Here is a 72,089-nt window from a genome sequence, read left to right on the forward strand (position 1 = left end):
TTAGCACCTCGCTGATAAAATATACCGGATGTTGCACTAGGTATTCCTTCCCTTCCTCCTTTCTCTCAACGACAACCGCCACACTTACTGCTTTGGAATTTCCCACGATATACAGAAGCATGGGCTCCCTTTCAGTTGGGGCAGCCAGGACCGGCGGGTTAACCAATTGGCGTTTCAAGGCTTCTAGCGCCTCGTCTGCCTCATTTGTCCAAACAAACCGATCGGATTTCCTCAGTAACTGATAAAGAGGGATCGCCTTCTCCCCCAGGCGACTCACAAAATGACTTAGGGCCGCAATGCGACCCACCAGTCATTGAACTTGATTAACGTTCGCCGGCTTTCCAAGGGATGTAACCGCTTCGATCTTGTCCGGGTTAGCTTCAATGCCGCGCTCCGATACCAGGAAACCCAGTAACTTCCCTGCAGGTACACCAAAAACACACTTGGTGGGATTTAGCTTCATCTGATATACCCGTAGATTACCGAACGTTTCTTTGAGATCCTCCAGTAGCGTCTCCCCCTGGCGGGTCTTGATCACAATATCGTCGACATAGGCATGGACGTTGCGACCAATTTGGTTACGGAGGCAATTTTGGATGCAGCGTTGATAAGTCGCCCCCGCACTCTTGAGTCCAAAGGGCATGGACACATAACAAAAGGCCCCGAAGGGGGTTATAAAGGCTGTCTTCTCTTGATCCTCCACGGCCATCTTGATTTGATGATATCCTGAATAGGCGTCCAGAAAGCACAATCGTTCGCATCCCGCAACCGAGTCAATGATTTGGTCGATGCGGGGAAGAGCGAAGGGATATTTTGGACAAGCTTTGTTGAGGTCTGTGTAGTCGATACACGTACAAAAAGTACCATTCTTCTTGAGTACCAAAACCGGGTTAGCCAGCCACTTGGGGTGAAAAACTTCCACGATGAACCCGGCGGCTAAAAGGCGGGCGAATTCTTCCCCAATCGCCTTGCATCGCTCCTCGTTAAATCTGCGAAGGTACTACTGGATGGGTTTGCCCTTTGGGACAACATTAAGATGGTGCTCTGCGAATTCTCTCGGAACACCAGGCATGTCAGAAGGTTTCCATGCAAAGATGTCCCGATTCTCACGGATGAATTCGATGAGCGCGCTTTCCTATTTGGGGTCCAGACCCGTCCCAATGGTGAACTGCTTGGATGAATCGCCAGGCACGAAATCAATTGTCTTAGTGTCATCCGTTGGTTTGAACTTGAGGGGCGACTCAGAATCTGTAGTCGGTTTCTTCAGGGGTGACATATCCGCCGGGTCAACGTTGGCCCGATGGTGTTCGAGCTCTTCCACAGCACAGGCGACTTCCGCATAAGCCGCGTCCCCTTCTTCACATTCCTTTGCAATCCTTCTATCTCCATCAACCGTGATGGGTCCTTTCGGACTAGGCATTTTGAGCTTGAGATAGACATAGCACGGGCGAGCCATGAAGCGGGCGTAAGCCGGCCGCCCAAACAGCGCATGGTAGGGGCTTTTCAATTTGACCACCTCGAAGATCAGTGACACCGACCTATAATTCTGCGCAGTTCCAAACGCCACTGTGAGCCTGACCCGGCCTATGGGATAAGCCGACTTGCCTGGGACAATTCCGTGGAAAACCGTGGTTGAAGGCATGAGATCTTTTTCCGATAGGTTCATCCTTTGGAAAGTGTCAAAGTATAGGATATTGATGCTGCTGCCACCATCCATTAGCACTTTTGATAGGGTGTAACCCCCGACTTGGGGAGCCACGACCAACGCCAGATCGCCCGGGTTATCAACTTTTGGCGGGTGATCCTCCATGCTCCATGTTATGGTTTGCTCAGACCAATGGAGGTATCTGGGAAGCGCTGGTTCAGATACACTGTACGCCCGGTGACTCACCTTGTTATCACGCCTGCAAGCATTAGTGGTGAAAACATGATACTGCCCATTACTCAACTGCTTGGGGTTGCTACGGAAGCCCCCATTATCGTCCTGACCCTGCGGAGCCCCCCGTGGGGGTGGCTGCTGGAAAACTCCTGGCGGCTTATACCGCCGCTGGTGGTGCACCGGGTATTGGCCGCCGCCTGGCTGCGGGCCTCCCTGAGCCCCCTGTTCGGGAAAGCCGCCGAAAGGGTTCTGTCTTTGGTTGGGTGCGGCAAATTGCTCCTGACGCTGGTCCGGGTCATCATTTTGGCTCTTCTTGATCGCCTCCGCCCGAAACTCTCGCATCACGAAGCAGTTTTCCCAAGAGCGAGTCGCCGGACCGTCTGCCATGGCGTGGTGCGGGCAAGGGCCTTTGAGAAGCTCTTCATAGTTACGTGGCCTCTTCCCGCTGAACCCCCGATTCTTCTTCTTGCCGTTGTTGGCATTGGTGTTGGCGACTAAGTCCGAGGGCTCCTCCTACAGTCTCCGCTTGCCATTGGTCCCTTGATTGTGACGGTTTCATCCCCTGGAACCAGGTATAATTTTTGGATGACTCGCCCTTCTTAGGCGAGTTAGCCTTACCATCCTCGCCAGGATCCTTGGTATCATCGGCCTCAGCGTATCTAGTGAGCGTGTCCATCAGTTCTCCCATGTCTTGGACCTTTCGCTTGAGTCGCCCCAATTTTTGCACCAAGGGTTCGTAATGGCAATTATGCTCGAGGATGAGCACAGCTTGAGCCGCCGTAATACCATCTGATGAATGGATAATTTCTGCAACCCGCCGTGACCAATGGTGGGCGGACTCATCCGGGCGCTGAACACACACTAGTGGAGACAGGGCCTATAGCCCCGGCCCGTAAGGGGCTTTAGTCCCGGTTCAACAACCGGGACTAAAGGGGCGGGACTAAAGGCCTAACCTTTTCGTCCCGGCCCTCTTACACGCCGGGACTAAAGGTGCTCCACGTGGGCGCCTCGTAGCGCCCCAGGGGCAGGCCCTTTAGTCCCGGTTCGTTACACGGTCCGGGACTAAAGATTTTCAGATTTTGCTGGCTTTTGGGTTTTTTTTTTTGAATGAAATTATTTTTGGGTTTTAGGGTTTTAGGGTTTAGGTGTTCAGGAGATTAACGCGATGCCTCGTTTTGTGTTCGGGAATTAGTTTTCATATAATTTAAAATAGAAATAATTATGCATATATATATATAAGATTAACTTATCTTACAAGCGATCATATATATACAATTATATGGAGATCTAAATTATCGGGACTAGAGACCGTCTATTCGATTACATGGACAAACATCAGTAATGGCCCTTATCTACACTAAATCGTCCTTTGTGTTCTATAGCTTCCGTTCTCACAAATCCCGCAAGCTCCTCTGCAACAGCAATCGCGTGTTGCTCTGGTAGGACCTTCGTCCTCATGGCCGTGTGCTATATAAGAAGAGGAGATGAATATGAATATCAATCATGATAACAAAGAATGACGGGTAAAAATAGAGGTGTGAATGTTCATTGCTTACGTCGAATCTGTGCTCCTTGAACTCAGAGGTAAACGTGCGAATGGTCTCGCAAACATAGTATCCGCATAGATGCGTTCCCCATGGCTGCTGGTCGCACTTTACGAGAATGGAATATATATAATCAGAATAATAATCTAGCATCATAAATGTATTGAAAATTAATAGAAGTATATCATACTACTACTTACCTGAGCCGCTCTAAAGGTCAGCTTCTCAGGAAAGTTACAGGGAGTCACGCACTTGAACCGATTCCAAACCCTGCCCGACAAGGATAATGATTTGCTAAGTTTTTCATTAATTGATATATCAGAAAATCATTGAAAGAGATCGATAGAGCGCAAGAATGATTAAAATTACCCTTGGAGCATGTCGTGCAGGCTTTGGAACTGTTCCAAGGGTCTCGATAATGGGTCGAAGGCATGAACTCTTCCCTTATCAATTTGAATGTCCAACAGAATCCAATGGACACTGCACATGTATATATATATATATATAAATATATGTGTGTGTGTGTGTGTGTGAGTAACTTATCAGTTACACTTATAAGTGAATGGACACAAGAGAGTAAAGACCCTCACCTGAAGTTGTATGGAAACAGTATGTGGTCACAGAAATTTTGATCTCTTAGAAACCTTAGAAGGTTTTCCTCCGTATCCTTGGAATAATTAGTTGGCGTCGCTATATGTATTTTATCTGGATCAATAAAACCAATATTTATGATGCTCTTTGTTTTACACTCCAGAATCTTCATTCTGCATAATAGAGTACAAGTTATATATAGACAATGAATTGAAATAACTAAACAAGTTATATGTAGACAACGAACTGAAAAACTTACAGACAATAGCAACTCATAAGCGATTTGTCGAGGGCGTCGCCATTGTACATCTGGAAGAGTTCATCAAAGTCGATATGGATTTCTTGGGAGCGGTCGTAGTACTCCTGTGGGACACTCAGCACGATCATCGTTCTCCCATTCTTTCATTCACATAAGTACCATTTATGCAAGTAACACATATTTGTTGGGAGATCATCTTTGCTGACCAAAGGCTCTCCCATGACAAACTGTGGCTTAGGGGCTACCACAGCCTTGGGTATCCTGTCATCTTGGGAAGCCAGCAAATTTTCAACCAAGATAGCACATTCATCGGCCAACTCCTTTGCTTTTTCAAAACCTTGCCCCTGCACCGGAGGGGGAACATTCTCGGTTAACACCTTGAGGGGTGGGATCGACTGTTTGGCCTGTTGTCCAAGCTGAGGAACGTCTGATTTTTTCTTGCTTGTAGTTGAACTTGATTTGCTCCCACTTGCACTTGCATGTGACCTGCTCTTTTTCACTTCCTTCTGCAATGTGCGTGTATAGTCATCAGGCTTATGGTGTGAGTCATACTGTGATGGAGTGGTTATGAAGTTTTTTTCCCATGCTATGCCCTTCTCGGTGTATTTCGGGCGGGGCTCGGGTTCCTTCCTTTTCATCTGCGCCTCATGTTGTTCCTTTGCTATCCTGGCGTTTTCCTCGGGGGTACGATCATAAGGTCTGATAGGAAGATTAGCATGAGGTACCTTTGGGAGGGGCGACAGTTTGCGCTTTGGGGAGCTCCGTCCCTTAGAAATCATCGACGAAGCGTTCTTGCTGGCACGCTTCTGCTTAGTATCATGTGCGGGCGGCGGCGGAGACGGACGACCCAAGTCCGGCGGCGGTGATCGAGATGGACTCGTGTTGTGCTGGCCGACATCATGTGGAGGGCTTGAAGGTAATGGAGGTGTAGGTGACCTGCGACGACTCGGAGGCGGTGTTGTCCTTGGGGCCGAGCCTGGAAGCTTGATGTAGTTCTTGTCCCATAGGATAACTCCACCCAGTACTTCTCCGAGTGTCCTCTCATCTTCAGGTCCAGCTATGTCGAGCTCCATATCATTAAACCCCGTCATGATTTCATCCACCTCGACTTTAGCAAAGCCAGCTGGAATCTCACGGCCATGCCAGCGTGCATCAGGGCCAGAAGGTAAAGCTTGTCCGACGGCCACCTTCATGGATATGTTCTTGAATTTCTGATGGAGTTCACATGATGTTGACTCCTTGATTCCATCCACGGGGTAGCCGGGACCGCCCTCTATCATTCTTCATCCACGGGGTGGCCTCAGATTCAGCCACGCTACTTTTCCGCTTAGATGGGGCGCCGGTAATATCAACTACAGGATCTTCCTGGCGCGGTACTCCTCTAAGCTCATCAATCTGCTTCTGTTGCTCGTTAATCCTGGCAAGCAACTGGTTGAACTTGTCATTCTCCTCATCTTGCTGCCGCTTCTTTGCTCTCTCTCAGCTTCTGTAAGTGTCTTGGTCTCTGGCAAACCCAAGCCACCACGGGTAAGAAGGACCGAAGCCTCGCGTTCATCCTCCATGTTCGTCATTGCCGAGGACCAGTGTGAGCAATCTTTCTCTCTATCTACAGTGAACTTTCTTCTTCCCTCCTTAATTTATTTCACTATCATTTTCCAATTCTCCCTGGGTATCCTAAGATTTTCATTGCAGATGAGGTCCCCTGTTGTTTCGTCGTACGACCCATCATGCGCAAGGAACCAATTTCTTGCTCTCAATTCCCACTCATCACGGAGTGGTTCAGGTACGACGCCTTTATCTATCAGATCTTGCTCTTTCTTATCCCACTTTGGGATGGCAGTCTCATAGCCCCCTGGCCTTAGCTTGTGGTGATATATCTTCTTGTCGGCATTTATCTTGTTCTTTTCTGATAATGCCTGGGCATCTTCTGACTCCTTGTACTCTTGAAATGCCTTCCAGTGATTCGCCTGCTTGGCTAGATACCCCACGAATATTGGCACTTTCTGTGTCTTCAGATAGTTTTTCCATAGCTTCTTCTTCCAGCTACGAAACAGTTCGGCCATCTTCTTTAGAGTCCACTGCTTTACTTTGGCCCTCAGTTTGTCTGCGGCGTCTTCATTCTCACATTCTGGCAGGTTGAAATGTGACATGAGATCATTCCAAAGATTATCTTTGTACCTTTCGACGACATAGTCACTATCGGCTGCCCCTTTGCGCTTGTTCCACTCCCGAACGCTGATCGGGACGTGATCCCTAATGAGAACTCTGCATTGCTTCTTGAATGTGTCAGAAGCATTCTTAGGAAGCTTGGGTTCACCCGTAGGAAATATCACCTCAAATGTGTAATGCGTCAGTGCATCCAACTTTCTAGTCGGGACTCGTTTCGTAGTTTTGCTCGATGTGGAGGCCTAAGAGGGAGAAACATTCGTCAAATGAATGTATATGTATACAATATAGAGCTATCTCCAATATTTTTCACATATTACAAGTGATTGTCGAACTTCATATGTATACCTCGCCGGACTTCTCCTCTTCACCGGCTTCTCCATCATTGGACCTATCTCCTGCCCCATCGGCTTCATCTTCGTGTCGCTCGACCTCCATTCCAACGTCCTGGTTTAGATATAACGACGGAGATTCAGCTGGTTCAACGTCGGGGCCGTCTTTGATTATATCTTCCAGAAGTTCTTCCTCTTCGAGGTTCCTGATATGTGGATCCATAGTTCTGCAAAAAACGGATTCTCTTAACCTTTGTACAAAAAACCAAAGTAGGAGTACTTTTCCAATTTGAGACTCCTAGATTTCTGCATAGTATTCAAAGTAGGAGTAATTTTCCAATTTGAGCATTCAATAAGCAAAACCAAATCGTAAAATAAAGTAGTATTCAAATTAGCATGCATTCAATTATAAGCTAATACATCATCACTTTTGTTCGTACATCGTCGAATATTATCATTAATACTCCTCGAATACTATCATACATATAGCATCACTAATACATCTAGAACCGTAGCGCCCGACGGGTATCGGCGCGGGCGGTGGACAATCAAAGAGAAGGAACCATCACAGGATCATAGCTCCAGTGAGATCCCCGAAGAACTTGCCAGGTATGCTCGAACCTGCCCTCCAACGCAACCATGTAGCGACGGACGTGCTCATCCTCCTCGCTGACACGGTGACGTACCACCTCCGCGGTGTCCGGAAGCCTCGGCACCCTCACTGGCCCACGCGACCGCCACCAAACAAGGATCGGGTCAACGACGGGCTGGCTCCTCACCAACCTACGCCCCCGGAAGGTAGCACCTCCCAATACCAGCCGGGCGGAGCCTAGTCCCGGACAGGGCCCCTCTGATCAAGCAGGTGTCCTCCGCCGAGTCGACGACGAGGATGCGGGATAGGCATCGTAAAATGAACTAAAAAAATAAACTAGTTCTATTAATTTTCTTGCTAAAAATAAACTATTAACACTTAAGCATATACAATAGCAAAATTAAACTATTAACACTTATTTTCATTTTTCTTCTCCTCCTCTTCTTTTCTTCTCTTATCCTCCTCTTCTTTTCTTCTCTTCTCCTCCTCTTCTTTTCTTCTTTTCTTATACACTATACACTATATACACTATAGCAAAATTCCTCCTCTCCTTATACACTATACACTATATACACTATACACTTAAGCATATACACTATACAATATACACTTTTTCTTCTTTTCTTCTCCCCCTCTTCTTATTTTCATTTTTCCTAATCTTATTTTCTTATTTTTGTTCATATTTCTTCTTCTTGTAACCCTAACCTAATTCTAAATATTACTAATCCTAATAATCTAGCACAAACCTAATAACAATAGGAATTAAATGACAAAAAAATCTTTTCTTTTTCTTCTTTTCTTCTCCTTTTTCTTCTTTTCTTCTCCTTTTTCTTCCTTTCTTGTCCTTTTTCTTCTTCTCTTCTCCTTTTTAATCTTTTCTTCTATACTGGCTGGAGTGTTGGGGAGGAGGGGGCGGGGGGCTTACTGGCCGGAGTGTTGGCGAGGAGGACGGCGCGGAGGACGGCGCGACGGCGAGGAGGACGGCGCGGCGGCGAGGAGGACGGCGCGGCGGCGAGGAGGACGGCGCGGCGGCGAGGAGGACGGCGCGGCGGCGAGGAGGATGGCAAGGAGGACGGCGCGGCGGCGAGGAGGATGGCGAGGAGGACGGCGCGGCGGCGAGGAGGACGGCGCGACGGCGAGGAGGACGGCGCGGGTGCGAGGAGGACGGCGCGACGGCGAGGAGGACGGCGCGGCGGCGAGGAGGACGGCCGACGGCGAGCAGGACAGCGGGCAGCCTGACGGTGTCGGTTACGTTCGTCGCTATGCCCCGCCGGGCAGGAGAACGAGAGGAAGAAGAAGAGTAATGGACGAATTGGGTTGGAAATTTTCGAAGACCCGCTTATATAGGTGGATCTATAGTCCCGGTGCGTGGCTCGAGCTGGGACTAAAGACCCCTTGTAGTCCCGGGTGGAGCCACGCCCCGGGACTAAAGGCCTCTTTTCGGGCAGACCAAGAGGCGGGAAGCAGGGGGTCTTTAGTCCCGGTGCGTGGCTCCAGCCGGGACTAAAGGGTGTCTTTAGTCCCGGGGCGTGGCTCCAACCGGGACTAAAGACCCTCCTCGGCTGCACGGTAAGTTTAGTCCCACCTCGCCCAGCGAGCGGGACTAACACTTGTTTATAAGGCCTGTCGCAGCTTGTCCATCGAGCTCCTCTCTAAACCAGGCTTACGGGCCTAAACTTATTGAAAATTGAAACTATATTCGAAATTGTGGAGAAAATTCAATCTAAATTTAAAGTGAATTTGAATATAGATTGAATTTTCTCTATGATTTCTCATATAGTTTCAATTTTTTTCTATTTTCAAAATTAATTATTTTGACTATCCAAACTATTAACTTATTTTGTTATTTTCAATTAAAAACTATGTTTATAAAAAATTCTTTTTGCATATTTGAGAATTTGACAAAACTATGATAATGAAAAGTGTTTCAAATAGAATAAACAATGCAAAACTATTTTTTATTTTCATATTTAATAATTTTGACTATGCAAACTATTATCTATTTTGTTATTTTCAATTGAAAACTATGTTTATTAAAAATTCTTTTTGCATATTTGAGAATTTGACAAAACTATGATAATGAAAAGTGTTTCAAATTGAATAAATAATGCAAAACTATTTTTTATTTTCATAATTAATAATTTTGACTATCCAAACTATTATCTATTTTGTTATTTTCAATTAAAAACTATGTTTATTGAAAATTCTTTTTGCATATTTGAGAATTTGACAAAACTATGATAATGAAATGTGTTTCAAATAGAATAAATAATGCAAAACTATTTTTTATTATCATAATAAATAATTTTGACAATCCAAACTACTCTCTATTTTGTTATTTTCAATTAAAAACTATGTTTATTAAAAATTCTTTTTGCATATTTGAGAATTTGAAAAAACTATGATAATGAAAAGTGTTTCAAATAGAATAAATAATGCAAAACTATTTTTTATTTTCATAATTAATAATTTTGACTATCCAAACTATTATCTATTTTGTTATTCTGACTTCATTTGGTATATATCTTGCATTTACTTATTATTTTTGAGCTAGTTGACCCTGAAATTGAAAAACACTACAAATGAACTCTGAAAATGTTGAAAGTTGGCATGCTATCATCATTTCACCCAATAGCATGTGTTAAAAAGTTGAGAGGGCTACGACAAAAACTGGATGCACTTCGTGTACAAAACTGACAATCTCTCTCGAAGTAGCAAGGTTTCGAACGAGAACTCATCTCTTACTAAGGGATTTCATTTTCTTTAACTTATTTGAACTCCATATTTTTGTGTGTTCAAAATGCACCATTCAAAGGCACATCACAAAATTTCAACAATTTCTGACTTCATTTGGTATATTCCGTGCATTTACTTATTTGTTTTGAGCTAGTTGACCCTGAAATTGAAAAGCACTACAAATGAACTCTGAACATGTTGAAAGTTGGCATGCTATCATCATTTCACCCACATAGAATGTGTTAAAAAGTTGAGAAGGCTACGACAAAAACTGGATGCACTTCGTGTACAAAACTGACAATCTCTCTCGAAGTAGGAGGGTTTCGAACGAGAACTCATCTCTTACAAAGGGATTTCATTTTCTTTAACTTACTTGAACTCCATACTTTTTGTGTGTTCAAAATGCACCATTCAAAGGCACATCACAAAATTTCAACAATTTCTGACTTCATTTGGTATATTTCTTGCATTTACTTATTATTTTTGAGCTAGTTGACCCTGAAATTGAAAAGCACTACAAATGAACTCTGAAAATGTTGAAAGTTGGCATGCTATCATCATTTCACCCACATAGCATGTGTTAAAAAGTTGAGAGGGCTACGACAAAAACTGGATGCACTTCGTGTACAAAACTGACAATCTCTCTCGAAGTAGCAGGGTTTCGAACGAGAACTCATCTCTTACAAAGGGATTTCATTTTTTTAACTTATTTGAACTCCATACTTTTTGTTTGTTCAAAATGCACCATTCAAAGGCACATCACAAAATTTCAACAATTTTTGACTTCATTTGGTATATTTCTTGCATTTACTTATTTTTTTTGAGCTAGTTGACCCTGAAATTGAAAAGCAGTACAAATGAACTCTGATAATGTTGAAAGTTGGCATGATATCATAATTTCACCCACATAGCATGTGTTAAAAAGTTGAGAGGGCTACGACAAAAACTGGATGCACTTCGTGTACAAAACTGACAATCTCTCTCGAAGTAGCAGGGTTTCGAACGAGAATTCATCTCTTACCAAGGGATTTCATTTTTTTAACTTATTTGAACTCCATACTTTTTGTTTGTTCAAAATGCACCATTCAAAGGCACATCACAAAATTTCAACAATTTCTGACTTCATTTGGTATATTTCTTGCATTTGCTTATTTCTTTTGAGCTAGTTGACCCTGAAATTGAAAAGCACTACAAATGAACTCTGAAAATGTTGAAAGTTGGCATGCTATCATCATTTCACCCACATAGCATGTGTTAAAAGTTGAGAGGGCTACGACAAAAACTGGATGCACTTCGTGTACAAAACTGACAATCTCTCTCGAAGTAGCAGGGTTTCGAACGAGAACTCATCTCTTACAAAGGGATTTCATTTTTTTAACTTATTTGAACTCCATACTTTTTGTGTGTTCAAAATGCACCATTCAAAGGCACATCACAAAATTTCAACAATTTCTGACTTCATTTGGTATATTTCTTGCATTTACTTATTTTTTTTGAGCTAGTTGACCCTGAAATTGAAAAGCACTACAAATGAACTCTGAAATGTTGAAAGTTGGCATGCTATCATCATTTCACCCACATAGCATGTGTTAAAAAGTTGAGAGGGCTACGACAAAAACTGGCTGCACTTCGTGTACAAAACTGACAATCTCTCTCGAAGTAGCAAGGTTTCGAACGAGAACTCATCTCTTACAAAGGGATTTCATTTTTTTTAACTTATTTGAACTCCATACTTTTTGTGTGTTCAAAATGCACCATTCAAAGGCACATCACAAAATTTCAACAATTTCTGACTTCATTTGGTATATTTCTTGCATTTACTTATTTTTTTTGAGCTAGTTGACCCTGAAATTGAAAAGCACTACAAATGAACTCTGAAAATGTTGAAAGTTGGCATGCTATCATCATTTCACCCACATAGCATGTGTTAAAAAGTTGAGAGGGCTACGACAAAAACTGGATGCACTTCGTGTACAAAACTGACAATCTCTCTCGAAGTAGCAGGGTTTCGAACGAGAACTCATCTCTTACAAAGGGATTTCATTTTTTTAACTTATTTGAACTCCATACTTTTTGTGTGTTCAAAATGCACCATTCAAAGGCACATCACAAAATTTCAACAATTTCTGACTTCATTTGGTATATTTCTTGCATTTACTTATTTGTTTTGAGCTAGTTGACCCTGAAATTGAAAAGCACTACAAATGAACTCTGAACATGTTGAAAGTTGGCATGCTATCATCATTTCACCCACATAGAATGTGTTAAAAAGTTGAGAAGGCTACGACAAAAACTGGATGCACTTCGTGTACAAAACTGACAATCTCTCTCGAAGTAGGAGGGTTTCGAACGAGAACTCATCTCTTACAAAGGGATTTCATTTTTTTTTAACTTATTTGAACTCCATACTTTTTGTTTGTTCAAAATGCACCATTCAAAGGCACATCACAAAATTTCAACAATTTCTGACTTCATTTGGTATATTTCTTGCATTTACTTATTTTTTTTGAGCTAGTTGACCCTAAAATTGAAAAGTAGTACAAATGAACTCTGATAATGTTGAAAGTTGGCATGATATCATAATTTCACCCACATAGCATGTGTTAAAAAGTTGAGAGGGCTACGACAAAAACTGGATGCACTTCGTGTACAAAACTGACAATCTCTCTCGAAGTAGCAGGGTTTCGAACGAGAATTCATCTCTTACAAAGGGATTTCATTTTTTTAACTTATTTGAACTCCATACTTTTTGTTTGTTCAAAATGCACCATTCAAAGGCACATCACAAAATTTCAACAATTTCTGACTTCATTTGGTATATTTCTTGCATTTGCTTATTTCTTTTGAGCTAGTTGACCCTGAAATTGAAAAGCACTACAAATGAACTCTGAAAATGTTGAAAGTTGGCATGCTATCATCATTTCACCCACATAGCATGTGTTAAAAGTTGAGAGGGCTACGACAAAAACTGGATGCACTTCGTGTACAAAACTGACAATCTCTCTCGAAGTAGCAGGGTTTCGAACGAGAACTCATCTCTTACAAAGGGATTTTATTTTTTTAACTTATTTGAACTCCATACTTTTTGTGTGTTCAAAATGCACCATTCAAAGGCACATCACAAAATTTCAACAATTTCTGACTTCATTTGGTATATTTCTTGCATTTCCTATTTTTTTTGAGCTAGTTGACCCTTAAATTGAAAAGCACTACAAATGAACTCTGAAATGTTGAAAGTTGGCATGCTATCATCATTTCACCCACATAGCATGTGTTAAAAAGTTGAGAGGGATACGACAAAAACTGGATGCACTTCGTGTACAAAACTGACAATCTCTCTCGAAGTAGCAGGGTTTCGAACGAGAACTCATCTCTTACAAAGGGATTTCATTTTTTTAACTTATTTGAACTCCATACTTTTTGTGTGTTCAAAATGCACCATTCAAAGGCACATCACAAAATTTCAACAATTTCTGACTTCATTTGGTATATTTCTTGCATTTACTTATTTTTTTTGAGCTAGTTGACCCTGAAATTGAAAAGCACTACAAATGAACTCTGAAAATGTTGAAAGTTGGCATGCTATCATCATTTCACCCACATAGCATGTGTTAAAAAGTTGAGAGGGCTACGACAAAAACTGGATGCACTTCGTGTACAAAACTGACAATCTCTCTCGAAGTAGCAGGGTTTCGAACGAGAACTCATCTCTTACAAAGGGATTTCATTTTTTTAACTTATTTGAACTCCATACTTTTTGTGTGTTCAAAATGCACCATTCAAAGGCACATCACAAAATTTCAACAATTTCTGACTTCATTTGGTATATTTCTTGCATTTACTTATTTGTTTTGAGCTAGTTGACCCTGAAATTGAAAAGCACTACAAATGAACTCTGAACATGTTGAAAGTTGGCATGCTATCATCATTTCACCCACATAGAATGTGTTACAAAGTTGAGAAGGCTACGACAAAAACTGGATGCACTTCGTGTACAAAACTGACAATCTCTCTCGAAGTAGGAGGGTTTCGAACGAGAACTCATCTCTTACAAAGGGATTTCATTTTCTTTAACTTACTTGAACTCCATACTTTTTGTGTGTTCAAAATGCACCATTCGAAGGCACATCACAAAATTCCAACAATTTCTGACTTCATTTGGTATATTTCTTGCATTTACTTATTATTTTTGAGCTAGTTGACCCTGAAATTGAAAAGCACTACAAACGAACTCTGAAAATGTTGAAAGTTGGCATGCTATCATCATTTCACCCACATAGCATGTGTTAAAAAGTTGAGAGGGCTACGACAAAAACTGGATGCACTTCGTGTACAAAACTGACAATCTCTCTCGAAGTAGCAGGGTTTCGAACGAGAACTCATCTCTTACAAAGGGATTTCATTTTTTTTAACTTATTTGAACTCCATACTTTTTGTTTGTTCAAAATGCACCATTCAAAGGCACATCACAAAATTTCAACAATTTCTGACTTCATTTGGTATATTTCTTGCATTTACTTATTTTTTTTGAGCTAGTTGACCCTGAAATTGAAAAGCAGTACAAATGAACTCTCATAATGTTGAAAGTTGGCATGATATCATAATTTCACCCACATAGCATGTGTTAAAAAGTTGAGAGGGCTACGACAAAAACTGGATGCACTTCGTGTACAAAACTGACAATCTCTCTCGAAGTAGCAGGGTTTCGAACGAGAATTCGTCTCTTACAAAGGGATTTCATTTTTTTAACTTATTTGAACTCCATACTTTTTGTTTGTTCAAAATGCACCATTCAAAGGCACATCACAAAATTTCAACAATTTCTGACTTCATTTGGTATATTTCTTGCATTTGCTTATTTCTTTTGAGCTAGTTGACCCTGAAATTGAAAAGCACTACAAATGAACTCTGAAAATGTTGAAAGTTGGCATGCTATCATCATTTCACCCACATAGCATGTGTTAAAAGTTGAGAGGGCTACGACAAAAACTGGATGCACTTCGTGTACAAAACTGACAATCTCTCTCGAAGTAGCAGGGTTTCGAACGAGAACTCATCTCTTACAAAGGGATTTCATTTTTTTAACTTATTTGAACTCCATACTTTTTGTGTGTTCAAAATGCACCATTCAAAGGCACATCACAAAATTTCAACAATTTCTGACTTCATTTGGTATATTTCTTGCATTTACTTATTTGTTTTGAGCTAGTTGACCCTGAAATTGAAAAGCACTACAAATGAACTCTGAACATGTTGAAAGTTGGCATGCTATCATCATTTCACCCACATAGAATGTGTTAAAAAGTTGAGAAGGCTACGACAAAAACAGGATGCACTTCGTGTACAAAACTGACAATCTCTCTCGAAGTAGCAGGGTTTCGAACGAGAACTCATCTCTTACAAAGGGATTTCATTTTTTTTAACTTATTTGAACTCCATACTTTTTGTTTGTTCAAAATGCACCATTCAAAGGCACATCACAAAATTTCAACAATTTCTGACTTCATTTGGTATATTTCTTGCATTTACTTATTTTTTTTGAGCTAGTTGACCCTGAAATTGAAAAGCAGTACAAATGAACTCTGATAATGTTGAAAGTTGGCATGATATCATAATTTCACCCACATAGCATGTGTTAAAAAGTTGAGAGGGCTACGACAAAAACTGGATGCACTTCGTGTACAAAACTGACAATCTCTCTCGAAGTAGCAGGGTTTCGAACGAGAATTCATCTCTTACAAAGGGATTTCATTTTTTTAACTTATTTGAACTCCATACTTTTTGTTTGTTCAAAATGCACCATTCAAAGGCACATCACAAAATTTCAACAATTTCTGACTTCATTTGGTATATTTCTTGCATTTGCTTATTTCTTTTGAGCTAGTTGACCCTGAAATTGAAAAGCACTACAAATGAACTCTGAAAATGTTGAAAGTTGGCATGATATCATCATTTCACCCACATAGCATGTGTTAAAAGTTGAGAGGGCTACGACAAAAACTGGATGCACTTCGTGTACAAAACTGACAATCTCTCTCGAAGTAGCAGGGTTTCGAACGAGAACTCATCTCTTACAAAGGGATTTCATTTTTTTAACTTATTTGAACTCCATACTTTTTGTGTGTTCAAAATGCACCATTCAAAGGCACATCACAAAATTTCAACAATTTCTGACTTCATTTGGTATATTTCTTGCATTTCCTATTTTTTTTGAGCTAGTTGACCCTGAAATTGAAAAGCACTACAAATGAACTCTGAAATGTTGAAAGTTGGCATGCTATCATCATTTCACCCACATAGCATGTGTTAAAAAGTTGAGAGGGCTACGACAAAAACTGGATGCACTTCGTGTACAAAACTGACAATCTCTCTCGAAGTAGTAGGGTTTCGAACGAGAACTCATCTCTTACAAAGGGATTTCATTTTTTTAACTTATTTGAACTCCATACTTTTTGTGTGTTCAAAATGCACCATTCAAAGGCACATCACAAAATTTCAACAATTTCTGACTTCATTTGGTATATTTCTTGCATTTACTTATTTTTTTTGACGTATTTGACCCTGAAATTGAAAAGCACTACAAATGAACTCTGAAAATGTTGAAAGTTGGCATGCTATCATCATTTCACCCACATAGCATGTGTTAAAAAGTTGAGAGGGCTACGACAAAAACTGGATGCACTTCGTGTACAAAACTGACAATCTCTCTCGAAGCAGCAGGGTTTCGAACGAGAACTCATCTCTTACAAAGGGATTTCATTTTTTTAACTTATTTGAACTCCATACTTTTTGTGTGTTCAAAATGCACCATTCAAAGGCACATCACAAAATTTCAACAATTTCTGACTTCATTTGGTATATTTCTTGCATTTACTTATTTGTTTTGAGCTAGTTGACCCTGAAATTGAAAAGCACTACAAATGAACTCTGAACATGTTGAAAGTTGGCATGCTATCATCATTTCACCCACATAGAATGTGTTAAAAAGTTGAGAAGGCTACGACAAAAACTGGATGCACTTCGTGTACAAAACTGACAATCTCTCTCGAAGTAGGAGGGTTTCGAACGAGAACTCATCTCTTACAAAGGGATTTCATTTTCTTTAACTTACTTGAACTCCATACTTTTTGTGTGTTCAAAATGCACCATTCGAAGGCACATCACAAAATTCCAACAATTTCTGACTTCATTTGGTATATTTCTTGCATTTACTTATTATTTTTGAGCTAGTTGACCCTGAAATTGAAAAGCACTACAAACGAACTCTGAAAATGTTGAAAGTTGGCATGCTATCATCATTTCACCCACATAGCATGTGTTAAAAAGTTGAGAGGGCTACGACAAAAACTGGATGCACTTCGTGTACAAAACTGACAATCTCTCTCGAAGTAGCAGGGTTTTGAATGAGAACTCATCTCTTACAAAGGGATTTCATTTTTTTAACTTATTTGAACTCCATACTTTTTGTTTGTTCAAAATGCACCATTCAAAGGCACATCACAAAATTTCAACAATTTCTGACTTCATTTGGTATATTTCTTGCATTTACTTATTTTTTTTGAGCTAGTTGACCCTGAAATTGAAAAGCAGTACAAACGAACTCTCATAATGTTGAAAGTTGGCATGATATCATAATTTCACCCACATAGCATGTGTTAAAAAGTTGAGAGGGCTACGACAAAAACTGGATGCACTTCGTGTACAAAACTGACAATCTCTCTCGAAGTAGCAGGGTTTCGAACGAGAACTCATCTCTTACAAAGGGATTTCATTTTTTTAACTTATTTGAACTCCATACTTTTTGTTTGTTCAAAATGCACCATTCAAAGGCACATCACAAAATTTCAACAATTTCTGACTTCATTTGGTATATTTCTTGCATTTGCTTATTTCTTTTGAGCTAGTTGACCCTGAAATTGAAAAGCACTACAAATGAACTCTGAAAATGTTGAAAGTTGGCATGCTATCATCATTTCACCCACATAGCATGTGTTAAAAAGTTGAGAGGGCTACGACAAAAACTGGATGCACTTCGTGTACAAAACTGACAATCTCTCTCGAAGTAGCAGGGTTTCGAACGAGAATTCGTCTCTTACAAAGGGATTTCATTTTTTTAACTTATTTGAACTCCATACTTTTTGTTTGTTCAAAATGCACCATTCAAAGGCACATCACAAAATTTCAACAATTTCTGACTTCATTTGGTATATTTCTTGCATTTGCTTATTTCTTTTGAGCTAGTTGACCCTGAAATTGAAAAGCACTACAAATGAACTCTGAAAATGTGGAAAGCTGGCATGCTATCATCATTTCACCCACATAGCATGTGTTAAAAGTTGAGAGGGCTACGACAAAAACTGGATGCACTTCGTGTACAAAACTGACAATCTCTCTCGAAGTAGCAAGGTTTCGAACGAGAACTCATCTCTTACAAAGGGATTTCATTTTTTTTAACTTATTTGAACTCCATACTTTTTGTGTGTTCAAAATGCACCATTCAAAGGCACATCACAAAATTTCAACAATTTCTGACTTCATTTGGTATATTTCTTGCATTTACTTATTTTTTTTGAGCTAGTTGACCCTGAAATTGAAAAGCAGTACAAATGAACTCTCATAATGTTGAAAGTTGGCATGATATCATAATTTCACCCACATAGCATGTGTTAAAAAGTTGAGAGGGCTACGACAAAAACTGGATGCACTTCGTGTACAAAACTGACAATCTCTCTCGAAGTAGCAGGGTTTCGAACGAGAATTCGTCTCTTACAAAGGGATTTCATTTTTTTAACTTATTTGGACTCCATACTTTTTGTTTGTTCAAAATGCACCATTCAAAGGCACATCACAAAATTTCAACAATTTCTGACTTCATTTGGTATATTTCTTGCATTTGCTTATTTCTTTTGAGCTAGTTGACCCTGAAATTGAAAAGCACTACAAATGAACTCTGAAAATGTTGAAAGTTGGCATGCTATCATCATTTCACCCACATAGCATGTGTTAAAAGTTGAGAGGGCTACGACAAAAACTGGATGCACTTCGTGTACAAAACTGACAATCTCTCTCGAAGTAGCAGGGTTTCGAACGAGAACTCATCTCTTACAAAGGGATTTCATTTTTTTAACTTATTTGAACTCCATACTTTTTGTGTGTTCAAAATGCACCATTCAAAGGCACATCACAAAATTTCAACAATTTCTGACTTCATTTGGTATATTTCTTGCATTTACTTATTTTTTTTGAGCTAGTTGACCCTGAAATTGAAAAGCACTACAAATGAACTCTGAAAATGTTGAAAGTTGGCATGCTATCATCATTTCACCCACATAGCATGTGTTAAAAAGTTGAGAGGGCTACGACAAAAACTGGATGCACTTCGTGTACAAAACTGACAATCTCTCTCGAAGTAGCAAGGTTTCGAACGAGAACTCATCTCTTACAAAGGGATTTCATTTTTTTTAACTTATTTGAACTCCATACTTTTTGTGTGTTCAAAATGCACCATTCAAAGGCACATCACAAAATTTCAACAATTTATGACTTCATTTGGTATATTTCTTGCATTTACTTATTTTTTTTGAGCTAGTTGACCCTGAAATTGAAAAGCACTACAAATGAACTTTGAAAATGTTGAAAGTTGGCATGCTATCATCATTTCACCCACATAGCATGTGTTAAAAAGTTGAGAGGGCTACGACAAAAACTGGATGCACTTCGTGTACAAAACTGACAATCTCTCTCGAAGTAGCACGGTTTCGAACGAGAACTTATCTCTTACAAAGGGATTTCATTTTTTTTAACTTATTTGAACTCCATACTTTTTGTTTGTTCAAAATGCACCATTCAAAGGCACATCACAAAATTTCAACAATTTCTGACTTCATTTGGTATATTTCTTGCATTTACTTATTTGTTTTGAGCTAGTTGACCTTGAAATTGAAAAGCACTAATAATGAACTCTGAAAATGTTGAAAGTTGGCATGCTATCATCATTTCACCCACATAGCATGTGTTAAAAAGTTGAGAGGGATACGACAAAAACTGGATGCACTTCGTTACAAAACTGACAATCTCTCTCGAAGTAGCAGAGTTTCGAACGAGAACTCATCTCTTACAAAGGGATTTCATTTTTTTAACTTATTTGAACTCCATACTTTTTGTGTGTTCAAAATGCACCATTCGAAGGCACATCACAAAATTTCAACAATTTCTGACTTCATTTGGTATATTTCTTGCATTTACTTATTTTTTTGAACTAGTTGACCCTGAAATTGAAAAGCACTACAAATGAACTCTGAAAATGTTGAAAGTTGGCATGCTATCATCATTTCACCCACATAGCATGTGTTAAAAAGTTGAGAGGGCTACGACAAAAACTGGATGCACTTCGTGTACAAAACTGACAATCTCTCTCGAAGTAGCAAGGTTTCGAACGAGAACTCATCTCTTACAAAGGGATTTCATTTTTTTTAACTTATTTGAACTCCATAATTTTTGTTTGTTCAAAATGCACCATTCAAAGGCACATCACAAAATTTCAACAATTTCTGACTTCATTTGGTATATTTCTTGCATTTGCTTATTTCTTTTGAGATAGTTGACCCTGAAATTGAAAAGCACTACAAATGAACTCTGAAAATGTTGAAAGTTGGCATGCTATCATCATTTCGCCCACATAGCATGTGTTAAAAAGTTGAGAGGGCTACGACAAAAACTGGATGCACTTCGTGTACAAAACTGACAATCTCTCTCGAAGTAGCAGGCTTTCGAACGAGAACTCATCTCTTACAAAGGGATTTCATTTTTTTTAACTTATTTGAACTCCATACTTTTTGTTTGTTCAAAATGCACCATTCAAAGGCACATCACAAAATTTCAACAATTTCTGACTTCATTTGGTATATTTCTTGCATTTACTTATTTGTTTTGAGCTAGTTGACCCTGAAATTGAAAAGCACTACAAATGAACTCTGAAAATGTTGAAAGTTGGCATGCTATCATCATTTCGCCCACATAGCATGTGTTAAAAAGTTGAGAGGGCTACGACAAAAACTGGATGCACTTCGTGTACAAAACTGACAATCTCTCTCGAAGTAGCAGGGTTTCGAACGAGAACTCATCTCTTACAAAGGGATTTCATTTTTTTTTAACTTATTTGAACTCCATACTTTTTGTTTGTTCAAAATGCACCATTCAAAGGCACATCACAAAATTTCAACAATTTCTGACTTCATTTGGTATAGTTCTTGCATTTACTTATTTGTTTTGAGCTAGTTGACCCTGAAATTGAAAAGCACTACTAATGAACTCTGAAAATGTTGAAAGTTGGAATGCTATCATCATTTCACCCACATAGCATGTGTTAAAAAGTTGAGAGGGCTACGACAAAAACTGGATGCACTTCGTGTACAAAACTGACAATCTCTCTCGAAGTAGCAGGGTTTCGAACGAGAACTCATCTCTTACAAAGGGATTTCATTTTTTTAACTTATTTGAACTCCATACTTTTTGTGTGTTCAAAATGCACCATTAAAAGGCACATCACAAAATTTCAACAATTTCTGACTTCATTTGGTATATTTCTTGCATTTACTTATTTGTTTTGAGCTAGTTGACCTTGAAATTGAAAAGCACTAATAATGAACTCTGAAAATGTTGAAAGTTGGCATGCTATCATCATTTCACCCACATAGCATGTGTTAAAAAGTTGAGAGGGCTACGACAAAAACTGGATGCACTTCGTTACAAAACTGACAATCTCTCTCGAAGTAGCAGAGTTTCGAACGAGAACTCATCTCTTACAAAGGGATTTCATTTTTTTAACTTATTTGAACTCCATACTTTTTGTGTGTTCAAAATGCACCATTCGAAGGCACATCACAAAATTTCAACAATTTCTGACTTCATTTGGTATATTTCTTGCATTTACTTATTTTTTTGAACTAGTTGACCCTGAAATTGAAAAGCACTACAAATGAACTCTGAAAATGTTGAAAGTTGGCATGCTATCATAATTTCACCCACATAGCATGTGTTAAAAAGTTGAGAGGGCTACGACAAAAACTGGATGCACTTTGTGTACAAAACTGACAATCTCTCTCGAAGTAGAGGGTTTAGAACGAGAACTCATCTCTTAGAAAGGGATTTCATTTTTTTAACTTATTTGAACTCCATACTTTTTGTGTGTTCAAAATGCACCATTCAAAGGCACATCACAAAATTTCAACAATTTCTGACTTCATTTGGTATATTTCTTGCATTTACTTATTTGTTTTGAGCTAGTTGACCCTGAAATTGAAAAGCACTACTAATGGACTCTGAAAATGTTGAAAGTTGGCATGCTATCATCATTTCGCCCACATAGCATGTGTTAAAAAGTGGAGAGGGCTACGACAAAAACAGGATGCACTTCGTGTACAAAACTGACAATCTCTCTCGAAGTAGCACGGTTTCGAACGAGAACTCATCTCTTACAAAGGGATTTCTTTTTTTTTTAACTTATTTGAACTCCATACTTTTTGTGTGTTCAAAATGCACCATTCAAAGGCACATCAGAAAATTTCAACAATTTCTGACTTCATTTGGTTTATTTCTTGCATTTACTTTTTTTTTTGAGCTAGTTGACCCTGAAATTGAAAAGTATTACAAATGAACTCTGAAAATGTTGAAAGTTGGCATGCTATCATCATTTCACCCACATAGCATGTGTTAAAAAGTTGAGAGGGCTACGACAAAAACTGGATGCACTTCGTGTACAAAACTGACAATCTCTCTCGAAGTAGCAGGGTTTCGAACGAGAACTCATCTCTTACAAAGGGATTTCTTTTTTTTTTTAACTTATTTGAACTCCATACTTTTTGTTTGTTCAAAATGCACCATTCAAAGGCACATCACAAAATTTCAACAATTTCTGACTTCATTTGGTATAGTTCTTGCATTTACTTATTTGTTTTGAGCTAGTTGACCCTGAAATTGAAAAGCACTACTAATGAACTGTGAAAATGTTGAAAGTTGGAATGCTATCATCATTTCACCCACATAGCATGTGTTAAAAAGTTGAGAGGGCTACGACAAAAACTGGATGCACTTCGTGTACAAAACTGACAATCTCTCTCGAAGTAGCAAGGTTTCGAACGAGAACTCATCTCTTACAAAGGGATTTCATTTTTTTTAACTTATTTGAACTCCATACTTTTTGTGTGTTCAAAATGCACCATTCAAAGGCACATCACAAAATTTCAACAATTTCTGACTTCATTTGGTATAGTTCTTGCATTTACTTATTTTTTTGAGCTAGTTGACCCTGAAATTGAAAAGCACTACAAATTAACTTTGAAAATGTTGAAAGTTGGAATGCTATCATCATTTCACCCACATAGCATGTGTTAAAAAGTTGAGAGGGCTACGACAAAAACTGGATGCACTTCGTGTACAAAACTGACAATCTCTCTCGAAGTAGCAAGGTTTCGAACGAGAACTCATCTCTTACAAAGGGATTTCATTTTTTTTAACTTATTTGAACTCCATACTTTTTGTGTGTTCAAAATGCACCATTCAAAGGGACATCACAAAATTTCAACAATTTCTGACTTCATTTGGTATATTTCTTGCATTTACTTATTTTTTTGAGCTAGTTGACCCTGAAATTGAAAGGCACTACAAATTAACTTTGAAAATGTTGAAAATTGGCATGCGATCATCATTTCACCCACATAGCATGTGTTAAAAAGTTGAGAGGGCTACGACAAAAACTGGATGCACTTTGTGTACAAAACTGACAATCTCTCTCCAAGTAGCAGGGTTTCGAACGAGAACTCATTTCTTAGAAAGGGATTTCATTTTTTTAACTTATTTGAACTCCATACTTTTTGTGTGTTCAAAATGCACCATTCAAAGGCACATCACAAAATTTCAACAATTTCTGACTTCATTTGGTATATTTCTTGCATTTACTTATTTGTTTTGAGCTAGTTGACCCTGAAATTGAAAAGCACTACTAATGAACTGTGAAAATGTTGAAAGTTGGAATGCTATCATCATTTCACCCACATAGCATGTGTTAAAAAGTTGAGAGGGCTACGACAAAAACTGGATGCACTTTGTGTACAAAACTGACAATCTCTCTCGAAGTAGCAGGGTTTCGAACGAGAACTCATCTCTTACAAAGGGATTTCATTTTTTTTAACTTATTTGAACTCCATACTTTTTGTGTGTTCAAAATGCACCATTCAAAGGCACATCACAAAATTTCAACAATTTCTGACTTCATTTGGTATATTTCTTGCATTTACTTATTTGTTTTGAGCTAGTTGACCCTGAAATTGAAAAGCACTACTAATGAACTATGAAAATGTTGAAAGTTGGCATGCTATCATCCTTTCACCCACATAGCATGTGTTAAAAAGTTGAGAGGGCTACGACAAAAACTGGATGCACTTCGTGTACAAAACTGACAATCTCTCTCGAAGTAGCAGGGTTTCGAACGAGAACTCATCTCTTACAAAGGGATTTCATTTTTTTTAACTTATTTGAACTCCATACTTTTTGTGTGTTCAAAATGCACCATTCAAAGGCACATCACAAAATTTCAACAATTTCTGACTTCATTTGGTATATTTCTTGCATTTACTTATTTGTTTTGAGCTAGTTGACCCTGAAATTGAAAAGCACTACTAATGAACTATGAAAATGTTGAAAGTTGGCATGCTATCATCCTTTCACCCACATAGCATGTGTTAAAAAGTTGAGAGGGCTACGACAAAAACTGGATGCACTTCGTGTACAAAACTGACAATCTCTCTCGAAGTAGCAGGGTTTCGAACGAGAACTCATCTCTTACAAAGGGATTTCATTTTTTTTAACTTATTTGAACTCCATACTTTTTGTTTGTTCAAAATGCACCATTCAAAGGCACATCACAAAATTTCAACAATTTCTGACTTCATTTGGTATATTTCTTGCTTTTACTTATTTGTTTTGAGCTAGTTGACCCTGAAATTGAAAAGCACTACAAATGAACTCTGAAAATGTTGAAAGTTGGCATGCTATAATCATTTCACCCACATAGCATGTGTTAAAAAGTTGAGAGGGTTACGACAAAAACTGGATGCACTTCGTTACAAAACTGACAATCTCTCTCGAAGTAGCAGGGTTTCGAACGAGAACTCATCTCTTACAAAGGGATTTCATTTTTTTAACTTATTTGAACTCCATACTTTTTGTTTGTTCAAAATGCACCATTCAAAGGCACATCACAAAATTTCAACAATTTCTGACTTCATTTGGTATAGTTCTTGCATTTACTTATTTGTTTTGAGCTAGTTGACCCTGAAATTGAAAAGCACTACTAATGAACTGTGAAAATGTTGAAAGTTGGAATGCTATCATCATTTCACCCACATAGCATGTGTTAAAAAGTTGAGAGGGCTACGACAAAAACTGGATGCACTTCGTGTACAAAACTGACAATCTCTCTCGAAGTAGCAAGGTTTCGAACGAGAACTCATCTCTTACAAAGGGATTTCATTTTTTTTAACTTATTTGAACTCCATACTTTTTGTGTGTTCAAAATGCACCATTCAAAGGCACATCACAAAATTTCAACAATTTCTGACTTCATTTGGTATATTTCTTGCATTTACTTATTTTTTTGAGCTAGTTGACCCTGAAATTGAAAGGCACTACAAATTAACTTTGAAAATGTTGAAAATTGGCATGCGATCATCATTTCACCCACATAGCATGTGTTAAAAAGTTGAGAGGGCTACGACAAAAACTGGATGCACTTTGTGTACAAAACTGACAATCTCTCTCCAAGTAGCAGGGTTTCGAACGAGAACTCATTTCTTAGAAAGGGATTTCATTTTTTTAACTTATTTGAACTCCATACTTTTTGTGTGTTCAAAATGCACCATTAAAAGGCACATCACAAAATTTCAACAATTTCTGACTTCATTTGGTATATTTCTTGCATTTACTTATTTGTTTTGAGCTAGTTGACCCTGAAATTGAAAAGCACTACTAATGAACTTTGAAAATGTTGAAAGTTGGCATGCGATCATCATTTCACCCACATAGCATGTGTTAAAAAGTTGAGAGGGCTACGACAAAAACTGGATGCACTTTGTGTACAAAACTGACAATCTCTCTCCAAGTAGCAGGGTTTCGAACGAGAACTCATCTCTTACAAAGGGATTTCATTTTTTTTAACTTATTTGAACTCCATACTTTTTGTGTGTTCAAAATGCACCATTCAAAGGCACATCACAAAATTTCAACAATTTCTGACTTCATTTGGTATATTTCTTGCATTTACTTATTTGTTTTGAGCTAGTTGACCCTGAAATTGAAAAGCACTACTAATGAACTATGAAAATGTTGAAAGTTGGAATGCTATCATCCTTTCACCCACATAGCATGTGTTAAAAAGTTGAGAGGGCTACGACAAAAACTGGATGCACTTCGTGTACAAAACTGACAATCTCTCTCGAAGTAGCAGGGTTTCGAATGAGAACTCATCTCTTACAAAGGGATTTCATTTTTTTTAACTTATTTGAACTCCATACTTTTTGTGTGTTCAAAATGCACCATTCAAAGGCACATCACAAAATTTCAACAATTTCTGACTTCATTTGGTATATTTCTTGCATTTACTTATTTGTTTTGAGCTAGTTGACCCTGAAATTGAAAAGCACTACTAATGAACTATGAAAATGTTGAAAGTTGGCATGCTATCATCCTTTCACCCACATAGCATGTGTTAAAAAGTTGAGAGGGCTACGACAAAAACTGGATGCACTTCGTTACAAAACTGACAATCTCTCTCGAAGTAGCAGGGTTTCGAACGAGAACTCATCTCTTACAAAGGGATTTCATTTTTTTTAACTTATTTGAACTCCATACTTTTTGTTTGTTCAAAATGCACCATTCAAAGGCACATCACAAAATTTCAACAATTTCTGACTTCATTTGGTATATTTCTTGCTTTTACTTATTTGTTTTGAGCTAGTTGACCCTGAAATTGAAAAGCACTACAAATGAACTCTGAAAATGTTGAAAGTTGGCATGCTATAATCATTTCACCCACATAGCATGTGTTAAAAAGTTGAGAGGGTTACGACAAAAACTGGATGCACTTCGTTACAAAACTGACAATCTCTCTCGAAGTAGCAGGGTTTCGAACGAGAACTCATCTCTTACAAAGGGATTTCATTTTTTTAACTTATTTGAACTCCATACTTTTTGTGTGTTCAAAATGCACCATTCAAAGGCACATCAGAAAATTTCAGCAATTTCTGACTTCATTTGGTATATTTCTTGTATTTACTTATTTTTTTTGAGCTAGTTGACCCTGAAATTGAAAAGCACTACAAATGAACTCTGAAAATGTTGAAAGTTGGCATGCTATCATCATTTCACCCACATAGCATGTGTTAAAAAGTTGAGTGGGCTACGACAAAAACTGGATGCACTTCGTGTACAAAACTGACAATCTATCTCGAAGTAGCAAGGTTTCGAACGAGAACTCATCTCTTACAAAGGGATTTCATTTTTTTTAACTTATTTGAACTCCATACTTTTGTGTGTTCAAAATGCACCATTCAAAGGCACATCACAAAATTTCAACAATTTCTGACTTCATTGGTATATTTCTTGCATTTACTTATGTTTTTTGAGCTAGTTGACCCTGAAATTGAAAAGCACTACAAATGAACTCTGAAAATGTTGAAAGTTGGCATGCTATCATCATTTCACCCACATAGCATGTGTTAAAAAGTTGAGAGGGCTACGACAAAAACTGGATGCACTTCGTGTACAAAACTGACAATCTATCTCGAAGTAGCAGGGTTTCGAACGAGAACTCATCTCTTACAAAGGGATTTCATTTTTTTTAACTTATTTGAACTCCATACTTTTTGTGTGTTCAAAATGCACCATTCAAAGGCACATCACAAAATTTCAACAATTTCTGACTTCATTTGGTATATTTCTTGCATTTACTTATTTTTTTTGAGCTAGTTGACCCTGAAATTGAAAAGCACTACAAATGAACTCTGAAAATGTTGAAAGTTGGCATGCTATCATCATTTCACCCACATAGCATGTGTTAAAAAGTTGAGAGGGCTACGACAAAAACTGGATGCACTTCGTGTACAAAACTGACAATCTCTCTCGAAGTAGCAGGGTTTCCAACGAGAACTCATCTCTTACAAAGGGATTTCATTTTTTTTAACTTATTTGAACTCCATACTTTTTGTGTGTTCAAAATGCACCATTCAAAGGCACATCACAAAATTTCAACAATTTCTGACTTCATTTGGTATATTTCTTGCATTTACTTATTTGTTTTGAGCTAGTTGACCCTGAAATTGAAAAGCACTACTAATGAACTCTGAAAATGTTGAAAGTTGGAATCCTATCATCATTTCACCCACATAGCATGTGTTAAAAAGTTGAGAGGGCTACGACAAAAACTGGATGCACTTCGTGTACAAAACTGACAATCTCTCTCGAAGTAGCAGGGTTTCGAACGAGAACTCATCTCTTACAAAGGGATTTCATTTTTTTTAACTTATTTAAACTCCATACTTTTTGTGTGTTCAAGATGCACCATTCAAAGGCACATCACAAAATTTCAGCAATTTCTGACTTCATTTGGTATATTTCTTGCATTTACTTATTTGTTTTGAGCTAGTTGACCCTGAAATTGAAAAGCACTACTAATGAAGTGTGAAAATGTTGAAAGTTGGAATCCTATCATCATTTCACCCACATAGCATGTGTTAAAAAGTTGAGAGGGCTACGACAAAAACTGGATGCACTTCGTGTACAAAACTGACAATCTCTCTCGAAGTAGCAGGGTTTCGAACGAGAACTCATCTCTTACAAAGGGATTTCATTTTTTTAACTTATTTGAACTCCATACTTTTTGTGTGTTCAGAATGCACCATTCAAAGGCACATCACAAAATTTCAACAATTTCTGACTTCATTTGGTATATTTCTTGCATTTACTTATTTGTTTTGAGCTAGTTGACCCTGAAATTGAAAAGCACTACTAATGAACTGTGAAAATGTTGAAAGTTGGCATGCTATAATCATTTCGCCCACATAGCATGTGTTAAAAAGTTGAGAGGGCTACGACAAAAACTGGATGCACTTCGTGTACAAAACTGACAATCTCTCTCGAAGTAGCAGGGTTTCGAACGAGAACTCATCTCTTACAAAGGGATTTCATTTTTTTAACTTATTTGAACTCCATACTTTTTGTGTGTTCAAAATGCACCATTCAAAGGCACATCACAAAATTTCAACAATTTCTGACTTCATTTGGTATATTTCTTGCATTTACTTATTTGTTTTGAGCTAGTTGACCCTGAAATTGAAAAGCACTACAAATGAACTCTGAAAATGTTGAAAGTTGGCATGCGATCATCATTTCACCCACATAGCATGTGTTAAAAAGTTGAGAGGGCTACGACAAAAACTGGATGCACTTTGTGTACAAAACTGACAATCTCTCTCGAAGTAGCAGGGTTTCGAACGAGAACTCATTTCTTAGAAAGGGATTTCATTTTTTTAACTTATTTGAACTCCATACTTTTTGTGTGTTCAAAATGCACCATTCAAAGGCACATCACAAAATTTCAACAATTTCTGACTTCATTTGGTATATTTCTTGCATTTACTTATTTTTTTTGAGCTAGTTGACCCTGAAATTGAAAAGCACTACAAATGAACTCTGAAAATGTTGAAAGTTGGCATGCTATCATCATTTCACCCACATAGCATGTGTTAAAAAGTTGAGAGGGCTACGACAAAAACTGGATGCACTTCGTGTACAAAACTGACAATCTCTCTCGAAGTAGCAGGGTTTCGAACGAGAACTCATCTCTTACAAAGGGATTTCATTTTTTTTAACTTATTTGAACTCCATACTTTTTGTGTGTTCAAAATGCACCATTCAAAGGCACATCACAAAATTTCAACAATTTCTGACTTCATTTGGTATATTTCTTGCATTTACTTATGTTTTTTGAGCTAGTTGACCCTGAAATTGAAAAGCACTACAAATGAACTCTGAAAATGTTGAAAGTTGGCATGCTATCAACATTTCACCCACATAGCATGTGTTAAAAAGTTGAGAGGGCTACGACAAAAACTGGATGCACTTCGTGTACAAAACTGACAATCTCTCTCGAAGTAGCAAGGTTTCGAACGAGAACTCATCTCTTACAAAGGGATTTCATTTTTTTTAACTTATTTGAACTCCATACTTTTTGTGTGTTCAAAATGCACCATTCAAAGGCACATCACAAAATTTCAACAATTTCTGACTTCATTTGGTATATTTCTTGCATTTACTTATTTTTTTGAGCTAGTTGACCCTGAAATTGAAAAGCACTACAAATGAACTCTGAAAATGTTGAAAGTTGGCATGCTATCCTCATTTCACCCACATAGCATGTGTTAAAAAGTTGAGAGGGCTACGACAAAAACTGGATGCACTTCGTTACAAAACTGACAATCTCTCTCGAAGTAGCAGCGTTTCGAACGAGAACTCATCTCTTACAAAGGGATTTCATTTTTTTAACTTATTTGAACTCCATACTTTTTGTGTGTTCAAAATGCACCATTCAAAGGCACATCACAAAATTTCAACAATTTCTGACTTCATTTGGTATATTTCTTGCATTTACTTATTTTTTTGAGCTAGTTGACCCTGAAATTGAAAAGCACTACAAATGAACTCTGAAAATGTTGAAAGTTGGCATGCGATCATCATTTCACCCACATAGCATGTGTTAAAAAGTTGAGAGGGCTACGACAAAAACTGGATGCACTTTGTGTACAAAACTGACAATCTCTCTCGAAGTAGCAGGGTTTCGAACGAGAACTCATCTCTTACAAAGGGATTTCATTTTTTTTAACTTATTTGAACTCCATACTTTTTGTGTGTTCAAGATGCACCATTCAAAGGCACATCACAAAATTTCAACAATTTCTGACTTCATTTGGTATATTTCTTGCATTTACTTATTTGTTTTGAGCTAGTTGACCCTGAAATTGAAAAGCACTACAAATGAACTGTGAAAATGTTGAAAGTTGGAATCCTATCATCATTTCACCCACATAGCATGTGTTAAAAAGTTGAGAGGGCTACGACAAAAACTGGATGCACTTCGTGTACAAAACTGACAATCTCTCTCGAAGTAGCAGGGTTTCGAACGAGAACTCATCTCTTACAAAGGGATTTCATTTTTTTTAACTTATTTGAACTCCATACTTTTTGTGTGTTCAAGATGCACCATTCAAAGGCACATCACAAAATTTCAACAATTTCTGACTTCATTTGGTATATTTCTTGCATTTACTTATTTTTTTGAGCTAGTTGACCCTGAAATTGAAAAGCACTACAAATGAACTCTGAAAATGTTGAAAGTTGGCATGCTATCCTCATTTCACCCACATAGCATGTGTTAAAAAGTTGAGAGGGCTACGACAAAAACTGGATGCACTTCGTTACAAAACTGACAATCTCTCTCGAAGTAGCAGCGTTTCGAACGAGAACTCATCTCTTACAAAGGGATTTCATTTTTTTAACTTATTTGAACTCCATACTTTTTGTGTGTTCAGAATGCACCATTCAAAGGCACATCACAAAATTTCAACAATTTCTGACTTCATTTGGTATATTTCTTGCATTTACTTATTTGTTTTGAGCTAGTTGACCCTGAAATTGAAAAGGAGTACAAATGAACTCTGAAAATGTTGAAAGTTGGCATGCTATCATCATTTCACCCACATAGCATGTGTTAAAAAGTTGAGAGGGCTACAACAAAAACTGGATGCACTTCGTGTACAAAACTGACAATCTCTCTCGAAGTAGCAGGGTTTCGAACGAGAACTCATCTCTTACAAAGGGATTTCATTTTTTTAACTTATTTGAACTCCATACTTTTTGTGTGTTCAAAATGCACCATTCAAAGGCACATCAGCAAATTTCAGCAATTTCTGACTTCATTTGGTATATTTCTTGCATTTACTTATTTGTTTTGAGCTAGTTGACCCTGAAATTGAAAAGCACTACTAATGAACTCTGAAAATGTTGAAAGTTGGCATGCTATCATCATTTCACCCACATAGCATGTGTTAAAAAGTTGAGAGGGCTACGACAAAAACTGGATGCACTTCGTGTACAAAACTGACAATCTCTCTCGAAGTAGCAGGGTTTCGAACGAGAACTCATCTCTTACAAAGGGATTTCATTTTTTTAACTTATTTGAACTCCATACTTTTTGTGTGTTCAAAATGCACCATTCAAAGGCACATCACAAAATTTCAACAATTTCTGACTTCATTTGGTATATTTCTTGCATTTACTTATGTTTTTTGAGCTAGTTGACCCTGAAATTGAAAAGCACTACAAATGAACTCTGAAAATGTTGAAAGTTGGCATGCTATCATCATTTCACCCACATAGCATGTGTTAAAAAGTTGAGAGGGCTACGACAAAAACTGGATGCACTTCGTGTACAAAACTGACAATCTATCTCGAAGTAGCAAGGTTTCGAACGAGAACTCATCTCTTACAAAGGGATTTCATTTTTTTAACTTATTTGAACTCCATACTTTTGTGTGTTCAAAATGCACCATTCAAAGGCACATCACAAAATTTCAACAATTTCTGACTTCATTTGGTATATTTCTTGCATTTACTTATGTTTTTTGAGCTAGTTGACCCTGAAATTGAAAAGCACTACAAATGAACTCTGAAAATGTTGAAAGTTGGCATGCTATCATCATTTCACCCACATAGCATGTGTTAAAAAGTTGAGAGGGCTACGACAAAAACTGGATGCACTTCGTGTACAAAACTGACAATCTATCTCGAAGTAGCAAGGTTTCGAACGAGAACTCATCTCTTACAAAGGGATTTCATTTTTTTAACTTATTTGAACTCCATACTTTTGTGTGTTCAAAATGCACCATTCAAAGGCACATCACAAAATTTCAACAATTTCTGACTTCATTTGGTATATTTCTTGCATTTACTTATTTTTTTTGAGCTAGTTGACCCTGAAATTGAAAAGCACTACAAATGAACTCTGAAAATGTTGAAAGTTGGCATGCTATCATCATTTCACCCACATAGCATGTGTTAAAAAGTTGAGAGCGCTACGACAAAAACTGGATGCACTTCGTGTACAAAACTGACAATCTCTCTCGAAGTAGCAGGGTTTCGAACGAGAACTCATCTCTTACAAAGGGATTTCATTTTTTTTAACTTATTTGAACTCCATACTTTTTGTGTGTTCAAAATGCACCATTCAAAGGCACATCACAAAATTTCAACAATTTCTGACTTCATTTGGTATATTTCTTGCATTTACTTATTTTTTTTGAGCTAGTTGACCCTGAAATTGAAAAGCACTACAAATGAACTCTGAAAATGTTGAAAGTTGGCATGCTATCATCATTTCACCCACATACAATGTGTTAAAAAGTTGAGAGGGCTACGACAAAAACTGGATGCACTTCGTGTACAAAACTGACAATCTCTCTCGAAGTAGCAGGGTTTCGAACGAGAACTCATCTCTTACAAAGGGATTTCATTTTTTTTAACTTATTTGAACTCCATACTTTTTGTGTGTTCAAAATGCACCATTCAAAGGCACATCACAAAATTTCAACAATTTCTGACTTCATTTGGTATATTTCTTGCATTTACTTATATTTTTTGAGCTAGTTGACCCTGAAATTGAAAAGCACTACAAATGAACTCTGAAAATGTTGAAAGTTGGCATGCTATCAACATTTCACCCACATAGCATGTGTTAAAAAGTTGAGAGGGCTACGACAAAAACTGGATGCACTTCGTGTACAAAACTGACAATCTCTCTCGAAGTAGCAAGGTTTGGAACGAGAACTCATCTCTTACAAAGGGATTTCATTTTTTTTAACTTATTTGAACTCCATACTTTTTGTGTGTTCAAAATGCACCATTCAAAGGCACATCACAAAATTTCAACAATTTCTGACTTCATTTGGTATATTTCTTGCATTTACTTATATTTTTTGAGCTAGTTGACCCTGAAATTGAAAAGCACTACAAATGAACTCTGAAAATGTTGAAAGTTGGCATGCTATCAACATTTCACCCACATAGCATGTGTTAAAAATTTGAGAGGGCTACGACAAAAACTGGATGCACTTCGTGTACAAAACTGACAATCTCTCTCGAAGTAGCAAGGTTTCGAACGAGAACTCATCTCTTACAAAGGGATTTCATTTTTTTTAACTTATTTGAACTCCATACTTTTTGTGTGTTCAAAATGCACCATTCAAAGGCACATCACAAAATTTCAACAATTTCTGACTTCATTTGGTATATTTCTTGCATTTACTTATTTTTTTGAGCTAGTTGACCCTGAAATTGAAAAGCACTACAAATGAACTCTGAAAATGTTGAAAGTTGGCATGCGATCATCATTTCACCCACATAGCATGTGTTAAAAAGTTGAGAGGGCTACGACAAAAACTGGATGCACTTTGTGTACAAAACTAACAATCTCTCTCGAAGTAGCAGGGTTTCGAACGAGAACTCATTTCTTAGAAAGGGATTTCATTTTTTTAACTTATTTGAACTCCATACTTTTTGTGTGTTCAAAATGCACCATTCAAAGGCACATCACAAAATTTCAACAATTTCTGACTTCATTTGGTATATTTCTTGCATTTACTTATTAGTTTTGAGCTAGTTGACCCTGAAATTGAAAAGCACTACTAATGAACTGTGAAAATGTTGAAAGTTGGAATGCTATCATCATTTCACCCACATAGCATGTGTTAAAAAGTTGAGAGGGCTACGACAAAAACTGGATGCACTTCGTGTACAAAACTGACAATCTCTCTCGAAGTAGCAGGGTTTCGAACGAGAACTCATCTCTTACAAAGGGATTTCATTTTTTTTAACTTATTTGAACTCCATACTTTTTGTGTGTTCAAGATGCACCATTCAAAGGCACATCACAAAATTTCAACAATTTCTGACTTCATTTGGTATATTTCTTGCATTTACTTATTTTTTTTGAGCTAGTTGACCCTGAAATTGAAAAGCACTACAAATGAACTCTGAAAATGTTGAAAGTTGGCATGCTATCATCATTTCACCCACATAGCATGTGTTAAAAAGTTGAGAGGGCTACGATAAAAACTGGATGCACTTCGTGTACAAAACTGACAATCTCTCTCGAAGTAGCAGGGTTTCGAACGAGAACTCATCTCTTACAAAGGGATTTCATTTTTTTTAACTTATTTGAACTCCATACTTTTTGTGTGTTCAAAATGCACCATTCAAAGGCACATCACAAAATTTCAACAATTTCTGACTTCATTTGGTATATTTCTTGCATTTACTTATATTTTTTGAGCTAGTTGACCCTGAAATTGAAAAGCACTACAAATGAACTCTGAAAATGTTGAAAGTTGGCATGCTATCAACATTTCACCCACATAGCATGTGTTAAAAAGTTGAGAGGGCTACGACAAAAACTGGATGCACTTCGTGTACAAAACTGACAATCTCTCTCGAAGTAGCAAGGTTTCGAACGAGAACTCATCTCTTACAAAGGGATTTCATTTTTTTAACTTATTTGAACTCCATACTTTTTGTGTGTTCAAAATGCACCATTCAAAGGCACATCACAAAATTTCAACAATTTCTGACTTCATTTGGTATATTTCTTGCATTTACTTATTTTTTTGAGCTAGTTGACCCTGAAATTGAAAAGCACTACAAATGAACTCTGAAAATGTTGAAAGTTGGCATGCTATCCTCATTTCACCCACATAGCATGTGTTAAAAAGTTGAGAGGGCTACGACAAAAACTGGATGCACTTCGTTACAAAACTGACAATCTCTCTCGAAGTAGCAGCGTTTCGAACGAGAACTCATCTCTTACAAAGGGATTTCATTTTTTTAACTTATTTGAACTCCATACTTTTTGTGTGTTCAAAATGCACCATTCAAAGGCACATCACAAAATTTCAACAATTTCTGACTTCATTTGGTATATTTCTTGCATTTACTTATTTTTTTGAGCTAGTTGACCCTGAAATTGAAAAGCACTACAAATGAACTCTGAAAATGTTGAAAGTTGGCATGCGATCATCATTTCACCCACATAGCATGTGTTAAAAAGTTGAGAGGGCTACGACAAAAACTGGATGCACTTTGTGTACAAAACTGACAATCTCTCTCGAAGTAGCAGGGTTTCGAACGAGAACTCATTTCTTAGAAAGGGATTTCATTTTTTTAACTTATTTGAACTCCATACTTTTTGTGTGTTCAAAATGCACCATTGAAAGGCACATCACAAAATTTCAACAATTTCTGACTTCATTTGGTATATTTCTTGCATTTACTTATTTGTTTTGAGCTAGTTGACCCTGAAATTGAAAAGCACTACTAATGAACTGTGAAAATGTTGAAAGTTGGAATCCTATCATCATTTCACCCACATAGCATGTGTTAAAAAGTTGAGAGGGCTACGACAAAAACTGGATGCACTTCGTGTACAAAACTGACAATCTCTCTCGAAGTAGCAGGGTTTCGAACGAGAACTCATCTCTTACAAAGGGATTTCATTTTTTTTAACTTATTTGAACTCCATACTTTTTGTGTGTTCAAGATGCACCATTCAAAGGCACATCACAAAATTTCAACAATTTCTGACTTCATTTGGTATATTTCTTGCATTTACTTATTTTTTTGAGCTAGTTGACCCTGAAATTGAAAAGCACTACAAATGAACTCTGAAAATGTTGAAAGTTGGCATACTATCCTCATTTCACCCACATAGCATGTGTTAAAAAGTTGAGAGGGCTACGACAAAAACTGGATGCACTTCGTTACAAAACTGACAATCTCTCTCGAAGTAGCAGCGTTTCGAACGAGAACTCATCTCTTACAAAGGGATTTCATTTTTTTAACTTATTTGAACTCCATACTTTTTGTGTGTTCAGAATGCACCATTCAAAGGCACATCACAAAATTTCAACAATTTCTGACTTCATTTGGTATATTTCTTGCATTTACTTATTTGTTTTGAGCTTGTTGACCCTGAAATTGAAAAGTAGTACAAATGAACTCTGAAAATGTTGAAAGTTGGCATGCTATCATCATTTCACCCACATAGCATGTGTTAAAAAGTTGAGAGGGCTACGACAAAAACTGGATGCACTTCGTGTACAAAACTGACAATCTCTCTCGAAGTAGCAGGGTTTCGAACGAGAACTCATCTCTTACAAAGGGATTTCATTTTTTTAACTTATTTGAACTCCATACTTTTTGTGTGTTCAAAATGCACCATTCAAAGGCACATCAGAAAATTTCAGCAATTTCTGACTTCATTTGGTATATTTCTTGCATTTACTTATTTGTTTTGAGCTAGTTGACCCTGAAATTGAAAAGCACTACTAATGAAGTGTGAAAATGTTGAAAGTTGGAATCCTATCATCATTTCACCCACATAGCATGTGTTAAAAAGTTGAGAGGGCTACGACAAAAACTGGATGCACTTCGTGTACAAAACTGACAATCTCTCTCGAAGTAGCAGGGTTTCGAACGAGAACTCATCTCTTACAAAGGGATTTCATTTTTTTTAACTTATTTAAACTCCATACTTTTTGTGTGTTCAAGATGCACCATTCAAAGGCACATCACAAAATTTCAACAATTTCTGACTTCATTTGGTATATTTCTTGCATTTACTTATTTGTTTTGAGCTAGTTGACCCTGAAATTGAAAAGCACTACTAATGAACTGTGAAAATGTTGAAAGTTGGAATGCTATCATCATTTCACCCACATAGCATGTGTTAAAAAGTTGAGAGGGCTACGACAAAAACTGGATGCACTTCGTGTACAAAACTGACAATCTCTCTCGAAGTAGCAGGGTTTCGAACGAGAACTCATCTCTTACAAAGGGATTTCATTTTTTTTAACTTATTTGAACTCCATACTTTTTGTGTGTTCAGAATGCACCATTCAAAGGCACATCACAAAAGTTCAACAATTTCTGACTTCATTTGGTATATTTCTTGCATTTACTTATTTGTTTTGAGCTAGTTGACCCTGAAATTGAAAAGCACTACTAATGAACTCTGAAAATGTTGAAAGTTGGCATGCTATAATCATTTCGCCCACATAGCATGTGTTAAAAAGTTGAGACGGCTACGACAAAAACTGGATGCACTTCGTTACAAAACTGACTATCTCTCTCGAAGTAGCAGCGTTTCGAACGAGAACTCATCTCTTACAAAGGGATTTCATTTTTTTAACTTATTTGAACTCCATACTTTTTGTGTGTTCAAAATGCACCATTCAAAGGCACATCACAAAATTTCAACAATTTCTGACTTCATTTGGTATATTTCTTGCATTTACTTATTTTTTTGAGCTAGTTGACCCTGAAATTGAAAAGCACTACAAATGAACTCTGAAAATGTTGAAAGTTGGCATGCGATCATCATTTCACCCACATAGCATGTGTTAAAAAGTTGAGAGGGCTACGACAAAAACTGGATGCACTTTGTGTACAAAACTGACAATCTCTCTCGAAGTAGCAGGGTTTCGAACGAGAACTCATTTCTTAGAAAGGGATTTCATTTTTTTAACTTATTTGAACTCCATACTTTTTGTGTGTTCAAAATGCACCATTCAAAGGCACATCACAAAATTTCAACAATTTCTGACTTCATTTGGTATATTTCTTGCATTTACTTATTTGTTTTGAGCTAGTTGACCCTGAAATTGAAAAGCACTACTAATGAACTGTGAAAATGTTGAAAGTTGGAATCCTATCATCATTTCACCCACATAGCATGTGTTAAAAAGTTGAGAGGGCTACGACAAAAACTGGATGCACTTCGTGTACAAAACTGACAATCTCTCTCGAAGTAGCAGGGTTTCGAACGAGAACTCATCTCTTACAAAGGGATTTCATTTTTTTAACTTATTTGAACTCCATACTTTTTGTGTGTTCAAGATGCACCATTCAAAGGCACATCACAAAATTTCAACAATTTCTGACTTCATATGGTATATTTCTTGCATTTACTTATTTGTTTTGAGCTAGTTGACCCTGAAATTGAAAAGCACTACTAATGAAGTGTGAAAATGTTGAAAGTTGGAATCCTATCATCATTTCACCCACATAGCATGTGTTAAAAAGTTGAGAGGGCTACGACAAAAACTGGATGCACTTCGTGTACAAAACTGACAATCTCTCTCGAAGTAGCAGGGTTTCGAACGAGAACTCATCTCTTACAAAGGGATTTCATTTTTTTTAACTTATTTGAACTCCATACTTTTTGTGTGTACAAGATGCACCATTCAAAGGCACATCACAAAATTTCAACAATTTCTGACTTCATTTGGTATATTTCTTGCATTTACTTATTTGTTTTGAGCTAGTTGACCCTGAAATTGAAAAGCACTACTAATGAACTGTGAAAATGTTGAAAGTTGGAATGCTATCATCATTTCACCCACATAGCATGTGTTAAAAAGTTGAGAGGGCTACGACAAAAACTGGATGCACTTCGTGTACAAAACTGACAATCTCTCTCGAAGTAGCAGGGTTTCGAACGAGAACTCATCTCTTACAAAGGGATTTCATTTTTTTTAACTTATTTGAACTCCATACTTTTTGTGTGTTCAGAATGCACCATTCAAAGGCACATCACAAAATTTCAACAATTTCTGACTTCATTTGGTATATTTCTTGCATTTACTTATTTGTTTTGAGCTAGTTGACCCTGAAATTGAAAAGCACTACTAATGAACTCTGAAAATGTTGAAAGTTGGCATGCTATCATCATTTCACCCACATAGCATGTGTTAAAAAGTTGAGAGGGCTACGACAAAAACTGGATGCACTTCGTGTACAAAACTGACAATCTCTCTCGAAGTAGCAGGGTTTCGAACGAGAACTCATCTCTTACAAAGGGATTTCATTTTTTTTAACTTATTTGAACTCCATACTTTTTGTTTGTTCAAAATGCACCATTCAAAGGCACATCACAAAATTTCAACAATTTCTGACTTCATTTGGTATATTTCTTGCATTTACGTATTTGTTTTGAGCTAGTTGACCCTGAAATTGAAAAGCACTACAAATGAACTCTGAAAATGTTGAAAGTTGGCATGCTATAATCATTTCGCCCACATAGCATGTGTTAAAAAGTTGAGACGGCTACGACAAAAACTGGATGCACTTCGTTACAAAACTGACAATCTCTCTCGAAGTAGGAGGGTTTCGAACGAGAACTCATCTCTTACAAAGGGATTTCATTTTTTTTAACTTATTTGAACTCCATACTTTCTGTGTGTTCAAAATGCACCATTCAAAGGCACATCAGAAAATTTCAGCAATTTCTGACTTCATTTGGTATATTTCTTGCATTTACTTATTTTTTTTTGAGCTAGTTGACCCTGAAATTGAAAAGCACTACAAATGAACTCTGAAAATGTTGAAAGTTGGCATGCTATCATCATTTCACCCACATAGCATGTGTTAATAAGTTGAGAGGGCTACGACAAAAACTGGATGCACTTCGTGTACAAAACTGACAATCTCTCTCGAAGTAGCAGGGTTTCGAACGAGAACTCATCTCTTACAAAGGGATTTCATTTTTTTAACTTATTTGAACTCCATACTTTTTGTGTGTTCAAAATGCACCATTCAAAGGCACATCACAAAATTTCAACAATTTCTGACTTCATTTGGTATATTTCTTGCATTTACTTATGTTTTTTGAGCTAGTTGACCCTGAAATTGAAAAGCACTACAAATGAACTCTGAAAATGTTGAAAGTTGGCATGCTATCATCATTTCACCCACATAGCATGTGTTAAAAAGTTGAGAGGGCTACGACAAAAACTGGATGCACTTCGTGTACAAAACTGACAATCTCTCTCGAAGTAGCAAGGTTTCGGACGAGAACTCATCTCTTACAAAGGGATTTCATTTTTTTTAACTTATTTGAACTCCATACTTTTTGTGTGTTCAAAATGCACCATTCAAAGGCACATCACAAAATTTCAACAATTTCTGACTTCATTTGGTATATTTCTTGCATTTACTTATGTTTTTTGAGCTAGTTGACCCTGAAATTGAAAAGCACTACAAATGAACTCTGAAAATGTTGAAAGTTGGCATGCTATCATCATTTCACCCACATAGCATGTGTTAAAAAGTTGAGAGGGCTACGACAAAAACTGGATGCACTTCGTGTACAAAACTGACAATCTCTCTCGAAGTAGCAAGGTTTCGAACGAGAACTCATCTCTTACAAAGGGATTTCATTTTTTTAACTTATTTGAACTCCATACTTTTTGTGTGTTCAAAATGCACCATTCAAAGGCACATCACAAAATTTCAACAATTTCTGACTTCATTTGGTATATTTCTTGCATTTACTTATTTTTTTTGACCTAGTTGACCCTGAAATTGAAAAGCACTACAAATGAACTCTGAAAATGTTGAAAGTTGGCATGCTATCATCATTTCACCCACATAGCATGTGTTAAAAAGTTGAGAGGGCTACGACAAAAACTGGATGCACTTCGTGTACAAAACTGACAATCTCTCTCGAAGTAGCAGGGTTTCGAACGAGAACTCATCTCTTACAAAGGGATTTCATTTTTTTTAACTTATTTGAACTCCATACTTTTTGTGTGTTCAAAATGCACCATTCAAAGGCACATCACAAAATTTCAAAAATTTCTGTCTTCATTTGGTATATTTCTTGCATTTACTTATGTTTTTTGAGCTAGTTGACCCTGAAATTGAAAAGCACTACATATGAACTCTGAAAATGTTGAAAGTTGGCATGCTATCATCATTTCACCCACATAGCATGTGTTAAAAAGTTGAGAGGGCTACGACAAAAACTGGATGCACTTCGTGTACAAAACTGACAATCTCTCTCGAAGTAGCAAGGTTTCGAACGAGAACTCATCTCTTACAAAGGGATTTCATTTTTTTTTAACTTATTTGAACTCCATACTTTTTGTGTGTTCAAAATGCACCATTCAAAGGCACATCACAAAATTTCAACAATTTCTGACTTCATTTGGTATATTTCTTGCATTTACTTATTTTTTTGAGCTAGTTGACCCTGAAATTGAAAAGCACTACAAATGAACTCTGAAAATGTTGAAAGTTGGCATGCTATCATCATTTCACCCACATAGCATGTGTTAAAAAGTTGAGAGGGCTACGACAAAAACTGGATGCACTTCGTGTACAAAACTGACAATCTCTCTCGAAGTAGCAGGGTTTCGAACGAGAACTCATCTCTTACAAAGGGATTTCATTTTTTTTAACTTATTTGAACTCCATACTTTTTGTGTGTTCAAAATGCACCATTCAAAGGCACATCACAAAATTTCAACAATTTCTGACTTCATTTGGTATATTTCTTGCATTTACTTATGTTTTTTGAGCTAGTTGACCCTGAAATTGAAAAGCACTACAAATGAACTCTGAAAATGTTGAAAGTTGGCATGCTATCATCATTTCACCCACATAGCATGTGTTAAAAAGTTGAGAGGGCTACGACAAAAACTGGATGCACTTCGTGTACAAAACTGACAATCTCTCTCGAAGTAGCAAGGTTTCGAACGAGAACTCATCTCTTACAAAGGGATTTCATTTTTTTAACTTATTTGAACTCCATACTTTTTGTGTGTTCAAAATGCACCATTCAAAGGCACATCACAAAATTTCAACAATTTCTGACTTCATTTGGTATATTTCTTGCATTTACTTATTTTTTTTGAGCTAGTTGACCCTGAAATTGAAAAGCACTACAAATGAACTCTGAAAATGTTGAAAGTTGGCATGCTATCATCATTTCACCCACATAGCATGTGTTAAAAAGTTGAGAGGGCTACGACAAAAACTGGATGCACTTCGTGTACAAAACTGACAATCTCTCTCGAAGTAGCAGGGTTTCGAACGAGAACTCATCTCTTACAAAGGGATTTCATTTTTTTTAACTTATTTGAACTCCATACTTTTTGTGTGTTCAAAATGCACCATTCAAAGGCACATCACAAAATTTCAAAAATTTCTGACTTCATTTGGTATATTTCTTGCATTTACTTATGTTTTTTGAGCTAGTTGACCCTGAAATTGAAAAGCACTACATATGAACTCTGAAAATGTTGAAAGTTGGCATGCTATCATCATTTCACCCACATAGCATGTGTTAAAAAGTTGAGAGGGCTACGACAAAAACTGGATGCACTTCGTGTACAAAACTGACAATCTCTCTCGAAGTAGCAAGGTTTCGAACGAGAACTCATCTCTTACAAAGGGATTTCATTTTTTTTTAACTTATTTGAATTCCATACTTTTTGTGTGTTCAAAATGCACCATTCAAAGGCACATCACAAAATTTCAACAATTTCTGACTTCATTTGGTATATTTCTTGCATTTACTTATTTTTTTGAGCTAGTTGACCCTGAAATTGAAAAGCACTACAAATGAACTCTGAACATGTTGAAAGTTGGCATGCTATCATCATTTCACCCACATAGAATGTGTTAAAAAGTTGAGAGGGCTACGACAAAAACTGGATGCACTTCGTTACAAAACTGACAATCTCTCTCGAAGTAGGAGCGTTTCGAACGAGAATTCATCTCTTACAAAGGGATTTCATTTTTTTTAACTTATTTGAACTCCATACTTTTTGTGTGTTCAAAATGCACCATTCAAAGGCACCTCACAAAATTTCAACAATTTCTGACTTCATTTGGTATATTTCTTGCATTTACTTATTTTTTTGAGCTAGTTGACCCTGAAATTGAAAAGCACTACAAATGAACTCTGAAAATGTTGAAAGTTGGCATGCGATCATCATTTCACCCACATAGCATGTGTTAAAAAGTTGAGAGGGCTACGACAAAAACTGGATGCACTTTGTGTACAAAACTGACAATCTCTCTCGAAGTAGCAGGGTTTCGAACGAGAACTCATCTCTTAGAAAGGGATTTCATTTTTTTAACTTATTTGAACTCCATACTTTTTGTGTGTTCAAAATGCACCATTCAAAGGCACATCACAAAATTTCAACAATTTCTGACTTCATTTGGTATATTTCTTGCATTTACTTATTTGTTTTGAGCTAGTTGACCCTGAAATTGAAAAGCACTACTAATGAACTGTGAAAATGTTGAAAGTTGGAATGCTATCATCATTTCACCCACATAGCATGTGTTAAAAAGTTGAGAGGGCTACGACAAAAACTGGATGCACTTCGTGTACAAAACTGACAATCTCTCTCGAAGTAGCAGGGTTTCGAACGAGAACTCATCTCTTACAAAGGGATTTCATTTTTTTTAACTTATTTGAACTCCATACTTTTTGTGTGTTCAGAATGCACCATTCAAAGGCACATCACAAAATTTCAACAATTTCTGACTTCATTTGGTATATTTCTTGCATTTACTTATTTGTTTTGAGCTAGTTGACCCTGAAATTGAAAAGCACTACTAATGAACTCTGAAAATGTTGAAAGTTGGCATGCTATCATCATTTCACCCACATAGCATGTGTTAAAAAGTTGAGAGGGCTACGACAAAAACTGGATGCACTTCGTGTACAAAACTGACAATCTCTCTCGAAGTAGCAGGGTTTCGAACGAGAACTCATCTCTTACAAAGGGATTTCATTTTTTTTAACTTATTTGAACTCCATACTTTTTGTTTGTTCAAAATGCACCATTCAAAGGCACATCACAAAATTTCAACAATTTCTGACTTCATTTGGTATATTTCTTGCATTTACGTATTTGTTTTGAGCTAGTTGACCCTGAAATTGAAAAGCACTACAAATGAACTCTGAAAATGTTGAAAGTTGGCATGCTATAATCATTTCGCCCACATAGCATGTGTTAAAAAGTTGAGACGGCTACGACAAAAACTGGATGCACTTCGTTACAAAACTGACAATCTCTCTCGAAGTAGGAGGGTTTCGAACGAGAACTCATCTCTTACAAAGGGATTTCATTTTTTTTAACTTATTTGAACTCCATACTTTCTGTGTGTTCAAAATGCACCATTGAAAGGCACATCAGAAAATTTCAGCAATTTCTGACTTCATTTGGTATATTTCTTGCATTTACTTATTTTTTTTTGAGCTAGTTGACCCTGAAATTGAAAAGCACTACAAATGAACTCTGAAAATGTTGAAAGTTGGCATGCTATCATCATTTCACCCACATAGCATGTGTTAATAAGTTGAGAGGGCTACGACAAAAACTGGATGCACTTCGTGTACAAAACTGACAATCTCTCTCGAAGTAGCAGGGTTTCGAACGAGAACTCATCTCTTACAAAGGGATTTCATTTTTTTAACTTATTTGAACTCCATACTTTTTGTGTGTTCAAAATGCACCATTCAAAGGCACATCACAAAATTTCAACAATTTCTGACTTCATTTGGTATATTTCTTGCATTTACTTATGTTTTTTGAGCTAGTTGACCCTGAAATTGAAAAGCACTACAAATGAACTCTGAAAATGTTGAAAGTTGGCATGCTATCATCATTTCACCCACATAGCATGTGTTAAAAAGTTGAGAGGGCTACGACAAAAACTGGATGCACTTCGTGTACAAAACTGACAATCTCTCTCGAAGTAGCAAGGTTTCGGACGAGAACTCATCTCTTACAAAGGGATTTCATTTTTTTTAACTTATTTGAACTCCATACTTTTTGTGTGTTCAAAATGCACCATTCAAAGGCACATCACAAAATTTCAACAATTTCTGACTTCATTTGGTATATTTCTTGCATTTACTTATGTTTTTTGAGCTAGTTGACCCTGAAATTGAAAAGCACTACAAATGAACTCTGAAAATGTTGAAAGTTGGCATGCTATCATCATTTCACCCACATAGCATGTGTTAAAAAGTTGAGAGGGCTACGACAAAAACTGGATGCACTTCGTGTACAAAACTGACAATCTCTCTCGAAGTAGCAAGGTTTCGAACGAGAACTCATCTCTTACAAAGGGATTTCATTTTTTTAACTTATTTGAACTCCATACTTTTTGTGTGTTCAAAATGCACCATTCAAAGGCACATCACAAAATTTCAACAATTTCTGACTTCATTTGGTATATTTCTTGCATTTACTTATTTTTTTTGACCTAGTTGACCCTGAAATTGAAAAGCACTACAAATGAACTCTGAAAATGTTGAAAGTTGGCATGCTATCATCATTTCACCCACATAGCATGTGTTAAAAAGTTGAGAGGGCTACGACAAAAACTGGATGCACTTCGTGTACAAAACTGACAATCTCTCTCGAAGTAGCAGGGTTTCGAACGAGAACTCATCTCTTACAAAGGGATTTCATTTTTTTTAACTTATTTGAACTCCATACTTTTTGTGTGTTCAAAATGCACCATTCAAAGGCACATCACAAAATTTCAAAAATTTCTGTCTTCATTTGGTATATTTCTTGCATTTACTTATGTTTTTTGAGCTAGTTGACCCTGAAATTGAAAAGCACTACATATGAACTCTGAAAATGTTGAAAGTTGGCATGCTATCATCATTTCACCCACATAGCATGTGTTAAAAAGTTGAGAGGGCTACGACAAAAACTGGATGCACTTCGTGTACAAAACTGACAATCTCTCTCGAAGTAGCAAGGTTTCGAACGAGAACTCATCTCTTACAAAGGGATTTCATTTTTTTTTAACTTATTTGAACTCCATACTTTTTGTGTGTTCAAAATGCACCATTCAAAGGCACATCACAAAATTTCAACAATTTCTGACTTCATTTGGTATATTTCTTGCATTTACTTATTTTTTTGAGCTAGTTGACCCTGAAATTGAAAAGCACTACAAATGAACTCTGAAAATGTTGAAAGTTGGCATGCTATCATCATTTCACCCACATAGCATGTGTTAAAAAGTTGAGAGGGCTACGACAAAAACTGGATGCACTTCGTGTACAAAACTGACAATCTCTCTCGAAGTAGCAGGGTTTCGAACGAGAACTCATCTCTTACAAAGGGATTTCATTTTTTTTAACTTATTTGAACTCCATACTTTTTGTGTGTTCAAAATGCACCATTCAAAGGCACATCACAAAATTTCAACAATTTCTGACTTCATTTGGTATATTTCTTGCATTTACTTATGTTTTTTGAGCTAGTTGACCCTGAAATTGAAAAGCACTACAAATGAACTCTGAAAATGTTGAAAGTTGGCATGCTATCATCATTTCACCCACATAGCATGTGTTAAAAAGTTGAGAGGGCTACGACAAAAACTGGATGCACTTCGTGTACAAAACTGACAATCTCTCTCGAAGTAGCAAGGTTTCGAACGAGAACTCATCTCTTACAAAGGGATTTCATTTTTTTAACTTATTTGAACTCCATACTTTTTGTGTGTTCAAAATGCACCATTCAAAGGCACATCACAAAATTTCAACAATTTCTGACTTCATTTGGTATATTTCTTGCATTTACTTATTTTTTTTGAGCTAGTTGACCCTGAAATTGAAAAGCACTACAAATGAACTCTGAAAATGTTGAAAGTTGGCATGCTATCATCATTTCACCCACATAGCATGTGTTAAAAAGTTGAGAGGGCTACGACAAAAACTGGATGCACTTCGTGTACAAAACTGACAATCTCTCTCGAAGTAGCAGGGTTTCGAACGAGAACTCATCTCTTACAAAGGGATTTCATTTTTTTTAACTTATTTGAACTCCATACTTTTTGTGTGTTCAAAATGCACCATTCAAAGGCACATCACAAAATTTCAAAAATTTCTGACTTCATTTGGTATATTTCTTGCATTTACTTATGTTTTTTGAGCTAGTTGACCCTGAAATTGAAAAGCACTACATATGAACTCTGAAAATGTTGAAAGTTGGCATGCTATCATCATTTCACCCACATAGCATGTGTTAAAAAGTTGAGAGGGCTACGACAAAAACTGGATGCACTTCGTGTACAAAACTGACAATCTCTCTCGAAGTAGCAAGGTTTCGAACGAGAACTCATCTCTTACAAAGGGATTTCATTTTTTTTTAACTTATTTGAATTCCATACTTTTTGTGTGTTAAAAATGCACCATTCAAAGGCACATCACAAAATTTCAACAATTTCTGACTTCATTTGGTATATTTCTTGCATTTACTTATTTTTTTGAGCTAGTTGACCCTGAAATTGAAAAGCACTACAAATGAACTCTGAAAATGTTGAAAGTTGGCATGCTATCCTCATTTCACCCACATAGCATGTGTTAAAAAGTTGAGAGGGCTACGACAAAAACTGGATGCACTTCGTTACAAAACTGACAATCTCTCTCGAAGTAGGAGCGTTTCGAACGAGAACTCATCTCTTACAAAGGGATTTCATTTTTTTTAACTTATTTGAACTCCATACTTTTTGTGTGTTCAAAATGCACCATTCAAAGGCACCTCACAAAATTTCAACAATTTCTGACTTCATTTGGTATATTTCTTGCATTTACTTATTTTTTTGAGCTAGTTGACCCTGAAATTGAAAAGCACTACAAATGAACTCTGAAAATGTTGAAAGTTGGCATGCGATCATCATTTCACCCACATAGCATGTGTTAAAAAGTTGAGAGGGCTACGACAAAAACTGGATGCACTTTGTGTACAAAACTGACAATCTCTCTCGAAGTAGCAGGGTTTCGAACGAGAACTCATCTCTTAGAAAGGGATTTCATTTTTTTAACTTATTTGAACTCCATACTTTTTGTGTGTTCAAAATGCACCATTCAAAGGCACATCACAAAATTTCAACAATTTCTGACTTCATTTGGTATATTTCTTGCATTTACTTATTTGTTTTGAGCTAGTTGACCCTGAAATTGAAAAGCACTACTAATGAACTGTGAAAATGTTGAAAGTTGGAATGCTATCATCATTTCACCCACATAGCATGTGTTAAAAAGTTGAGAGGGCTACGACAAAAACTGGATGCACTTCGTGTACAAAACTGACAATCTCTCTCGAAGTAGCAGGGTTTCGAACGAGAACTCATCTCTTACAAAGGGATTTCATTTTTTTAACTTATTTGAACTCCATACTTTTTGTGTGTTCAAAATGCACCATTCAAAGGCACATCACAAAATTTCAACAATTTCTGACTTCATTTGGTATATTTCTTGCATTTACTTATTTGTTTTGAGCTAGTTGACCCTGAAATTGAAAAGCACTACTAATGAACTCTGAAAATGTTGAAAGTTGGCATGCTATCATCATTTCACCCACATAGCATGTGTTAAAAAGTTGAGAGGGCTACGACAAAAACTGGATGCACTTCGTGTACAAAACTGACAATCTCTCTCGAAGTAGCAGGGTTTCGAACGAGAACTCATCTCTTACAAAGGGATTTCATTTTTTTAACTTATTTGAACTCCATACTTTTTGTGTGTTCAAAATGCACCATTCAAATTAGCATGCATTCAATTATTAGCTAATACATCATCACTTTTGTTCGTACATCGTCGAATATTATCATTAATACTCCTCGAATACTATCATACATATAGCATCACTAATACATCTAGAACCGTAGCGCCCGACGGGTATCGGCGCGGGCGGTGGACAATCAAAGAGAAGGAACCATCACAGGATCATAGCTCCAGTGAGATCCCCGAAGAACCTGCCAGGTATGCTCGAACCTGCCCTCCAACGCAACCATGTAGCGACGGACGTGCTCATCCTCCTCGCTGACACGGTGACTTACCACCTCCGCGGTGTCCGGAAGCCTCGGCACCCTCACTGGCCCACGCGACCGCCACCAAACAAGGATCGGGTCAACGACGGGCTGGCTCCTCACCAACCTACGCCCCCGGAAGGTAGCACCTCCCAATACCAGCCGGGCGGAGCCCAGTCCCGGACAGGGCCCCTCTGATCAAGCAGGTGTCCTCCGTCGAGTCGACGACGAGGATGCGGGATAGGCATCGTAAAATGAACTAAAAAAATAAACTAGTTCTATTAATTTTCTTGCTAAAAATAAACTATTAACACTTAAGCATATACAATAGCAAAATTAAACTATTAACACTTATTTTCATTTTTCTTCTCCTCCTCTTCTTTTCTTCTCTTGTCCTCCTCTTCTTTTCTTCTCTTCTCCTCCTCTTCTTTTCTTCTTTTCTTATACACTATACACTATATACACTATAGCAAAATTCCTCCTCTCCTTATACACTATACACTATATACACTATACACTTAAGCATATACACTATACAATATACACTTTTTCTTCTTTTCTTCTCCTCCTCTTCTTATTTTCATTTTTCCTAATCTTATTTTTGTTCATATTTCTTCTTCTTGTAACCCTAACCTAATTCTAAATATTACTAACCCTAATAATCTAGCACAAACCTAATAACAATAGGAATTAAATGACAAAAAAATCTTTTCTTTTTCTTCTTTTATTCTCCTTTTTCTTCTTTTCTTCTCCTTTTTCTTCCTTTCTTGTCCTTTTTCTTCTTCTCTTCTCCTTTTTAATCTTTTCTTCTATACTGGCCGGAGTGTTGGGGAGGAGGGGGCGGGGGGCTTACTGGCCGGAGTGTTGGCGAGGAGGACGGCGCGGAGGACGGCGCGACGGCGAGGAGCACGGCACGACGGCTAGGAGGACGGCGCGACGGCGAGGAGGGCGGCGCGGCGGCGAGGAGGATGGCAAGGAGGACGGCGCGGCGGCGAGGAGGATGGCGAGGAGGACGGCGCGGCGGCGAGGAGGACGGCGCGACGGCGAGGAGGACGGCGCGGGTGCGAGGAGGACGGCGCGACGGCGAGGAGGACGGCGCGGCGGCGAGGAGGACGGCCGACGGCGAGCAGGACAGCGGGCAGCCTGACGGTGTCGGTTACGTTCGTCGCTGTGCCCCGCCGGGCAGGAGAACGAGAGGAAGAAGAAGAGTAATGGACGAATTGGGTTGGAAATTTTCGAAGACCCGCTTATATAGGTGGATCTATAGTCCCGGTGCGTGGCTCGAGCTGGGACTAAAGACCCCTTGTAGTCCCGGGTGGAGCCACGCCCCGGGACTAAAGGCCTCTTTTCGGGCAGACCAAGAGGCGGGAAGCAGGGGGTCTTTAGTCCCGGTGCGTGGCTCCAGCCGGGACTAAAGGGTGTCTTTAGTCCCGGGGCGTGGCTCCAACCGGGACTAAAGACCCTCCTCGGCTGCACGGTAAGTTTAGTCCCACCTCGCCCAGCGAGCGGGACTAACACTTGTTTATAAGGCCTGTCGCAGCTTGTCCATCGAGCTCCTCTCTAAAGCAGGCTTACGGGCCTAAACTTATTGAAAATTGAAACTATATTCGAAATTGTGGAGAAAATTCAATCTAAATTTAAAGTGAATTTGAATTTAGATTGAATTTTCTTTATGATTTCTCATATAGTTTCAATTTTTTTCTATTTTCAAAATTAATTATTTTGACTATCCAAACTATTAACTTATTTTGTTATTTTCAATTAAAAACTATGTTTATTAAAAATTCTTTTTGCATATTTGAGAATTTGACAAAACTATGATAATGAAAAGTGTTTCAAATAGAATAAACAATGCAAAACTATTTTTTATTTTCATATTTAATAATTTTGACTATGCAAACTGTTATCTATTTTTTTATTTTCAATTGAAAACTATGTTTATTAAAAATTCTTTTTGCATATTTGAGAATTTGACAAAACTATGATAATGAAAAGTGTTTCAAATTGAATAAATAATGCAAAACTATTTTTTATTTTCATAATTAATAATTTTGACTATCCAAACTATTATCTATTTTGTTATTTTCAATTAAAAACTATGTTTATTAAAAATTCTTTTTGCATATTTGAGAATTTGACAAAACTATGATAATGAAATGTGTTTCAAATAGAATAAATAATGCAAAACTATTTTTTATTTTCATAATAAATAATTTTGACTATCCAAACTACTATCTATTTTGTTATTTTCAATTAAAAACTATGTTTATTAAAAATTCTTTTTGCATATTTGAGAATTTGAAAAAACTATGATAATGAAAAGTGTTTCAAATAGAATAAATAATGCAAAACTATTTTTTATTTTCATAATTAATAATTTTGACTATCCAAACTATTATCTATTTTGTTATTCTGACTTCATTTGGTATATATCTTGCATTTACTTATTATTTTTGAGCTAGTTGACCCTGAAATTGAAAAACACTACAAATGAACTCTGAAAATGTTGAAAGTTGGCATGCTATCATCATTTCACCCAATAGCATGTGTTAAAAAGTTGAGAGCGCTACGACAAAAACTGGATGCACTTCGTGTACAAAACTGACAATCTCTCTCGAAGTAGCAAGGTTTCGAACGAGAACTCATCTCTTACTAAGGGATTTCATTTTCTTTAACTTATTTGAACTCCATATTTTTGTGTGTTCAAAATGCACCATTCAAAGGCACATCACAAAATTTCAACAATTTCTGACTTCATTTGGTATATTCCGTGCATTTACTTATTTGTTTTGAGCTAGTTGACCCTGAAATTGAAAAGCACTACAAATGAACTCTGAACATGTTGAAAGTTGGCATGCTATCATCATTTCACCCACATAGAATGTGTTAAAAGGTTGAGAAGGCTACGACAAAAACTGGATGCACTTCGTGTACAAAACTGACAATCTCTCTCGAAGTAGGAGGGTTTCGAACGAGAACTCATCTCTTACAAAGGGATTTCATTTTCTTTAACTTACTTGAACTCCATACTTTTTGTGTGTTCAAAATGCACCATTCAAAGGCACATCACAAAATTTCAACAATTTCTGACTTCATTTGGTATATATCTTGCATTTACTTATTATTTTTGAGCTAGTTGACCCTGAAATTGAAAAACACTACAAATGAACTCTGAAAATGTTGAAAGTTGGCATGCTATCATCATTTCACCCAATAGCATGTGTTAAAAAGTTGAGAGCGCTACGACAAAAACTGGATGCACTTCGTGTACAAAACTGACAATCTCTCTCGAAGTAGCAGGGTTTCGAACGAGAACTCATCTCTTACTAAGGGATTTCATTTTCTTTAACTTATTTGAACTCCATATTTTTGTGTGTTCAAAATGCACCATTCAAAGGCACATCACAAAGTTTCAACAATTTCTGACTTCATTTGGTATATTCCGTGCATTTACTTATTTGTTTTGAGCTAGTTGACCCTGAAATTGAAAAGCACTACAAATGAACTCTGAACATGTTGAAAGTTGGCATGCTATCATCATTTCACCCACATAGAATGTGTTAAAAGGTTGAGAAGGCTACGACAAAAACTGGATGCACTTCGTGTACAAAACTGACAATCTCTCTCGAAGTAGGAGGGTTTCGAACGAGAACTCATCTCTTACAAAGGGATTTCATTTTCTTTAACTTACTTGAACTCCATACTTTTTGTGTGTTCAAAATGCACCATTCAAAGGCACATCACAAAATTTCAACAATTTCTGACTTCATTTGGTATATTTCTTGCATTTGCTTATTTCTTTTGAGCTAGTTGACCCTGAAATTGAAAAGCACTACAAATGAACTCTGAAAATGTTGAAAGGTTGCATGCTATCATCATTTCACCCACATAGCATGTGTTAAAAAGTTGAGAGGGCTACGACAAAAACTGGATGCACTTCGTGTACAAAACTGACAATCTCTCTCGAAGTAGCAGGGTTTCGAACGAGAACTCATCTCTTACAAAGGGATTTCATTTTCTTTAACTTATTTCAACTCCATACTTTTTGTGTGTTCAAAATGCACCATTCAAAGGCACATCACAAAATTTCAACAATTTCTGACTTCATTTGGTATATTTCTTGCATTTACTTATTTTTTTTGAGCTAGTTGACCCTGAAATTGAAAAGCACTACAAATGAACTCTGAAAATGTTGAAAGTTGGCATGCTATCATCATTTCACCCACATAGCATGTGTTAAAAAGTTGAGAAGGCTACGACAAAAACTGGATGCACTTCGTGTACAAAACTGACAATCTCTCTCGAAGTAGGAGGGTTTCGAACGAGAACTCATCTCTTACAAAAGGATTTCATTTTCTTAACTTATTTGAACTCCATACTTTTTGTTTGTTCAAAATGCACCATTCAAAGGCACATCACAAAATTTCAACAATTTCTGACTTCATTTGGTATATTTCTTGCATTTACTTATTTTTTTTTGAGCTAGTTGACCCTGAAATTGAAAAGCACTACAAATGAACTCTGAAAATGTTGAAAGTTGGCATGCTATCATCATTTCACCCACATAGCATGTGTTAAAAAGTTGAGAGGGCTACGACAAAAACTGGATGCACTTCGTGTACAAAACTGACAATCTCTCTCGAAGTAGGAGGGTTTCGAACGAGAACTCATCTCTTACAAAGGGATTTCATTTTCTTTAACTTATTTGAACTCCATACTTTTTGTGTGTTCAAAATGCACCATTCAAAGGCACATCACAAAATTTCAACAATTTCTGACTTCATTTGGTATATTTCTTGCATTTACTTATTTTTTTTGAGCTAGTTGACCCTGAAATTGAAAAGCACTACAAATGAACTCTGAAAATGTTGAAAGTTGGCATGCTATCATCATTTCACCCACATAGCATGTGTTAAAAAGTTGAGAGCGCTACGACAAAAACTGGATGCACTTCGTGTACAAAACTGACAATCTCTCTCGAAGTAGCAGGGTTTCGAACGAGAACTCATCTCTTACTAAGGGATTTCATTTTCTTTAACTTATTTGAACTCCATATTTTTGTGTGTTCAAAATGCACCATTCAAAGGCACATCACAAAATTTCAACAATTTCTGACTTCATTTGGTATATTCCGTGCATTTACTTATTTGTTTTGAGCTAGTTGACCCTGAAATTGAAAAGCACTACAAATGAACTCTGAACATGTTGAAAGTTGGCATGCTATCATCATTTCACCCACATAGAATGTGTTAAAAGGTTGAGAAGGCTACGACAAAAACTGGATGCACTTCGTGTACAAAACTGACAATCTCTCTCGAAGTAGGAGGGTTTCGAACGAGAACTCATCTCTTACAAAGGGATTTCATTTTCTTTAACTTACTTGAACTCCATACTTTTTGTGTGTTCAAAATGCACCATTCAAAGGCACATCACAAAATTTCAACAATTTCTGACTTCATTTGGTATATTTCTTGCATTTGCTTATTTCTTTTGAGCTAGTTGACCCTGAAATTGAAAAGCACTACAAATGAACTCTGAAAATGTTGAAAGTTGGCATGCTATCATCATTTCACCCACATAGCATGTGTTAAAAAGTTGAGAGGGCTACGACAAAAACTGGATGCACTTCGTCTACAAAACTGACAATCTCTCTCGAAGTAGCAGGGTTTCGAACGAGAACTCATCTCTTACAAAGGGATTTCATTTTCTTTAACTTATTTCAACTCCATACTTTTTGTGTGTTCAAAATGCACCATTCAAAGGCACATCACAAAATTTCAACAATTTCTGACTTCATTTGGTATATTTCTTGCATTTACTTATTTTTTTTGAGCTAGTTGACCCTGAAATTGAAAAGCACTACAAATGAACTCTGAAAATGTTGAAAGTTGGCATGCTATCATCATTTCACCCACATAGCATGTGTTAAAAAGTTGAGAAGGCTACGACAAAAACTGGATGCACTTCATGTACAAAACTGACAATCTCTCTCGAAGTAGGAGGGTTTCGAACGAGAACTCATCTCTTACAAAGGGATTTCATTTTCTTAACTTATTTGAACTCCATACTTTTTGTTTGTTCAAAATGCACCATTCAAAGGCACATCACAAAATTTCAACAATTTCTGCCTTCATTTGGTATATTTCTTGCATTTACTTATTTTTTTTTGAGCTAGTTGACCCTGAAATTGAAAAGCACTACAAATGAACTCTGAAAATGTTGAAAGTTGGCATGCTATCATCATTTCACCCACATAGCATGTGTTAAAAAGTTGAGAGGGCTACGACAAAAACTGGATGCACTTCGTGTACAAAACTGACAATCTCTCTCGAAGTAGCAGGGTTTCGAACGAGAACTCATCTCTTACAAAGGGATTGCATTTTCTTTAACTTATTTGAACTCCATACTTTTTGTGTGTTCAAAATGCACCATTCAAAGGCACATCACAAAATTTCAACAATTTCTGTCTTCATTTGGTATATTTCTTGCATTTACTTATTTTTTTTGAGCTAGTTGACCCTGAAATTGAAAAGCACTACAAATGAACTCTGAAAATGTTGAAAGTTGGCATGCTATCATCATTTCACCCACATAGCATGTGTTAAAAAGTTGAGAAGGCTACGACAAAAACTGGACGCACTTCATGTACAAAACTGACAATCTCTCTCGAAGTAGCAAGGTTTCGAACGAGAACTCATCTCTTACAAAGGGATTTCATTTTTCTTAACTTATTTGAACTCCATACTTTTTGTGTGTTCAAAATGCACCATTCAAAGGCACATCACGAAATTTCAACAATTTCTGACTTCATTTGGTATATTTCTTGCATTTACTTATTTTTTTTGAGCTAGTTGACCCTGAAATTGAAAAGCACTACAAATGAACTCTGAAAATGTTGAAAGTTGGCATGCTATCATCATTTCACCCACATAGCATGTGTTAAAAAGTTGAGAGGGCTACGACAAAAACTGGATGCACTTCGTGTACAAAACTGACAATCTCTCTCGAAGTAGCAGGGTTTCGAACGAGAACTCATCTCTTACAAAGGGATTTCATTTTCTTTAACTTATTTCAACTCCATACTTTTTGTGTGTTCAAAATGCACCATTCAAAGGCACATCACAAAATTTCAACAATTTCTGACTTCATTTGGTATATTTCTTGCATTTACTTATTTTTTTTGAGCTAGTTGACCCTGAAATTGAAAAGCACTACAAATGAACTCTGAAAATGTTGAAAGTTGGCATGCTATCATCATTTCACCCACATAGCATGTGTTAAAAAGTTGAGAAGGCTACGACAAAAACTGGATGCACTTCGTGTACAAAACTGACAATCTCTCTCGAAGTAGCAGGGTTTCGAACGAGAACTCATCTCTTACAAAGGGATTGCATTTTCTTTAACTTATTTGAACTCCATACTTTTTGTGTGTTCAAAATGCACCATTCAAAGGCACATCACAAAATTTCAACAATTTCTGACTTCATTTGGTATATTTCTTGCATTTACTTATTTTTTTGAGCTAGTTGACCCTGAAATTGAAAAGCACTACAAATGAACTCTGAAAATGTTGAAAGTTGGCATGCTATCATCATTTCATCCACATAGCATGTGTTAAAAAGTTGAGAGGGCTACGACAAAAACTGGATGCACTTTGTGTACAAAACTGACAATCTCTCTCGAAGTAGCAGGGTTTCGAACGAGAACTCATCTCTTAGAAAGGGATTTCATTTTTTTAACTTATTTGAACTCCATACTTTTGTGTGTTCAAAATGCACCATTCAAAGGCACATCACAAAATTTCAACAATTTCTGACTTCATTTGGTATATTTCTTGCATTTACTTATTTTTTTGAGCTAGTTGACCCTGAAATTGAAAAGCACTACAAATGAACTCTGAAAATGTTGAAAGTTGGCATGCTATCCTCATTTCACCCACATAGCATGTGTTAAAAAGTTGAGAGGGCTACGACAAAAACTGGATGCACTTCGTTACAAAACTGACAATCTCTCTCGAAGTAGGAGCGTTTCGAACGAGAACTCATCTCTTACAAAGGGATTTCATTTTTTTTAACTTATTTGAACTCCATACTTTTTGTGTGTTCAAAATGCACCATTCAAAGGCACATCACAAAATTTCAACAATTTCTGACTTCATTTGGTATATTTCTTGCATTTACTTATTTTTTTGAGCTAGTTGACCCTGAAATTGAAAAGCACTACAAATGAACTCTGAAAATGTTGAAAGTTGGCATGCTATCCTCATTTCACCCACATAGCATGTGTTAAAACGTTGAGAGGGCTACGACAAAAACTGGATGCACTTCGTTACCAAACTGACAATCTCTCTCGAAGTAGGAGCGTTTCGAACGAGAACTCATCTCTTATAAAGGGATTTCATTTTTTTTAACTTATTTGAACTCCATACTTTTTGTGTGTTCAAAATGCACCATTCAAAGGCACATCACAAAATTTCAACAATTTCTGACTTCATTTGGTATATTTCTTGCATTTACTCATTTTTTCCAGCTAGTTGACCCTGAAATTGAAAAGCACTACAAATGAACTCTGAAAATGTTGAAAGTTGGCATGCTATCATCATTTCATCCACATAGCATGTGTTAAAAAGTTGAGAGGGCTACGACAAAAACTGGATGCACTTTGTGTACAAAACTGACAGTCTCTCTCGAAATAGCAGGGTTTCGAACGAGAACTCATCTCTTAGAAAGGGATTTCATTTTTTTAACTTATTTGAACTCCATACTTTTTGTGTGTTCAAAATGCACCATTCAAAGGCACATCACAAAATTTCAACAATTTCTGACTTCATTTGGTATATTTCTTGCATTTACTTATTTGTTTTGAGCTAGTTGACCCTGAAATTGAAAAGCACTACTAATGAACTGTGAAAATGTTGAAAGTTGGAATGCTATCATCATTTCACCCACATAGCATGTGTTAAAAAGTTGAGAGGGCTACGACAAAAACTGGATGCACTTTGTGTACAAAACTGACAATCTCTCTCGAAGTAGCAGGGTTTCGAACGAGAACTCATCTCTTACAAAGGGATTTCATTTTTTTTAACTTATTTGAACTCCATACTTTTTGTGTGTTCAAAATGCACCATTCAAAGGCACATCACAAAATTTCAACAATTTCTGACTTCATTTGGTATATTTGTTGCATTTACTTATTTGTTTTGAGCTAGTTGACCTTGAAATTGAAAAGCACTACAAATGAACTCTGAAAATGTTGAAAGTTGGCATGCTATCATCATTTCACCCACATAGCATGTGTTAAAAAGTGGAGAGGGCTACGACAAATACTGGATGCACTTCGTGTACAAAACTGACAATCTCTCTCGAAGTAGCACGGTTTCGAACGAGAACTCATCTCTTACAAAGGGATTTCATTTTTTTTAACTTATTTGAACTCCATACTTTTTGTGTGTTCAAAATGCACCATTCAAAGGCACATCAGAAAATTTCAGCAATTTCTGACTTCATTTGGTATATTTCTTGCATTTACTTATTTTTTTTGAGCTAGTTGACCCTGAAATTGAAAAGCACTACAAATGAACTCTGAAAATGTTGAAAGTTGGCATGCTATCATCATTTCACCCACATAGCATGTGTTAAAAAGTTGAGAGGGCTACGACAAAAACTGGATGCACTTCGTGTACAAAACTGACAATCTCTCTCGAAGTAGCAGGGTTTCGAACGAGAACTCATCTCTTAGAAAGGGATTTCATTTTTTTAACTTATTTGAACTCCATACTTTTTGTGTGTTCAAAATGCACCATTCAAAGGCACATCACAAAATTTCAACAATTTCTGACTTCATTTGGTATATTCCGTGCATTTACTTATTTGTTTTGAGCTAGTTGACCCTGAAATTGAAAAGCACTACAAATGAACTCTGAAAATGTTGAAAGTTGGCATGCTATCATCATTTCACCCACATAGCATGTGTTAAAAAGTTGAGAGGGCTACGACAAAAACTGGATGCACTTCGTGTACAAAACTGACAATCTCTCTCGAAGTAGCAAGGTTTCGAACGAGAACTCATCTCTTACAAAGGGATTTCATTTTTTTTAACTTATTTGAACTCCATACTTTTTGTGTGTTCAAAATGCACCATTCAAAGGCACATCACAAAATTTCAACAATTTCTGACTTCATTTGGTATATTTCTTGCATTTACTTATTTGTTTTGAGCTAGTTGACCCTGAAATTGAAAAGCACTACAAATGAACTCTGAAAATGTTGAAAGTTGGCATGCTATCCTCATTTCACCCACATAGCATGTGTTAAAAAGTTGAGAGGGCTACGACAAAAACTGGATGCACTTCGTTACAAAACTGACAATCTCTCTCGAAGTAGCAACGTTTCGAACGAGAACTCAGCTCTTACAAAGGGATTTCATTTTTTTTAACTTATTTGAACTCCATACTTTTTGTGTGTTCAAAATGCACCATTCAAAGGCACATCACAAAATTTCAACAATTTCTGACTTCATTTGGTATATTTCTTGCATTTACTCATTTTTTTCAGCTAGTTGACCCTGAAATTGAAAAGCACTACAAATGAACTCTGAAAATGTTGAAAGTTGGCATGCTATCATCATTTCATCCACATAGCATGTGTTAAAAAGTTGAGAGGGCTACGACAAAAACTGGATGCACTTTGTGTACAAAACTGACAATCTCTCTCGAAGTAGCAGGGTTTCGAACGAGAACTCATCTCTTAGAAAGGGATTTCAGTTTTTTTAACTTATTTGAACTCCATACGTTTTGTGTGTTCAAAATGCACCATTCAAAGGCACATCACAAAATTTCAACAATTTCTGACTTCATTTGGTATATTTCTTGCATTTACTTATTTGTTTTGAGCTAGTTGACCCTGAAATTGAAAAGCACTACTAATGAACTGTGAAAATGTTGAAAGTTGGAATGCTATCATCATTTCACCCACATAGCATGTGTTAAAAAGTTGAGAGGGCTACGACAAAAACTGGATGCACTTCGTGTTCAAAACTGACAATCTCTCTCGAAGTAGCAGCGTTTCGAACGAGAACTCATCTCTTACAAAGGGATTTCATTTTTTTAACTTATTTGAACTCCATACTTTTTGTGTGTTCAAAATGCACCATTCAAAGGCACATCACAAAATTTCAACAATTTCTGACTTCATTTGGTATATTTCTTGCATTTACTTATTTGTTTTGAGCTAGTTGACCCTGAAATTGAAAAGCACTACTAATGAACTGTGAAAATGTTGAAAGTTGGAATGCTATCATCATTTCACCCACATAGCATGTGTTAAAAAGTTGAGAGGGCTACGACAAAAACTGGATGCACTTTGTGTACAAAACTGACAATCTCTCTCGAAGTAGCAGGGTTTCGAACGAGAACTCATCTCTTACAAAGGGATTTCATTTTTTTTAACTTATTTGAACTCCATACTTTTTGTGTGTTCAAAATGCACCATTCAAAGGCACATCACAAAATTTCAACAATTTCTGACTTCATTTGGTATATTTGTTGCATTTACTTATTTGTTTTGAGCTAGTTGACCTTGAAATTGAAAAGCACTACAAATGAACTCTGAAAATGTTGAAAGTTGGCATGCTATCATCATTTCACCCACATAGCATGTGTTAAAAAGTGGAGAGGGCTACGACAAATACTGGATGCACTTCGTGTACAAAACTGACAATCTCTCTCGAAGTAGCACGGTTTCGAACGAGAACTCATCTCTTACAAAGGGATTTCATTTTTTTAACTTATTTGAACTCCATACTTTTTGTGTGTTCAAAATGCACCATTCAAAGGCACATCAGAAAATTTCAGCAATTTCTGACTTCATTTGGTATATTTCTTGCATTTACTTATTTTTTTTGAGCTAGTTGACCCTGAAATTGAAAAGCACTACAAATGAACTCTGAAAATGTTGAAAGTTGGCATGCTATCATCATTTCACCCACATAGGATGTGTTAAAAAGTTGAGAGGGCTACGACAAAAACTGGATGCACTTCGTGTACAAAACTGACAATCTCTCTCGAAGTAGCAGGGTTTCGAACGAGAACTCATCTCTTAGAAAGGGATTTCATTTTTTTAACTTATTTGAACTCCATACTTTTTGTGTGTTCAAAATGCACCATTCAAAGGCACATCACAAAATTTCAACAATTTCTGACTTCATTTGGTATATTCCGTGCATTTACTTATTTGTTTTGAGCTAGTTGACCCTGAAATTGAAAAGCACTACAAATGAACTCTGAAAATGTTGAAAGTTGGCATGCTATCATCATTTCACCCACATAGCATGTGTTAAAAAGTTGAGAGGGCTACGACAAAAACTGGATGCACTTCGTGTACAAAACTGACAATCTCTCTCGAAGTAGCAAGGTTTCGAACGAGAACTCATCTCTTACAAAGGGATTTCATTTTTTTTAACTTATTTGAACTCCATACTTTTTGTGTGTTCAAAATGCACCATTCAAAGGCACATCACAAAATTTCAACAATTTCTGACTTCATTTGGTATATTTCTTGCATTTACTTATTTGTTTTGAGCTAGTTGACCCTGAAATTGAAAAGCACTACAAATGAACTCTGAAAATGTTGAAAGTTGGCATGCTATCCTCATTTCACCCACATAGCATGTGTTAAAAAGTTGAGAGGGCTACGACAAAAACTGGATGCACTTCGTTACAAAACTGACAATCTCTCTCGAAGTAGCAACGTTTCGAACGAGAACTCAGCTCTTACAAAGGGATTTCATTTTTTTAACTTATTTGAACTCCATACTTTTTGTGTGTTCAAAATGCACCATTCAAAGGCACATCACAAAATTTCAACAATTTCTGACTTCATTTGGTATATTTCTTGCATTTACTCATTTTTTTCAGCTAGTTGACCCTGAAATTGAAAAGCACTACAAATGAACTCTGAAAATGTTGAAAGTTGGCATGCTATCATCATTTCATCCACATAGCATGTGTTAAAAAGTTGAGAGGGCTACGACAAAAACTGGATGCACTTTGTGTACAAAACTGACAATCTCTCTCGAAGTAGCAGGGTTTCGAACGAGAACTCATCTCTTAGAAAGGGATTTCAGTTTTTTTAACTTATTTGAACTCCATACGTTTTGTGTGTTCAAAATGCACCATTCAAAGGCACATCACAAAATTTCAACAATTTCTGACTTCATTTGGTATATTTCTTGCATTTACTTATTTGTTTTGAGCTAGTTGACCCTGAAATTGAAAAGCACTACTAATGAACTGTGAAAATGTTGAAAGTTGGAATGCTATCATCATTTCACCCACATAGCATGTGTTAAAAAGTTGAGAGGGCTACGACAAAAACTGGATGCACTTCGTGTTCAAAACTGACAATCTCTCTCGAAGTAGCAGCGTTTCGAACGAGAACTCATCTCTTACAAAGGGATTTCATTTTTTTAACTTATTTGAACTCCATACTTTTTGTGTGTTCAAAATGCACCATTCAAAGGCACATCACAAAATTTCAACAATTTCTGACTTCATTTGGTATATTTCTTGCATTTACTTATTTGTTTTGAGCTAGTTGACCCTGAAATTAAAAAGGACTACTAATGAACTCTGAAAATGTTGAAAGTTGGCATGCTATCGTCATTTCACCCACATAGCATGTGTTAAAAAGTTGAGAGGGCTACGACAAAAACTGGATGCACTTCGTTACAAAACTGACAATCTCTCTCGATGTAGCAGAGTTTCGAACGAGAACTCATCTCTTAAAAAGGGATTTCATTTTTTTAACTTATTTGAACTCCATACTTTTTGTGTGTTCAAAATGCACCATTCAAAGGCACATCACAAAATTTCAACAATTTCTGACTTCATTTGGTATATTTCTTGCATTTACTTATTTGTTTTGAGCTAGTTGACCCTGAAATTGAAAAGCACTACTAATGAACTCTGAAAATGTTGAAAGTTGGAATGCTATCATCATTTCACCCACATAGCATGTGTTAAAAAGTTGAGAGGGCTACGACAAAAACTGGATGCACTTCGTGTTCAAAACTGACAATCTCTCTCGAAGTAGGAGGGTTTCGAACGAGAACTCATCTCTTACAAAGGGATTTCATTTTTTTTAACTTATTTGAACTCCATACTTTTTGTGTGTTCAAAATGCACCATTCAAGGGCACATCACAAAATTTCAACAATTTCTGACTTCATTTGGTATATTTCTTGCATTTACTTATTTGTTTTGAGCTAGTTGACCTTGAAATTGAAAAGCACTACTAATGAACTCTGAAAATGTTGAAAGTTGGCATGCTATCATCATTTCACCCACATAGCATGTGTTAAAAAGTTGAGAGGGCTACGACAAAAACTGGATGCACTTCGTTACAAAACTGACAATCTCTCTCGAAGTAGCAGAGTTTCGAACGAGAACTCATCTCTTACAAAGGGATTTCATTTTTTTAACTTATTTGAACTCCATACTTTTTGTGTGTTCAAAATGCACCATTCAAAGGCACATCACAAAATTTCAACAATTTCTGACTTCATTTGGTATATTTCTTGCATTTACTTATTTGTTTTGAGCTAGTTGACCTTGAAATTAAAAAGCACTACTAATGAACTCTGAAAATGTTGAAAGTTGGCATGCTATCGTCATTTCACCCACATAGCATGTGTTAAAAAGTTGAGAGGGCTACGACAAAAACTGGATGCACTTCGTTACAAAACTGACAATCTCTCTCGATGTAGCAGAGTTTCGAACGAGAACTCATCTCTTACAAAGGGATTTCATTTTTTTAACTTATTTGAACTCCATACTTTTTGTGTGTTCAAAATGCACCATTCAAAGGCACATCACAAAATTTCAACAATTTCTGACTTCATTTGGTATATTTCTTGCATTTACTTATTTGTTTTGAGCTAGTTGACCCTGAAATTGAAAAGCACTACTAATGAACTGTGAAAATGTTGAAAGTTGGAATGCTATCATCATTTCACCCACATAGCATGTGTTAAAAATTTGAGAGGGCTACGACAAAAACTGGATGCACTTCGTGTACAAAACTGACAATCTCTCTCGAAGTAGCAGGGTTTCGAACGAGAACTCATCTCTTACAAAGGGATTTCATTTTTTTAACTTATTTGAACTCCATACTTTTTGTGTGTTCAAAATGCACCATTCAAAGGCACATCACAAAATTTCAACAATTTCTGACTTCATTTGGTATATTTCTTGCATTTACTTATTTGTTTTGAGCTAGTTGACCCTGAAATTGAAAAGCACTACTAATGAACTCTGAAAATGTTGAAAGTTGGCATGCTATCATCATTTCACCCACATAGCATGTGTTAAAAAGTGGAGAGGGCTACGACAAAAACTGGATGCACTTCGTGTACAAAACTGACAATCTCTCTCGAAGTAGCACGGTTTCGAACGAGAACTCATCTCTTACAAAGGGATTTCATTTTTTTTAACTTATTTGAACTCCATACTTTTTGTGTGTTCAAAATGCACCATTCAAAGGCACATCACAAAATTTCAACAATTTCTGACTTCATTTGGTATATTTCTTGCATTTACTTATTTTTTGAGCTAGTTGACCCTGAAATTGAAAAGCACTACAAATGAACTCTGAAAATGTTGAAAGTTGGCATGCTATTATAATTTCATCCACATAGCATGTGTTAAAAAGTTGAGAGGGCTACGACAAAAACTGGATGCACTTCGTGTACAAAACTGACAATCTCTCTCGAAGTAGAGGGTTTCGAACGAGAACTCATCTCTTAGAAAGGGATTTCATTTTTTTTAACTTATTTGAACTCCATACTTTTGGTGTGTTCAAAATGCACCATTCAAAGGCACATCACTAAATTTCAACAATTTCTGACTTCATTTGGTATATTTCTTGCATGTACTTATTTTTTTTGAGCTAGTTGACCCTGAAATTGAAAAGCACTACTAATGAACTCTGAAAATGTTGAAAGTTGGCATGCTATCATCATTTCACCCACATAGCATGTGTTAAAAAGTGGAGAGGGCTACGACAAAAACTGGATGCACTTCGTGTACAAAACTGACAATCTCTCTCGAAGTAGCACGGTTTCGAACGAGAACTCATCTCTTACAAAGGGATTTCATTTTTTTTAACTTATTTGAACTCCATACTTTTTGTGTGTTCAAAATGCACCATTCAAAGGCACATCACAAAATTTCAGCAATTTCTGACTTCATTTGGTATATTTCTTGCATTTACTTATTTTTTTTGAGCTAGTTGACCCTGAAATTGAAAAGCACTACAAATGAACTCTGAAAATGTTGAAAGTTGGCATGCTATCATAATTTCATCCAAAAAGCATGTGTTAAAAAGTTGAGAGGGCTACGACAAAAACTGGATGCACTTCGTGTACAAAACTGACAATCTCTCTCGAAGTAGAGGGTTTCGAACGAGAACTCATCTCTTAGAAAGGGATTTCATTTTTTTAACTTATTTGAACTCCATACTTTTGGTGTGTTCAAAATGCACCATTCAAAGGCACATCACTAAATTTCAACAATTTCTGACTTCATTTGGTATATTTCTTGCATGTACTTATTTTTTTTGAGCTAGTTGACCCTGAAATTGAAAAGCACTACTAATGAACTCTGAAAATGTTGAAAGTTGGCATGCTATCATCATTTCACCCACATAGCATGTGTTAAAAAGTGGAGAGGGCTACGACAAAAACTGGATGCACTTCGTGTACAAAACTGACAATCTCTCTCGAAGTAGCAGCGTTTCGAACGAGAACTCATCTCTTACAAAGGGATTTCATTTTTTTTAACTTATTTGAACTCCATACTTTTTGTGTGTTCAAAATGCACCATTCAAAGGCACATCAGAAAATTTCAGCAATTTCTGACTTCATTTGGTATATTTCTTGCATTTACTTATTTTTTTTCAGCTAGTTGACCCTGAAATTGAAAAGCACTACAAATGAACTCTGAAAATGTTGAAAGTTGGCATGCTATCATCATTTCACCCACATAGCATGTGTTAAAAAGTTGAGAGGGCTACGACAAAAACTGGATGCACTTCGTGTACAAAACTGACAATCTCTCTCGAAGTAGCAGGGTTTCGAACGAGAACTCATCTCTTACAAAGGGATTTCATTTTTTTAACTTATTTGAACTCCATACTTTTTGTGTGTTCAAAATGCACCATTCAAAGGCACATCACAAAATTTCAGCAATTTCTGACTTCATTTGGTATATTTCTTGCATGTACTTATTTTTTTTGAGCTAGTTGACCCTGAAATTGAAAAGCACTACAAATGAACTCTGAAAATGTTGAAAGTTGGCATGCTATCATCATTTCACCCACATAGCATGTGTTAAAAAGTTGAGAGGGCTACGACAAAAACTGGATGCACTTCGTGTACAAAACTGACAATCTCTCTCGAAGTAGCAGGGTTTCGAACGAGAACTCATCTCTTACAAAGGGATTTCATTTTTTTTAAATTATTTGAAATCCATACTTTTTGTGTGTTCAAAATGCACCATTCAAAGGCACATCACAAAATTTCAACAATTTCTGACTTCATTTGGTATATTTCTTGCATTTACTCATTTTTTTCAGCTAGTTGACCCTGAAATTGAAAAGCACTACAAATGAACTCTGAAAATGTTGAAAGTTGGCATGCTATCATCATTTCATCCACATAGCATGTGTTAAAAAGTTGAGAGGGCTACGACAAAAACTGGATGCACTTCGTGTACAAAACTGACAATCTCTCTCGAAGTAGCAGGGTTTCGAACGAGAACTCATCTCTTACAAAGGGATTTCATTTTTTTTAACTTATTTGAACTCCATACTTTTTGTGTGTTCAAAATGCACCATTCAAAGGCACATCAGAAAATTTCAGCAATTTCTGACTTCATTTGGTATATTTCTTGCATGTACTTATTTTTTTTGAGCTAGTTGACCCTGAAATTGAAAAGCACTACAAATGAACTCTGAAAATGTTGAAAGTTGGCATGCTATCATCATTTCACCCACATAGCATGTGTTAAAAAGTTGAGAGGGCTACGACAAAAACTGGATGCACTTCGTGTACAAAACTGACAATCTCTCTCGAAGTAGCAGGGTTTCGAACGAGAACTCATCTCTTACAAAGGGATTTCATTTTTTTTAACTTATTTGAACTCCATACTTTTTGTGTGTTCAAAATGCACCATTCAAAGGCACATCACAAAATTTCAACAATTTCTGACTTCATTTGGTATATTTCTTGCATTTACTTATTTGTTTTGAGCTAGTTGACCTTGAAATTGAAAATCACTACTAATGAACTCTGAAAATGTTGAAAGTTGGCATGCTATCATCATTTCACCCACATAGCATGTGTTAAAAAGTTGAGAGGGCTACGACAAAAACTGGATGCACTTCGTGTACAAAACTGACAATCTCTCTCGAAGTAGCAGGGTTTCGAACGAGAACTCATCTCTTACAAAGGGATTTCATTTTTGTTAACTTATTTGAACTCCATACTTTTTGTGTGTTCAAAATGCACCATTCAAAGGCACATCACAAAATTTCAACAATTTCTGACTTCATTTGGTATATTTCTTGCATTTACTTATTTTTTTGAGCTAGTTGACCCTGAAATTGAAAAGCACTACAAATGAACTCTGAAAATGTTGAAAGTTGGCATGCTATCCTCATTTCACCCACATAGCATGTGTTAAAAAGTTGAGAGGGCTACGACAAAAACTGGATGCACTTCGTTACAAAACTGACAATCTCTCTCGAAGTAGCAAGGTTTCGAACGAGAACTCATCTCTTACAAAGGGATTTCATTTTTTTTAACTTATTTGAACTCCATACTTTTTGTGTGTTCAAAATGCACCATTCAAAGGCACATCACAAAATTTCAACAATTTCTGACTTCATTTGGTATATTTCTTGCATTTACTTATTTTTTTGAGCTAGTTGACCCTGAAATTGAAAAGCACTACAAATGAACTCTGAAAATGTTGAAAGTTGGCATGCGATCATCATTTCACCCACATAGCATGTGTTAAAAAGTTGAGAGGGCTACGACTAAAACTGGATGCACTTCGTGTACAAAACTGACAATCTCTCTCGAAGTAGCACGGTTTCGAAGGAGAACTCATCTCTTAGAAAGGGATTTCATTTTTTTTAACTTATTTGAACTCCATACTTTTTGTGTGTTCAAAATGCACCATTCAAAGGCACATCACAAAATTTCAGCAATTTCTGACTTCATTTGGTATATTTCTTGCATTTACTTATTTGTTTTGAGCTAGTTGACCCTGAAATTGAAAAGCACTACTAATGAACTGTGAAAATGTTGAAAGTTGGCATGCTATCATCATTTCACCCACATAGCATGTGTTAAAAAGTTGAGAGGGCTACGACAAAAACTGGATGCACTTCGTGTACAAAACTGACAATCTCTCTCGAAGTAGCAGGGTTTCGAACGAGAACTCATCTCTTAGAAAGGGATTTCATTTTTTTAACTTATTTGAACTCCATACTTTTTGTGTGTTCAAAATGCACCATTCAAAGGCACATCACAAAATTTCAACAATTTCTGACTTCATTTGGATTATTTCTTGCATTTACTTATTTTTTTTTGAGCTAGTTGACCCTGAAATTGAAAAGCACTACAAATGAACTCTGAAAATGTTGAAAGTTGGCATGCTATCATCATTTCACCCACATAGCATGTGTTAAAAAGTTGAGAGGGCTACGAGAAAAACTGGATGCACTTCGTGTACAAAACTGACAATCTCTCTCGAAGTAGCAGGGTTTCGAACGAGAACTCATCTCTTACAAAGGGATTTCATTTTTTTAACTTATTTGAACTCCATACTTTTTGTGTGTTCAAAATGCACCATTCAAAGGCACATCACAAAATTTCAACAATTTCTGACTTCCTTTGGTATATTTCTTGCATTTACTTATTTTTTTGAGCTAGTTGACCCTGAAATTGAAAAGCACTACAAATGAACTCTGAAAATGTTGAAAGTTGGCATGCTATCCTCATTTCACCCACATAGCATGTGTTAAAAAGTTGAGAGGGCTACGACAAAAACTGGATGCACTTCGTTACAAAACTGACAATCTCTCTCGAAGTAGCAGGGTTTCGAACGAGAACTCATCTCTTACAAAGGGATTTCATTTTTTTTAACTTATTTGAACTCCATACTTTTTGTGTGTTCAAAATGCACCATTCAAAGGCACATCACAAAATTTCAACAATTTCTGACTTCATTTGGTATATTTCTTGCATTTACTCATTTTTTTCAGCTAGTTGACCCTGAAATTGAAAAGCACTACAAATGAACTCTGAAAATGTTGAAAGTTGGCATGCTATCATCATTTCATCCACATAGCATGTGTTAAAAAGTTGAGAGGGCTACGACAAAAACTGGATGCACTTCGTGTACAAAACTGACAATCTCTCTCGAAGTAGCAGGGTTTCGAACGAGAACTCATCTCTTACAAAGGGATTTCATTTTTTTTAACTTATTTGAACTCCATACTTTTTGTGTGTTCAAAATGCACCATTCAAAGGCACATCAGAAAATTTCAACAATTTCTGACTTCATTTGGTATATTTCTTGCATGTACTTATTTTTTTTGAGCTAGTTGACCCTGAAATTGAAAAGCACTACAAATGAACTCTGAAAATGTTGAAAGTTGGCATGCTATCATCATTTCACCCACATAGCATGTGTTAAAAAGTTGAGAGGGCTACGACAAAAACTGGATGCACTTCGTGTACAAAACTGACAATCTCTCTCGAAGTAGCAGGGTTTCGAACGAGAACTCATCTCTTACAAAGGGATTTCATTTTTTTTAACTTATTTGAACTCCATACTTTTTGTGTGTTCAAAATGCACCATTCAAAGGCACATCACAAAATTTCAACAATTTCTGACTTCATTTGGTATATTTCTTGCATTTACTTATTTGTTTTGAGCTAGTTGACCTTGAAATTGAAAATCACTACTAATGAACTCTGAAAATGTTGAAAGTTGGCATGCTATCATCATTTCACCCACATAGCATGTGTTAAAAAGTTGAGAGGGCTACGACAAAAACTGGATGCACTTCGTGTACAAAACTGACAATCTCTCTCGAAGTAGCAGGGTTTCGAACGAGAACTCATCTCTTACAAAGGGATTTCATTTTTGTTAACTTATTTGAACTCCATACTTTTTGTGTGTTCAAAATGCACCATTCAAAGGCACATCACAAAATTTCAACAATTTCTGACTTCATTTGGTATATTTCTTGCATTTACTTATTTTTTTGAGCTAGTTGACCCTGAAATTGAAAAGCACTACAAATGAACTCTGAAAATGTTGAAAGTTGGCATGCTATCCTCATTTCACCCACATAGCATGTGTTAAAAAGTTGAGAGGGCTACGACAAAAACTGGATGCACTTCGTTACAAAACTGACAATCTCTCTCGAAGTAGCAAGGTTTCGAACGAGAACTCATCTCTTACAAAGGGATTTCATTTTTTTTAACTTATTTGAACTCCATACTTTTTGTGTGTTCAAAATGCACCATTCAAAGGCACATCACAAAATTTCAACAATTTCTGACTTCATTTGGTATATTTCTTGCATTTACTTATTTTTTTGAGCTAGTTGACCCTGAAATTGAAAAGCACTACAAATGAACTCTGAAAATGTTGAAAGTTGGCATGCGATCATCATTTCACCCACATAGCATGTGTTAAAAAGTTGAGAGGGCTACGACTAAAACTGGATGCACTTCGTGTACAAAACTGACAATCTCTCTCGAAGTAGCACGGTTTCGAAGGAGAACTCATCTCTTAGAAAGGGATTTCATTTTTTTTAACTTATTTGAACTCCATACTTTTTGTGTGTTCAAAATGCACCATTCAAAGGCACATCACAAAATTTCAGCAATTTCTGACTTCATTTGGTATATTTCTTGCATTTACTTATTTGTTTTGAGCTAGTTGACCCTGAAATTGAAAAGCACTACTAATGAACTGTGAAAATGTTGAAAGTTGGCATGCTATCATCATTTCACCCACATAGCATGTGTTAAAAAGTTGAGAGGGCTACGACAAAAACTGGATGCACTTCGTGTACAAAACTGACAATCTCTCTCGAAGTAGCAGGGTTTCGAACGA

This window comes from Hordeum vulgare, chromosome 5H, assembly GCF_904849725.1.
Source record: "Hordeum vulgare subsp. vulgare chromosome 5H, MorexV3_pseudomolecules_assembly, whole genome shotgun sequence".
Classification (NCBI taxonomy): Eukaryota; Viridiplantae; Streptophyta; class Magnoliopsida; order Poales; family Poaceae; genus Hordeum; species Hordeum vulgare.